Source organism: Castor canadensis, chromosome 5 (assembly GCF_047511655.1).
Source record: "Castor canadensis chromosome 5, mCasCan1.hap1v2, whole genome shotgun sequence".
Lineage (NCBI taxonomy): Eukaryota > Metazoa > Chordata > Mammalia > Rodentia > Castoridae > Castor > Castor canadensis.
In genome coordinates this window covers 153,994,770-154,055,717 of record NC_133390.1, presented here as the reverse complement: position 1 = coordinate 154,055,717, position 60,948 = coordinate 153,994,770, and the positions used below count along the sequence as shown (strand labels likewise).

Below are 60,948 nucleotides of genomic sequence, written 5' to 3'. Positions count from 1 at the left end.
ACAGGACCTTGTCTTACAGCCCCCCTGAGGAAAAGTTTAGTACTTTAAAGGTTCTATTTTGTTTTGCTTTGCTATTACCTAGCAGTATAGTGGTCAAGAATGAGGGAGTTGGCAACCAGACATACCTAAATCAGATTCTAGTGTGTTTCTCACTAGCTGTACAACCTTGAATAAGCTGCTACCTTATGCCTCAGGTTTCCCATCTGTAAAATGAGTGTAAGAAGGGTACCAACCTCAGAAGGCTGCTGAGGATGTAAAGTAAATTGTGAGCTGTAAGATGCTCACAGCAGTGCATAACACACACTAACATGAGGTTGCAGTGCAATCTCATGTTACCCCAGGCCAGTGAGCTGTGAAGAAGGAAAGGCAACTTGCTCCAATGCCTCCCAGGAAAAGCCACTGCCTTGGACTCTCTAGGACTACGTACATCACTCTCCAACCTGCAGCAAATAAGGATCTATCAACTATGCTCTCCATTATACTTGAACTTTGCTTTCCTCGCTGACTGCCCCTCATCAGACTATGACTGTCACACAGTCCCAAGGTTAAAGTTGCCATCCTGCCACTTCCGGCATGTGACCTTGAGCTGGTCACTTCAGCCTTGCTCATCTCACCTGCCAAATGGGGATGGTTCTCACCTGGTAGGGCACCAGGGTGAACACCTATGCTGCTTCGTGCATGGGGATTCACTTGATCCCAGGCGCTGTTATTTGGCTCTTCATGTAGTTGCTCTTGAAATCAAGGCAAAGCATGAATAAAATCAAGATTTACCCGGCTTCACCCTGTCTTAGTTAACATCAACCCCCTTCCCCAGCCTCTGCCCATAAATAGCCCCAAGCCTTATCTCCAAGGAGGCAGATTTGAGCTTGGCCTCCCTCCTGTCTTCTTACACTTGGCCACCTGGTGAACAAATTCTTTCTTCTTTGTATAACATTTGTCATTTTCAGTGACCACCTACTGCATGGTGGTGGGCAAAATCCACCTATTTCAGCAACATTGTGACACTGTGTTTCATTTTCAGTTCACATATACGCCCTCCCCATTCCCCACTCCACCTCACAGAACCTGGGCCCCTTGAGGACTGGATTCCAAGTCAGCCCAGATCCCCATGGCCAAGTCTGCACCTAAAACCAAGAGGGCCTTGAACTGCACAAGAAGAAGGAGTAATCCTTCAGTAAGTTTCACCTTTGGCTCCTGGCTTGGCTGACAAGGACCCAATCAGACAACCAGATCGATCGCCCTTGTTCATTCTCCAATCTCTTCCAGGAATCACAAGTTAGGTGGGTAGCTGTCTAATTTATTATTACATGGTGCAGTGCAGGGTAATTATACGCTCTGGTATAATTTGTTATAACTTGGGCTGAGGCCTATAACTGTATAATTTATTATTATACAGTACAGTGCTGAATAATACCAAGAGTATATAATTTATTTCAGGCTTATGAGCCTAACCTGTAATCCAAATGCAGCAAGCAGTCTGTGTGGATGAGTTAATGTTTCTACGGTAACCTCAACTTGGATATTTCTTCATTTCTAACTTCTTTCCTTGAGCTTCTCAGAACACAGCTTGCCTGGGGTTGCCAGGTTCCTGGTATCTTTGGTTTTATGCAAACTCAAATCTTGGGCAATTAGCTCAGAAAAGGAGAGCCCAGAGTTGTCATCTTGCCCAGGGACAGCTGGCACAGGGAACCACAGCTTGCCCAAGGCAATACCTGAAGCAGGTGCAGAGCCACGAGCAGAACTGGGTCCCCAGCAGGGTACTTGGTTATGTCTTCATTCATTCATTCACTCATTTGATAACAATGCTTTGTTCTGTTCTCAGACTGGATATATGTCATTACACCAGGAAGGGTCCTTCCCCTCATGGGGCTTGCATTCTGGGAGCTAGGAGCTGAAATCTCTCTGGTCCCTTGTTTCTCAAAGTATGATTCCCCAGACCAGCATCACCAGGACTGGCTGGGATGTTGATTAGAAAAGCAGAATCCAGCCACCTGGACCTGCTGAGTGGCATTCTGTGTTGTGACCAGACCCTAGGGATCCAGACAACTGACACATTCTGCTTGAGCTTCTGTAGGATATAGGAAAAGCAAATTCTGTCAGTACTTCCCTCCCCCCAAAATATATGTTCTCCCACTGGGTTTTGAAGCAGAGTTCCTCTCTTCCTCCTCCTCCTCCTCGTGGTCCTCCTCCTCCTCCTCCTCTTCCTCCTCCTTCTCCTCGTGGTCCTCCTCCTCCTCCTCCTCCCTATTTCTCCTCTTCCCCTTCTTTTCTCTTCCTCCCCCACACTCCTCTTCTACCCTCTATTCCTCTAACATGCATTTTTTTCTACCCTGGCTGTTTTACAAAAGTTTACTGTATACTTTTTGAAAATTATGGGGGAGGGTGGGAACACAAAGAAGAAAGCCAAAGCCTTTCAGAATCCCACCATCCACAGATGACATTGTTGATATTTTAATGACTCATCTATCAGACGTGTTTTTTGAATACATACAAATTTTTTCCACAAGGCTTCAAGACAAGGTGACTGGTGTCACCAGTAGTTGCCCTGGAAGCCTCACTCAGACAGACCCCAGGGCTTCTGGTTAGAAGAGCTGGGACCAGACCTGGGAACTGGCTTTTCTAACAAGTTCCAGGTAGTGTGGAGCTAAGCCTTGGGGGTTGGAATCCAGCTCTGCCACCTGCTCCCTGCCCACAGGGAGGTCACTGTGTCTCTTCATCAGGTAGTTTCTGCATCCACGGGACAGTATCCACCTCATCAGATTACCATAAGGACTATTTACTAGCTAAATTAGTAAGGCAGTAAGGAAGCATTAATTATAATGTACATGCGTAGCATTTTATAGTTGAGATTTCTTAACAATTGTTCATAAACATTTTTTATATCATTATTCTTCTGTGTGTTTGGTTTAAAAGCCACAGGTTGGGTTGTCCTTCATGATGACTCATTTATCTGGTCCCCAGTCTTCACCTAAACAGCTCTGCAATGAGCATCTGTACAGCTAAGTCACCATGTGCCTATCTGCATAGTTTCTAAGGAAAGAATATGCTAAATGTGAAATCGCTGGGGAAAAATCTTACAGCCATACTTAAGGCTTTTGACAAGTTTTGCTAAACGGCCTTCCAAAAAAATTAAATGGATGTGTAATACACCCAGCAGTAAACAGGAACGAACATCTTTTCCCTGCGTTTTCATTAATGCTCCGTGTTACAGATTTTTTTTTGTTTTGGTTTTTCATATGCAAATATTTTGTTAATTTGAATTTTTTTTGATATGAAAGAAGTTGGGGTGTCACCAGTCAATATCTTAGGATTTTAAGGTTAAAAAAAATTCCCCCAAGACTGTGTTTACCTGGTCACCCAGTCCTTTTCTTCTCTAAGGAATCAATGCTAGCTTGGCTTTGCTCCATACTCCTCACCCCGTGGGAGCACAGGCGGCATCTCGCAGGTAGCAGCTGCCTGATTTAAATCCCCACCTGTGCTGCTGGTAACACACCTCCCACTTAATAGACGTGTGTAGACTGGAGGAGGCAGGAAACATTACCAGGGCAAACAGAAGGAGAGAAGTCATTTGTTCAGCAAAAATTCCCTCACTGTCTCCCACGGCCAGGCCCTCTGCTAAACGTGGAGGATGCAAAGACAAGGAAGTCTCAAAGTCCAGGCAGGGGAGCATTCATCCACTCACACACAGAACCATGGGAAACGGAACCATGCTGATGAAGACAGGTAGAATCACATGGAAGAAGTGATACTGGCTTTGTAGTCAGAGAGGACCTGGGTTCTAACTTGGTCTCTTCAACTCCTAACTAACTTCAGGCAGTAAAATGTATTATTTTTACACTATTTCTAGGCTTAATCAAGTTAAAATAACAAGTGAAAAAAATATGGGATCAGGTAAGGTATGAATTTCAAAATATCAGCCCTAGGGCCAAATATGGCCTACAGAAGGTGTTTGACCCATCCAGGGTCTTTGAAATTTTTTTAAAAAAGAAATTAGAATGACTTAGATTAATAGTGCTCCATCCTGGCTGTCCTGTGGTAGCACTGGACATAGAGTGGTTCCTTGAGAAGGGGTCTGGACTCATGCATAACTTTTCCTTCTGGCCAAGACAGAGTAACACAGAACAAGTTTATACTCTTACCTGTAACAACAAACTGGGAAAATATATGTGAAACAGCAGTTTTCAAGACTATGGATATGAGGCAACAAAGGAGAGTGATCCTGAGAGTTAGAAAATGGGAGGACCCCGGGATTGTCACCACTGCCTGGACAGATCTCAGGCCAGGGCAAGCGAGGGGTCCAAGGGAACCTCATTGGGCTCTCTGAGCCGAGAAGCTGCAGCTGGGAGGCTGCTGTGTATTGAAGACTTTTGTCCCCTCCAAAAAGCTTTGTTGAAACTTCATCTTCAATGTAACGGTTGGGAGGAGAGCCCTCGTGGTTTAATGCTATTACAAAAGGGCTTTAGGGAGGGAGTTCATCTTCTGCTCTTCTGCCTTCTGCCATGCGAGCACACAGCATCCCTCCCCTCCAGAAGACTCAGCATTCCAGGCACCATCTTGGAGGCAGAGACTGGACCTTCACCAGATACCAAACCAAGTAAGGGCCTCAACTTTGCATTTCCCTGCCTACAGAACTTAGAAACAAATATCTGTTCTTTAAAGACTACCCTGTCTCAGGTACTTTGTTTAGTAGCACAAATAAGAAATGCAGGTGGACAGAGGCCAAGATGGCTAGAGGTCACAGTGCAGAGTATCCTTGAGAGTGCTGGGGGTGGGGAGAAACACATGTATGTGCAAGAGTACAGGGATCCTAGAGATCAGCAGAGGAGCCTGCAGTCTTCTGAGTGCTGATGGACACATGTGGAGATGCCTGAAGCCAGCAAAGAGCCACCTGCAAGGATTAGAGGGAACAGTCCCAGGACTGGGACTGCGAATAGTTTCTGTTCTTAAGAACCAGAGGAAGAAACTTCATAATTCATGAGGCAACAGGCAGAGCACTCATAAGGTTTTTGCCTCAGTGGGTCCCATCTAAAAATTCTTAAAAGTAAACATTACACTAATTTCAAGGAACTTAACTATGTCCCCCCAGAAAAAAATTTTTTTTAAGTATAGAAATACCAAAAAAAAATCTAGGATCCATTAAGGTAAAAATTCACAATGACTGTGTCCATTTAAAAGTTGCCATTCATACAAAGGAAGCAGGGAAATTTGACCCATTAATGAAGAGAAAATTCAGTCATGGGACACCAGAGATCATGATGATAGAAGTGATAGATAAAGACATTAAAACTGAGTATAGCTTTATTTTATAGAAGCTAGACAGGAAAGATGGAGCAGTTAAATTGTGACATGAAAGATACAGAACTTTGATTTAAGTAAAAGAACTCAAATCAAAAAGATTAGTGAACTTAAAGATATAGTGATAGAAATGATCCAAAAGAAAATGCAGAAAAACAAGGTGGGAAAAAAGAAATAACAAAAGAACACATCAGGCCCTAGGTTCAATACCCAGCACCATGAAAGAAAAAAGGAAGGAAAAGAAAGAGAGGAAGAAATGAATCAGTGAGCTGAGGGATAACTTCAAGTATAAACAAATCTATATGAAATTATAATCATATTTATATGCACACACATATTCATACATGTACATATTCATATGTGTATATACATATATATGTGTAGATATGTAGAGAGAAAGCTTAAAGGGGAAATCATGATTGGAACTTCCAAATTCGATGAAAATGATAAGCCCTCAGATCCAAAACCACCTAACGAACTCCAAGCACATTGACACCTCACAGTGTACCTCCTACCTTCAAGTGATATTTAGCTCTTCGCCCTACAGCATTGCACTTGAGAATCTTGCATTATATTCCCATTTCTCCCCTCCTGGTCATTTAAAAAAAATGATACAAGACCTATTATAATCAAACTACTCAAAAGTAGATAAAGCGGAAGAATGTCAAAAGCAGCCAGAAAACAAACAAACAAAAAGATGTTACATACAAAGGAATACAAGGCTACATCGGATCTCTCAAAAGAATGATGCAAATGAGAAAGCAGAGAAGCAGCGGCAGCTTTAAAAATGCTGAAAGAAAGTAAAAGTCAACCTAGGATTCCACACGTAGCCAAAGCAGCCTTCAAAAAAATGAAGGTGAAATAAAGATGCTTTCAGATATGCAAAAGCAGAAAGAATCCATCACCCATCAGCCTATCTTTACATAAGAAATGTTATTGAAGCCGGTCACAGAGGCTCATGCCGGTCATCCCAGCTCTGGGAGGCTGAGGTCCAGACTGGCTTGGGCAGAAGCATGAGACAGTATCTACCTGAAAAATTACTGAAGCAAAAAGGGCTGGGGGTAAAGTGCTTGCCAAGGAAATCCAAATCCCTGAGTTTGAACCCCAGGACCAAAAAAAGAAAAAGGAGAAATGGTAGCAAAGTCCTTTAGGCAGAAAGAAAATGTTACCAGATGAGGGATCAGTGTCTTCAGAAAGGAACGAAGAGCACTGGAAGCAGTAAGCACTTGGGTAAACAAAAATCCTTTTTTATTATTTTTAAAAAATTCTCTTTATAGCCAAGCACTGGTGGCTCACACCTGTAATCCTAGCTACTTGGGAGACTGTGATAAGGAGGATCACAGTTTGAGACCCACCCAGGCAAAGAGTTCTCAAGATTCCATCTCCAAAATGACCAGAGTAAAATGGACTAGAGGTGGGCTCACGTGCCAGAGTACCTGTTTTGACAGTTACTGCTTTCTGAGTGTGAAGCCCTGAGTTCAAAACCCAGTCCCACCAAAAATTTTTAAAAATCACTTTAAAGATAAAATCAACAGTTCAAAGCAAAACACTAACACTGTGCTGTGGAGTTTACAGTATCTGCAGGAATTCTGTACACAGCAGCAGGGCCAAAGGCCAGGAGGGAAAAAATGCTATGCTTGAAATGGCACACTATCACTTAAAGACAATTGGAAAAGATTAAAAATATGTATTATAAGCCCCAAACAGCTGCTAAAATAACTCAATGACAAGCTGAGCTGGGGGTATAGCTTAGGCATAGAACACTTGCTTAGTGTGTATGAGGCCTTAAGTTCAATCCCCAGCACTAAAAAAAAAAAAAAGGTCACAGCTAATAAGCCAAAAAGTTGATAAAATGGAATCATACAAAATGCTCTAATAGTAAAAAAAAAAAAAAAAAAAAAGCAGAACAAAAAAGAAAAGGGAAACAAACAACAGATGAACAAACAGCAACATGGCAGATTTAAACTCAACCGTATGGATTATCGGATTAAATGAAAGTGGTCCAAAAGCCCCAACCAAAGAGGCAGAAATGATCAGATTGGATTGAAAATTAAGACTGTAATATGTCTCCTACAAGAAACTGACTTTAAATACAAAGAGGTTAAATGTAGGAAATGATAGGGAAGATATACTGTGCTAACACTAATCAGAACAAAGCTGTATTGTCATTATCAATAATAATTAATAAAATAGGTTGCAGAGCAAGGAATATTACTAGAACAGTCATTTGCTAATGATGGAGTCACTTCACCAAGATATTCATGCCTTGTCCCATCCCCTAGGGACTCTGACTTAATCGCTCTTGGTTCCGCCTATACGTTGGTATTTTTTGGCACCTCCCCAGGTGCTGCACTAAGAGCCATGTCTCTAGGCAGCCCACTTTGGTTGCCTGCTTGGCCCCTTAGGCACTTAGTTTGCTGCCCCCTTAGGACAGCAATAAGAAATGCTAACAACTGCCTCTGAACATTTCCTGTGAGCTGTACTCTCCTCTAGTCCTTCCAACATCCCCATTAAATTGTTACTAAAAATCACCCAGCTTTATGGCTGAGGTTATAAACTGAGGCCAGCAGAAGTAAGGGAACTCATGTCACCTCCTAGACAGAGGGCGAGCCAGCAGCCCCTGCAACTTGGCTCTGACATCCCACTCTGCTGCCTCTTGGATGTGTGGTCCTTTCCCTACAGCATTGAATGGAGGGCAGGATGACCATGAGTGCCAGGTCCCCGTGAATGGAGATTTCCCAGCATACATTATGGGAATACCAGTGAGTTAGCCTCAGGAAATAGCTGCCAGCACCTTTGGATGAATCTTTATCTACCACTGCCACCACTACCTGGCCCTGATTTCAGAGTTCGTCAGCCCAACAGCTGGCTAGCTGCTAGGTAGACCATGCCACCCTCAGGACAGTGTTCTGCCAGTCAGCATTAGAGACAGGATCTCTCTGTGCAGATGTGCCCTTGGAAACCAGCCCCAAGCAAGCAACCAGGATGAATGTTTCTGGTGATGTGATGTGGGCCTTTGTCAATTCTGCAGAGCTGCTCCATGGCAGGATAAATGACCAGGCTGAACATATGCTCTCAAAGACCAAGGAAGAATTACTGGTCTAACCCACATCTATCAGGATATTTCATTCATCCATTCACCCATAGACTGTTCATTGAGCACCTTCTGTGTGCAGGCACTTTTCTGGACACTGAGAACACAGCCAAGACCATGAAAAGACTTCTCTCTCCCAGGGACTCACAGCCTAGTGCAGGGAGACAGACATATGCTTCAAAAGTATCACAACTGATGACATATAGTCATGATGAGATCATCTAATGGATGCATCCAGCTATTTTTTTTATTAATTAGTTTTGGTGGAACTGGGGGTTGAATTCAGGGCCTTATGCTTACTGGGCAGGTGCTCTACCACTTGAGCCACACCTCTAGCCCCTCCCCCCTTTTTTCTTCTTTTTTTGAAGTTATTTTGGGAATAGGGTATTGAATTTTTGCCCAGGGCCAGCCTGGACTGTGATCCTTCTATTTAGGCTTCCCACATAGGTATGCCACCATGCCCAGCTATTGGTTGAGATGGGGAGGGGTCTCACTCACTTTTTGCTAGGTGTTGTCCTCAACCGCAATCCTCCTGATCTCTACCTCCTGAGTAGCTAGGATTATAGGCATGAACCACGGGCTCCTGGCTATTTTAATTTTTATTAGCATTAATTAACTGTACAAGGGGGGTTGTTTCATTGTAATATTTACAACATTTACAATGTACTTTGATCAAATTCACCCTGTCTATAGCTCTCTTAACCTCACTTCCTCCTGCTCCTTCCTTTTTAACAGTTTTTGTGGGTTTCATTGTGCAATTTTTATACACACCCACACACATACTTCTAAAATATTCACCCCGTCATCCTCTCCTTTCTCCCTCCCTCCTTGTTGGTTCCCCCATTCCTAGTAAACAGTCCCCCTTTTACGATCATGTCATAGATTTTTTCTTTTAGGTCTACATTGGCTTAGGTCACTTACCATGATGATCTCCAGTTCCATCCATCTTCCTACAAACCACATAATTTCATTCTTCTTTATGACTGAATAACACTTCACTGTATATATGCATCACATTTTCTTTATTTAATCATTGCTTGTTAGATACCTAGGCTGGTTCCGTAGTCTGGCTATTGTAAATAGTTCAGCCACGTTTTGAAGGGTAAGCAGGGCGCCTCTGGGGGAGTCGTGGCTGGGAAGAGCATGACAGGTGGAACAAAGGCCAGCAGGCAGAGGTGAGTGAAAGTGGATGTGTAGGGGGAGCCCCTGGGCCTTCCGCATGCATGGAGGGTGTGTTTGAGGAGGTGGGACAAAGAAGAAATAGAATGAACCAGGTGGTGGAGACCTTCGAACACAGGGATAGGGAGTTTGGACTTGACTTTTGGCCTGTTTTCTGCAGATGGATGACACAAGGACTCCAGAGCTTCAAAGAGGTCACTCAGGAGGCAGAAGAATGGCCATGTGGGGGCTGGAGGATCCACTGGAGGCAGGGACGTGAAGGGCTGGCAGGGACATGTCAGCAAGTGATGCTGGGGGTTGTGTCAGATAAAGCCAATCTGACTGATAAGGACAAGGTGGGTGAAGTGAAGGGTGGAATGGGTGGATGGAGGGATGGACAGATGCACAGACGGGTGAGTCTATAGATTAGTGAAGGCAGGAGTAACTGAGTGAATGATGGAGTCAGAGAGCGAGTAAATAGTGAGCAAGTAAGTAAGTGAATGATCATAAGAATGAGTAAGAAATTGATGATTGGTTGGGCAAGCAAATAAGTAAATGAAGAAATGAGTACTGAGAATGAGTGAATGAATAAGCAAACACTGCATAAATAAAATACTGATCAAGGGGAGGGATGAGTGAGTTGAGGAAGTAAGGGAATGCCATTGGCAATCTGGGCCCTCAAGTGACATTTGTAGCCCTAATCTTCTCAGCCTGTTTTGTCCTCTGCTGTATCCCCTGTGCTTAGAACTGATGTGGAGTAGGCGCTCCATAGACATATGAGGAATGCATGGATGCATGGATGGATGCATGGATGATGCTTGTAGGCGAGTTGGCCCATAGCTGCAGTGAACATGGGCTGGTGTCAGGAGATTCAATTCTAATCCTAGCCCTCATGGTTCAGTTGTGTCACTGGGAGCTAAGCCTCATTCTTCTCTCAGCCTGCTTCTCCATCTGTAAAATGGGATCATTGTCTTTATTTGTACAGATATCATAAAGATGTGAAAGTAAGAGTGACATGGCAGTAACAGGGCTCCACAAACACCAGTGTGCTCCAGGCCACCACACTTTTTGTGCTACTTGAAATCACATCTGGATTTTAAAAAATATTACAAAGCCCCTATCCTGTAGCTGTCTCACAGAAGCACACACTTCCTTTACACATCTAAGCAGCTGAGCCAAACTAATGGCTCCCCCCACATGGCAAGGCAGACAGAGACTCTCGAATTAGCCTAACTCTCCAGTTAGGCTCCTCAGGGTCCTGGGCTTGCTTGGCCTCCTAGCCTCGTTTGAGCAAGAATCCCACTCAGTCAGCTTATATAACACTCCCCCCTTGCTATCTACCACCCTGAATGTCTTATCACGTCAGCCTGCCTTCAGCAATAATCCTATCAAGTCAGTTTAGCCAAAAACCCCTTGTCCTTGATGTTTCTCTTAGTAATTTTTACCCTGTCCCCCACCCTGCCCCTTGATCAAGAAAACTCACTCATATAAAGACTATAAATATAATTAAGTCTTATACAGTCTTGGGTTATATGACATAGTCTTATATAGATATATGTATTTACTTATATAATTATACCTATCTATAAAATTTTAATTTATATATATTTTAATTCTTAATATGTATGTATATTTAATTTATATATATCCTTGTTGGAGATGGACTTGAGAACAATCTCTCTCCCGCAACAAGACCCCATTGGTCTTGTACCTATCGTCATGCCCCCCCTTGAATAAATTCTGCCTTGCCACTTTTAACAAGTGTAATTATTCTTTAACAGGTCTGCACTCATGAAATGCTCTTCCACTTAGGCGTTTCAATCTTAGTTGAAAGCCTTCGGCATTTATAGTTTATTATTTTTGCTTTTATCATCATTATTATTTAAAACTTCCCCCAGAGCTTCAGGCAGAGCTAGGTAGACAAAGTACTTCGGGCCTGTTTTTATCTTTATATTTAATTTTAAGTGGAGAAAAGATGGGTTGGGTGGCGGGAAAAGATTTGGTACTTGAGTGAGGCTGAAATTTCCGAAAGCCAGCCATCCAAGCACACCCTCCGCCGGTGCCCTCGAGAGCTGCAAGGAAACTTTCTTTTATTGCAGTAAGGAAATTGCTTCATCATTTGTAGGCAAATAGAAAAGACAACACTGACTAACAGGATATTTTAATAGAAAGATCCAAGACTTTTCATCTTAATGCTAACGACCACCCATTTCTATTGAATGAACTCCTGGGTTCCCTCCTTAAATCCTGGGTTTCTTTTTGCCTGCTGGAGTTTGAACCTAAGGCTACCTGGATGGTGGGGAACCCCCTCCGTGTGTATTTCTCCGTCTCGCCACTAGGGGGCGCTCCCAGATCAGACACTGGCGGCTGCAGCCACCTGCCTCGCTGCTGCCACCTCCGGTGGATGCATCCTCTCCGCAGACCCGTCCGGAAAGGAGGGGTGGGGGTCTCCGGTGAAGAACTCCGGAAGACCAGATGCAGCTCTGAAGGCTGGAGCAGGCTGTACCTTACAAAACAGACTGGGCCTCTACGGAGGATGCTGGAAGTAAATTGAGCACCTACTATGTGTCGGGGCTTCATACACATCAACTCATTCCCTCCGGAAAACAACAGGGTCTGGGGGAGGGGTGCGCTATTCAGGAAAGGGAGGAAGCTGGGGATCGAGTGGGAACTTGACCTCCAGTCCAGTTTCCTTGGCAGCAGGCCCTCATTTCACAACGTGTTGCTAAGCAAGAAAGTACCCTCAGCTGTGGCCCACTCAGGCAGGTACCACGTGGGCGCTGCAGTGGGTGCTGTGATGTTGGGGGAGGGGCTGGTCCGTGGCGCCCCCAGGTCCGCGGGGGGCGGGGTTGGTTCAGGAGAAGGGGGCGGCCTGGTGAGCACAGGGACTCAAGGCAATGTGAGGGGTGTCCCGCTAGAAACGGGGGCCCCCATGTCTGCAGTGATTGTATCCAGTTTGTTATTAGGTGCAGAACTTGCCCTTTACCAGGTGGAAAGCGTGGAGATGGCTCTGATCTGGGGCTCTCCTGGGGACCTTGGTGACAGTCCCAACTTTCATTTTTTCTGTGCTTTCTCCAAGGACTCTCTTCCTCTCTCCAAAAGAAAGTCTCAGGTGAAGGTCATGCGTAACCTTGGGAGGTTGATACCATGAGATGGGGCTGCCTGGACGCCATACGCACGCGCACCGGCGCCGCCCTGCAAGTTCATTTTCAAAGCCTTTTTTTCCTGCCCTCTCCCCATCCAGCCGGGTGCAAGTCCGGCCAGTTACGTCTCCTTTAGGTTTCCTGCCCAGGCTGACTCCAACCTACTCCTGAGTGAATTCAGAGATGTCACTGTGGAAGAGATTTTTATTATTATTATTATTTTGCATGCAGAAAAGGCTGCTAGTAAGTACTTGTTATTTAATTAATACTCAATGTAACGTAGTAGCTTTAGAAAAAAACTAGTCGTTCTTAAGCCTTTAATTCAGTTTACAAAACTTGCTATTCTACTTCTACGCCTTCACTTTCAAGGGCCTTTTGATTAATGGTTAGTCAGCTCAGTTAAACCATCCATCCCATTCATGAACTTTGTTAATTAAATTATCCTCAACATTTTACACAGGACTTACTAATGTAACATATTCAATTTCCTTTTTAAAATACTTTCCTTGCCTGACTTGCAAAGGTTTCCAAAGTGAAACCACTTTGGAAAACTGAATTAAAAAAACTTAAAACAATAGTGGATCTGAAAATCTCTGGAACATGGTGGTATCATTTATAAGTTTAGTACAAGAAGATCTGCATGCTTCTCCACAGAAGAGTCACAAGCCGAAAATCAATTATACATTTTAAATTGGAGTCACAGGCTAATTTGTTCATGCTCTATGCAAAAAAAAGAAAAAAGAAACTCTTCAATGTTGTGACTACTTTAAATAGCAAATACGGAATAATGTGGATTCAATTTCTAGCTCTTTGCAAGGCTAAAAGGCATTTGCCCAGTGAGGGCAAGGTTCTCCATCCCAAGGGAATTAGGGTGAGCTCTACAGAACTTCCAGTACAGTGTCAGAGGTGTGACTTCCATATTGTGTCCAAAAGCAATATCCATGCTCTATTGAAGTTTCTTTAGAAGTAGGACATTCTAAAGATTCTGAATGGGCATTTGGAAGAAAGACAGTTTTTCCCAGCATCCCTTGCAGCAAAATGTGGCCTTATGACTAAGATTTGGCCAGTGAGATATAAGTAGAAATGTTATGTGGCCACTTCCAGAAACCTTTCTTAAAAGACAGCTGGTGTGTGTCCTTTCCCCCTCTGTTTTGCCATTCCTCCATCTTGCTACCTGAATCGTAGGTATGATGGCTGGACTCTAGCCACTGTCTTGGACCTGGAAGACTGGAGCGTCACTCCAGGGATAGTGGACTGGGGAACTAGAAGGATGCTGGGATTCTGATGACTTCAAGGAGCAAAACGTCCACTCCAGCCTGGGATTGGATCGATTGTTTGGAAAGATCCCTCCTGTCCAAGTTTCCATGAAACTTTGCCCTCTTCTTAGCTCCTCCCTCTGAGTCTAGACTTGTCCCATACTTTCTTTGATGAGTTGCATGTGGAAAAATTGGCACTGAGTGACTTCTGAGGCTGGGCCCTAAGTAGCTTTGTGACCTCCACATTGGCCCATTTAGAATACTGACCTGAGACCCTCAGGTCTAGCTTATTGGAGGATCCTCATCCAGCCAGGAGCACCAGCTACAGGACACTCCAGCTCTGGGACCTCCAGGCCAGGCCCCCCTGCAGCTCTGCCTGCAGCTGTATGGAGGAGCCCAGGTGCAACCCGCAGGGCAAGCATTCTGCCAGTGGATGGAAGAGGAGACATAAATTGTCGTTTTCAGCCATTGAGTTTTACAGTGATTTGTTTATGCAGCAAAAACGAGCTGCCTGGCGACCACTTTTTCATGAGAAACTGATCTTATTTGAGCTGTTATTGTTTAGGATCCTGGGGGAACCAAATCCAGATGCACCAGTGGGCTAGAGGTTTGTGCTGGGATGTGATACATCCATGTCCAGGGTTATTCTCTCTTGTGCTGATGGATGTGCCCAGCCCTTTTAAAATTGGTTGCCATGACAACAAGGGACTCTATTTCCTCTGAAGAGGTTGATCTTGTGGACAATTAGATTCTGGCCGTACCATTACCTAATTCTTCTGTCTGATCTACAACCCAACCCCCCTCCACACACATGCAGCCCCTGCCTTGCCCCTCCACCCCCACCCAAGAGGTCAAAGCTGGCTTCCTTCGCTAATCTCCTTATTGCTAATTGAATTCTGAAGCTGTGTTTTGCCCTTGCTGTCTTCCCAGGCTGCAACTCCCATAGATATTGACAGACATCTTTTGGGATTCAACATCTCTCTCTTTTTCGGGTGTGTTATCCCCAAAGTCAAGTTTTTGACAGAGATGCAAGCCTTCTCCCACTCGGAGCCTCAGTTATCTGCAAAAGGGAGACTGTGTAAGACCTCCTAGTATGTGCTGGAGAGCTCTCAGATTTCATTCAAGAACATCATACATTTCCCTCCCTGCTTGGAGGCCCCAGATGGCCTCCCAGAGCCTAGGCAGTAAAAACCCAGTGTCTTGCTATAGGGAGCAGGCCTGGTGAGCCTCTGCCCAATGCAACCACACTGAGCCACACTGCTCCTACCTCAGGGCATTGGCCCTTGCTGCTGTTCTTCCTTCCGCCTGGGTTTCCCTCCCTCTGCTATGTCCTGGCTGACTCCTTCCCCTATCTTCAGGTCTTCTGATAAGTATTGTCCACAGAGAGGTCTTCCCTCACCATATTGTCAAAAGAGCTAGCTCTCCCATCTTATTCACCCCTACCCATCAAAAGCAATAAAAACAACATAATAAAATGATAACTTTAGTAAAAATTAAAGCTTTTAACTGAAGACTTATGTCCACACAAAACCCCGCAAATGAATGTGTAATAACAGCTTTATTCACAGTTGTCAAAATATGGAAGCCAGGCATGGAAGTACATGCCTGTAATTCCAGCACTCAGGCAGAGGCAGAAGGATCTTGAATTTGAGGCTAGCGTGGACTACATAGCAAGATACTGTCTCAAAAGGAAAAAATAAAATAAAATCAGGGCCTGGGTTATTGTTCAGTCATAGAGCACTTGGCTAGCATGTTCAAGATCCTGTGTTCAATCCCCAGCACTGCAAAAACCAAGCAAATGAAGAGAAAGGAAGTTAGGAACTTGGAAGGAAGGAAGAAAGGAAGGGAGAGAGGGAAAGAGGGAGGGAGGGAGGGAGGACAACCATGGAAGCAACCAAGTTGTCCTTCAGTAGGAAGGAAAAGCTTGGGACAGTTCATCCGGGAGAATGACAAAATGATGTGAACTATCAACTTTGAAGAGCTGTGAAGGACCTGTTCATGGCCAGTGCTGATTGAAACCAGCTGTTGGCAAAGGCTGCACACTGTATAATTCCAACCACGCGATATTCAGGAAACAGAGCAACTATGGAGACAGTAAAAAAATCAGTGATTGCCACGGACTAGGGGAGAAGAATGACTAGGTGGAACCCAGGGGATTTTTAGGCACCAAAACTACTATTCTATATGCAGCTGTAGTGGTGGCTACCTCTCCACCTATGTCTCATCCTCTACAGCATGGACTCCGGGCAGCCAGAAGCTGGCAGTGAGTCCCCATGGCGAGTGAGTGGATGACTTGGTGAATCAGTTGGCAGTGTGGGGCATATGCAGAGCAGCATTCGTTACACGGCCACAGGGTACACCCGTGCCATTCTCACGCTTCAAACCCTGGCCACTGCAGCCCTGGATGTGTATGACTCCCTGTGGTGATGCTGGGCCTGGCTTTGTCAATCCGGTTCTGTTACAGAGAATGCCTCCCTTTTATGCTGGGAGTCTTAAAAAAGCTCTGACGCTTGCAAAGCATCCTTTTGTCCTGTCTCTAGCAGGCTTTAAGCCGGTCCCTCCTGGCACTATTGTTCCTTGAATTGTTTCTTGAATTCATTGTCCTGTCACTTTTATCATGGAATATAATACCTGCTTTCCACTCATGGTAATAGCACCAAGTTAACTTCTTTAATCAGCATATTCTTTCTAAAGACCCACTCGTATTAGGGGAAAGTACTAAGTGAAGGGTAACACCAGCTGTGCAAATTGTACGTGGGGGGGTCTGAGTTTTGAATCCTCAGATCCTTTTAGCAAGGGCGGTTGTGACTACATGTCCTGTGTAAGCTGATTGGTCGAAATATATTCATCACAGCAGCAATAACAGCCACAAAAATAATAATAATAAGGCAAGTGACTCTAATGCTCATCCCATAAGAAAGGTGACTGTATAATTATCCAGGTGATAGATAATTCCAGCAGCTCAGCAGGTAGAGGTTAGGAGGATTGTGGTTCAAGTCCAGCCTTAAGTGAGACCCCATCTCAATCGATAAGCCAGCTATGCCAGCTATGTGGAAGGCATAGGTAGGAGGATCACAGTCCAAGGCTGACCCTGGGCAAAGGTGTGAGACCCTACATGAAAAAACTAAAGCAAAAAAGTGGTGGGGTCTGGCTTAAATGGTAGAGTAGCTGCCTATCAAGCGTGAGGCCCTAAGTTCAAACTCCAGGACTGCCAAAGAGGGAAAAAAGTGAAAGAGGCACAATAATATGCCATGATGAAGTCACATGCTGGGAACATCCCAGTCCTTCCACCCATCAGGAAACGCTTAAGGAAACTGTGGAATATCCAGTTTGCCAGCTATTATGATTGTCCAGATTTATGAATGACATGTGTCAAGAATGTATTAAAAATGTTTTGTTGTTATTTACAACATAATGTCGAACCAGAAAAGCATATCATCTAGTGCTCAGGGACAAGCAGAGAGAACACCCAGGGGAGGAGCTATGTTAAACATTCATCATAAACCATCTCACTCCGAAAGGTGAGATCAGGGGGATACTTGTTTTCTTTGTTGGAGGTTTATGCATAAATATTTATGCTTCACCTTGTTCAAGAAAACGCTGATTCAGTGCATCTGACCATGTCACTTCTTCTACTTGCTTTCCTTGTATCTGAGATGAAGTGCACATGCCACAACATGGCCTGCAGGTCTTGCGTGATCAAGCTCGGTGTCTCTGTGTGGCCACCAGAACCTTCTCTGCACGAGCTCTCTTTTGCTCTTCCTCAGGTTTCAACTCCAAAGTCACTTCCTCACAAAGCCCTCAGCCCCCACCAGGCTAGGCCCATTTTCCCCACACCTGCAACACCTGTTTTCATCCACTCCTCCTTTGGAAGCTCTTCAGGTATTTGCTCTAGGGAGCCTTCTTTGCTGAGCCAACCGAGATCATCCATGCATTCATCCGTGTGCCTGGGCCGAGGGAGGCCTTCGTGAACGTCATTGTCTCGATGACTGTTGGCTAATTTTACACAAATATTCTTAGTGCTTTTGTGGATTTTTCAAACCCTCTGAAATGGGCAAGAGGAAATTTCTAAAAGGAAATTGAGTAGCAATATTCGCTGGTGCATTAAAGTACAATTTGTTTTGAAAAAATGATTTACACACCCTTTCCAGTGATGCATTTTTTATGTAAAGAAAGTCCCAATTCAGAGACTTTTCTCCCCAAAAGTTCAAACCATGAAACTCCATTTTTCAAGGCTGAGACAGGGTGGGGAGGTGGGGGCTGCAGGATGCTCTGCAGACTCATTTCTAAAGTGCAATGAATTTCTGCAGAGTCCCCTACTGTCACCATGTGCAGCCTTCCAAGAGCTCACCCTGCCTGGAGGGAGCTCACCCACCCAAGAGCCAGGGGTCCTGATGCCCATGGCTGGCTGTTACTTTGTGACTGTGCTTTGATCCCAATAAAGAATAGCGTCTGGGTCACTTCTGATGCCTTCTGCCTCTCTTGTTCACTTTGGAGACACCAGGTCATTTTCTGGCAGGTCCTCAGAATGTTCCCTCACTCTCCCTGCAGCCTGCACTATTGCTTTATGTCCAGCTCAAAGACAGACTCTCCTGGGCTTCAAAGGCTCCAGCAACTGCCATCTCACCATGGGTCAAAAGTCAAGATTCTGTCCAGGTTCTAGCTGTCCAGCATGAACTGGGACAGCACTGAGGTGCAGAAGGACACACGCCACCAGGTCCCCTCTGCTTCTGCAGCCTCCTTTCCCTCCCTCTGCCCTTGCTCCACCCCCAGCCCCCTTAACATCTTTGCCACAACCAGCCACACACCTTCCTCTGGGCCTTTGCATCTGCTGTTCCCTCTGCCTGGAATGCATCCCCCCTTGCCACCTACTGTTTAGACAACCACAGGCTCCTCCCTCAACTTCCCACATCACCCCTTTGGAGAGGCCTTCACAACGTCTCTGAGTAACCACTTTGCTCTGCATCACTCGCACCTCTTCCCCTTCCCAACACAAAGAACCACCTGACACCCTGAGACCATTTCTTCCTTTATGGGTGTTTGGTCTCCCTTTCAGAGAGAGCTCCACAGAAGATTTTGCTTAGGCACCACTGAATCTCCTGCTCATTGCCCAGATTCTTGTACACAACAGACACTCAATAAATGTTCATCCAAGACCAGATGGATCAGGTGGGAAGGGCACTGACACTGTTTATTCGACAACTCTGTGCCTCCCTTTGTCTTCTCGTGATTTCCCTCTGCCCACCAGGGTAGAAATCCTCCACCTTAGTTGAAGATGAGGAAACTGAGGCTCAATTCCTTTGTTCAGCATTTATTTATTTATCTACTTACTTATTTACTTTTTAATTTAATTTTATTTATTTACTTACTTATTGCAGGGCTAGGAATTGAACCCAGGACTTTGTGCTTGCTAGGTAAGTGCTCTACCGCTTGAGCTGTGGACCCAGTCCTTTTGCTTTGTCAGTTTGTTTTTTGAGATAGGGTCTTGCTAATTTTTTGAACCTAGAGATCCTCCTCTCTCTGTCTCTTGAGTAGCCGAGATTATAGGTGTGGACCACACAACACTCGGTGCCCTGTTCAGTATTTATTTACGTGTCCACTCCGGAAAGGACAAAAGGCCTTACAGTATTATCAACAGCATCTTACAGAAGGGTTCTGAGGAAGTCCAGTCCCCCTCTGCAACTAATTAGCAGAGTCAGAACTTTACTCAGACCACCCCCCCAGACCCTAGCTCTCCATGGATCACCCCTTCCCTGAGCCCACAAATTGCATGGTCTTACCAATAACCAGAAAGTACTCCCCAACTTCCCAGCCCCCAGGTGGGTCCTGCAGGAGTTCCTCAGCTGTCACCAGGGGTTGAGAGCAGGACAGGTGCACGTGTTCAGAAGGCAGACTTCCTGTCAAAGGTGATGAAGGATGTGAGGACTCCTTGGGACAAAGAATAATGGACTCGGCTCAAGTTAGACAGGGACAAGACAAATCACGTGGGAGCAGAACACGGGTGCGAATTTACATATGGGAGGAGTAATTATAAATCTTTGTTATGAATCTACACAGCTAACGGGAGGCGTCATGGCCCCAGCACATGAATCAAGAACACGGAGATGATATCTATTAGGGAAGCATTGTTCCTGACACTGTCGTGGGAATTTTTGTTGTCCTCACTTTGGGGTCTTTAATTAACAGACAAGCGCCAGGGCTGGGCAAATTCCTGTGAAGGGCTTGGAGCTGGAGGGTGGGGAGGCTTATGATCCAAATCCAAGCGATCCTAATGACTGTCACGATCATTATGACACGTCTTTGCTCGCCTGCGATGGTATATGGCGTTGTCGTGGAAACCGCACACTTATTAGTAAGGCGCTTTTTTAAGGTTCCCCGGGTGTTGGCATCCCTTAACCAATGCCCGCCTGCTCTATGATCGTTGCACAGTGGCCTTTGTGGCAGAGACAAAGGGATCAGTACTCCGGAAGACCTGTGATGCTTTTATTCCAGTTCTAGCTCTGCCTTGCTCTCTCTCTCCCTATGAAAAGCTTATTAAAATGATCTTTCTGGGTGCCCTGGCGTGTGGAAGTGTTCTATATTATCACCTGAGTGGTGGCTGCACAGGTGTACGTGTATGTCAAAATCCACTGGGCCACACACTTAAGATAAAGACACTTTGTAGCACATATGTTACAACTTCATGAAGTAATTTTGTTTCTACCAGCAGGCCGTTGTTTACTTGGCAGGTGTGTGCCTTCCACCACTATCGGAAGGCACCACCCTGGAAGAGGGGATGGCCGTGTGTGGCACACACCCTACATGTCAGGTCAGGGGCAGCACAGGCCACCATCCAGTGATTTTTCTACCCACATGACAGATTGGAAAACTGAGATTCAGTGAATGGCAGTGGGTTGTCCAGAGTCATCAGAAATGCAGGATCTCAGTTCAGGTCCTCTGTGACCCCAGCCATGCTCTGTTGACCCTGGGTGGACAGTCCTCTTTGTGATTGAGAGAAAAAGGTCTAGAAATGGAAGCAAAAGCAATAGTATTCTGGAATCCATTGCATACAGTGAGTATTTCCCACACACACACAAAAGATTTTAAGAGAAGTGACAATGGAGTGCTGTGTCTTATGATGAACATATTATTGTTTGTCTTACCTAGTACTTTTTTTTTTTTAAAGAATTGCTTACCTACATTGTAAAGCTGAAGCTGTCACTGCAGTGCAGATGTCTGTAGTCTGTCGGCATCAGAAGGTCTGGCTGTTCTGCAGCCACATTCCCTGTGGCGTGTGCTTTCCAGCTTTCCCTGACCCCTTAGCCCCTCCCCTCACAGGAGCATCCACTCCTCACCTACTAGGAACCAAGCTCCCATTTTCCTCCCCACAACCAGCCCCTTCCTGCCCTACTAATTTGCATGGGGTTGACTACATCCCTGGCTCAGTGGTGCCCCTGTGACTCAGTCCTGGCCAATCAGAGCATCACAGTCATCTGTCCATGATGACTGGCCTTGGGTCATCACCCAATAAAAGCCAATGAGGTGCACTGAGGCTTTAACTAGGATTGCTGTGAAAATAGCATGTGGGACTGGAACCTATATGGCGTAGCCTAGAGCTTCTGGTGGCCATCTGAAAAGAGATGGAGCTTTAGAATGAATTCATCACTGAGGAGCAAGGAGCCCCCTGATCAGGAGGTTCTGAGCTCCTCTGTGAGCCCCTTGATCAAACTGTACCTGCAACAAAATCTTGCTGGACTTTTCATTTATGTAAGCCAGCAAATTGTATGGTTTGTCCATTTGTTTAATCCATTTGAGATAGGAGCCATTTATTTTCAAGTGACAGAAAGGTCTTCTCTAGAGAAGCTGCCAGGCTAGCAGACAGAATGATCAGGACCCAATGGATAAAACTAAGAGAAACCTAAATTTCATCCTAACATGGAGATGGAACTTTCCAACACCAAGTCATCAAAGAATAGGAATATGTTGTGAAATCCAACTCTGTGAAAATGTTCAAGCCAGATAAAGTGTATGACAGATGTGTCCATTTTCACCCAAGGTGTGCGGCTGGATAAGGTGACTCCAAGGATGGGCTATATGGTGTGCACTTATAATCCCAGCTACTTGGGAGGTAGAGGTAGGAAGATGTGGTTCAAGGATGGCCCAGGCCAAAAGTGTTAGACTCTATCTAAAAACAAACTAAACCAAAAAGGACTGGGGGCATGGCTCAGGTGGTAGAACTTTGCCTAGCAAGCATGAGGCCCTGAGTTCAAACCCCAGTATGGGCCAGAGAGGATGGGATGAATCCACACCTTAGGTTCCTTCCAGCTTGACTTTGCTATGGATATCAGAATGGGCTGTTCTGCAGAAAGGGCTTTCCCAATACCCTAGGGAGGTTCTTCCCACACACCTGTTATCCTTTTCCTCCACATCCCCAATTTGTTACAGGCATTAATTTGTTATGTATATTTTATTTGTTTCTTCCCCTCTCTCCCACTAAAGTAAGTTCCACACAAGCAGAGACCTTGTCTATTTTGCTTTCCTGTACCTCTAGCACCTAGCAACAGGCCTGCCAGGTACAGTCGGCTTTCAACCAGTATCTTGTTGAGTGAGAGAAATAGTTACCTCCTTGCCCTGTGTTTTCTATGATTCTGCTCAGACAGCCAGGGTCCCAATAGAACCACGAGATCTGCAGCCACCCAGTCACTTCCACACCCACACTGTAAAAGCCTATTTCATTTGTAGCATTCCGTGAATGAGAGGCCATGATATTTCTCCACCTCCCAAGCACCCTTATTAGGAATCTCTCTCTCTCCATCTCTCCCTCTTCTCTCCTTTTCTCTCCTCTCTCCCTCTCTCTTTCTCTCCACCCCCCATTGCTCTCATCCTGATTTTCCAGCACAGGAAATAGCCCCAGAAGTTGCGGGTTGGGCAGGCTCCCTCTACAGCACCTCTTGCTGCCCTCCCTTCTGTGTTGCTGAATACCTACCATTGCCACCATTCCTTATGACAATGGAGGAAAGGAAACCTTCATTTACTGGGCACCTACTGCGTGATCCTCACTATCATCCTACAAAGCTGACACAATTCATCTCTATTTTACAGAAGAAAGAACTGAGGCCCAGAGAGGCCAGTGACACCCCAGATCACACAGATCCAATTTTCAAATTTAGCACTGTGGCACTCTAAACTTTCTATTCTTTCTGCTATCCCACAGTTCACTTCCTAACACAACTGTAGGTGCGTGTGTGTGTGTGTATGATGAATATATGTGTGGAGATACAGATATTCATTCCCTAGAACTCTTTTGTGCAAATGGTCTTTTCACTCCAGGGACTGATGCTCATGTGCACACACACACACACCAAGTCATCAGCATCTTTTATTTATTGTACTGGAGGAGCAGGAAATTACACAGGTCTATTAAAGACTAAGCAAATTCCAAGTAAACTGGATAAATGGGATTTTTAAAAAGCACAAAAAATAACCCATACATTTCAGAACACCATGAGAGGTATGCATAGAGCATGTTCTGCAAATTATCAGAGAGAGAGAGAGAGCGAGACAGACAGAAAGATGAAACCCAGGCATCAGAAGGTCTTTGCCTCGGTTCTGGGTTGAGTCCAGGAAACTCATTTGGTCTCAGACACTCCATCATGTCCTTCCTCTTTCTGGTTCATTTGGAGACATTAAGAGGAAAGAGCCATCATGGGGACTGGGAGGGCCTTTCTGTCCTTCTATAAGCCACTTCTGGATTCCCTGTCCCAATGCCCAGGGCATATGCTGGGCCAGATGGCTCAGACTCCTGGCAGCTCAGGAACATGACTGCGCTTAACCTCATCAACTGCACTCAGCTCCAGCTCATCGAGGGGTAGAAGTGTGATACCGATCAGTTTAATTAGTTTAATGAGGGCTGAGGGAACCGATCCACATTTTGAATTTGTTGCACAGAACAAATTGGTTCACTGGCTCCCTCCTGATCATTCAGCCCTGGGAAGGGGTTCTTTTCTCCTCTGAGAAAGGAACTTTTCACTCCCCTGTTCTTCTGGAAGGAGGTGGGTGCTGTCCAGGGTGCTGACACAAACCTGCTTTCAGGAGCTGGGCTCTTCCAGCATTTCTAAAGCATGACAACTCAGCGTGAGCAGACTGAACATTTAAGCGACTAGAAGCCTAGACAGATTCTCATGTCAGAATTCTGCTCCAATAGAAGGTGATGTTTACGCTTGTCACCTAACATGTAGTTTCAAAGTAGAGTGCCAAGGAGATCCTTTGAGGTTTGAGAATGTGATGTTGGGATTTCTACTTGCGCTGTCTATCTCGGTTTGGTTCTACTCTACTCTTCTGGCGCGCCTGTACACTGCCTGCATGGAGCAGGCCCACAATCAGTAAAGTCTGGAGGTCTGCAGACACAAACAACAAGTCCCTCTGGATTCCTGGAAGTGAAGGGGTCACAGGGACAGGAGGAGGGACAAAACCCAAAAGCTGCTGGCAGTGGCATTTAGAGGTCTAGGGGTCAAAGCCAAGCACTGAGCCTGTTGGAGGGGGGGCACCTCCACCCTTGCCCATCATGGGCCCCAGACAAATACTGCACTTCCGGGCAGAAGAGAGGGGGCTGGGTTTGGATATTTTATGGCTAGTGCTGGACTGAGCTGGGGACAAGGTATACACAAAAGTGTGAAGGTGTCAGAGGAAGCCCCTGACTCAACTCCATGATTGGGGAGAGTGTTACGCATCAAAAAACTCTTCAGAGTAGGCATTGGGGTCCTCTTGAGACCGAGTCACCACCTTGAACTGGCGCCGGAGGAAACCACCATAGCGCTTCTGGTTGTCCCACTTTAGCTTGGGACGAATGCGCCTCAGGAAGCCCCCATAGCGTTTGTATAGGTCCTCATGGCCTGCCCCATCCCCATCCCCTTCCCCAGCCACTTCTGAGCTCCTCTTGGGGTATTTGCGCAAGAAGCCCCCGTAGCGTTTGACCTGCTCCTTGGGGTCCTCATTGTTGAAGTCAAGTGCACCAGCCTCCATGACATGGTTGTTTGGCAGGGCATCCCCCATTAACTCAGATTCCCTTCCCTCTCCAAGCCCATCAGACAGGCCCCTGAGCCTCTCCTGTGCTGGGGTACCAGGAAGGAATCTGCTTCTCTCCAGCTCCTTCAGGAAGGGCCCCAGGAGCTCAGCCAGCTCACTGTAGCCTTCTTCCAACGCCGCCTTGCCCTGTAAGCCATCCTCACTATGGAGCCCACGAGTAGAGGGGGTGAGAAAAGGCAGAAAGCCCTGGCATCTCTCCCACTCCTCTGAGGGCAACAGTGCATCCTGACATTCCAGGGAGCAAATCTGAAAAAGATCCCAAAGATCACAGCAGTAATGTCACCCTCATCAAGCTATCAACACATACACACTGCCCTGGCCCAGAACCCCTCATTCAATGTCTGAGAAAATCAAAATGAGCCACCTTGACTACCCATTTGGATGTTCCCACAGGCACGTAAAGGTAGGTGACTTTGCACCTGCTTGTGGAACCATTTTCCCAAGGGCACGTGGCTACAGGTGGCAATATCAAAATCAGAAGTAAGATCTTTGCAGAGTGCTCTATGTGACCACCCTTCATCCTCTACAGAGAGAAGTTGGTTCTCCCAACCTTTCCTGGGTGTGAAGAGTGCTGCCTCACTTCATAGACAGGGACTGAGCAGTGCAGAATGGAGTATGAACCCATGTGATGGACACAGGACGTTCATCAAGCCTAGGGGAGGGACAATAGTGTCTACTTCATAGAGCTCTTGGGAGAATTCAATCATAATGACAGTGATGATGGTGACAGTAGGGGACAGTACTGGAACTTGAACCCTGGCCATCCAATGCCATGAGTCTTCATGCTTAACTACACTGCTCTCCCAAGATCCTGTGTGGGCAGCACCTGACACAGCGTGTGCAGCTCAGTAAGCAGGGGCTGCTGGAATTATGTATTAAATACTTTGCATCGTTATCTCACAGATGAGGCTCAGAGGGGAGGGTTCCAGAATCAGGGAGCAAGAAAGGGGCATAGGCAAAGCCTGGATACTGTCCACTGCAGCCTTGCCACCTCCCCAGCATTCTTGCTGTCACAAGACAGGCGTGTGTGGAAGTCTGACTCAGAGTGAAGCCAACAGGTCCAGGCTGAGAGATGCTGAGAGCCAGGAGAGGTGCCAAGGTTCTGAGTTTGTCAACAGCACCCTAGCAGATAAGGGTAGTGGAGACAGCTCTCTCCAGGGGGAGTGACTAGATTTGGGGATGCCATCAGCTGGGGTGAGAACCCTGGAAAGTTAGTATAAAGTGGCTGACGGTGAGGCCAGCACTTTTCAATGGACACCTGTTGCCAGGCATGAGGAAACCTGAGTCTCTGTCCTGGCCTGAGGGAGCTTGTGGTGGTGAGATCTGAAGAGCAGATGGGAGCTGAAAACAGCAGTTCTTGGTGCCTAGCTGTCCACAGGACAGGACAACCCCTGCTCAGGTGGGACAAGTACAGGACAGGCACAGCTGCCCTGGCCTGTGAACTCTCCTCTCTGGGCTACACACACACATGGACATGGACCTGGCCATGGAGGAGCCTTGCCTGGAACCTACCAGGGGGTTGATGGGTTTGGCTGCATCCTGGGTCTTCACTGCGCACAGGGAGCACCGGGACAGGCAGTCTTCTGCAGTGGTGGAGGGGAACATGAGGAGGCAGGCCGCTAGCACCAGCCCCTGCCACGCCATTTTGTCTCTGCTCGTCCTGCAGGGGAAGGAGAAGGACAGGATGGTTAAAATCTGGTCACGTTCTGTGGGGTGTGTCCAGCTGGCAAAGCCATCTCTTCTATTCCTGCGTGAAGCACCAGAAGGCAAGCAATCGCCTTCCCATTCTACAGCAAGGAAATGGAGACTCAGGGAGGTGAAATGGGAGCCCAAGGCCAAAGATCAAAGAAGGCTTGGCAAGTGCTGAGGGCCTGTGAGGTGCTGCTGGGAGCTTTTCTGTGTTTACACACAGTCTGCATAACAGCTCTTTAAGTTGAGCTGTGTGACTTTCATTTGACAGATGGGAAAGCTAAGGCACAGAAAGACAAACGGATTGATAGTAGCTAGGAAGGACTTGACCTGGTTCTGTCTAACTTTAAATACTACTCTAACAGTGCACCAAGCCAGAAGACACATGGCTATATGCTTTTCTGGCCCCTTTGAGCTCCAGTCACCTGCCTTTATCTCCTGCTCTCCAGACTGTTCCCAGGTCAGTTTTCTTCTCTCCCTCCACTCCCCCTCACATGCTAGGCAAGTGTTTTACCACTGAGCTATACCCTCAGCTCCCTTTCTGCTTTGAAAGGTCTCTGGAATCTTCTTTTTCCACTCCAGCCCTACTACCTGGCCTGACTATAGGTCTCCCTTCACCTCCTCTCCATGCTGGCCTCCAGTTCCTTCTCTGATCCCAGTCTAAAATGCCCTTCTTAGCATATCACTTCTGTGATCAGACCCACTGAGTGGAGTCAGGCCTAGCCCTTCTGCCTCAATATTAGGGACATCCTCAGTCCATCCCTGTACCCCAACACCCAGCTCTGGGATTCACACCACATCCAGCTGCTGACAATTCCCTTAATGAATATAACAGGCTCAGTCCCACCCCTGGACGTTTGCACATGCTGTTCCCCCTGCCTGGAACACGCTCTCCTGTTACTTGTGACTTAGGTTCTAGATCTCCATGTTCCTCCTTCCTACCTTCCCAGTAACTTGTGCCTCTTTCATCAAAAACAGTGCACTATTTGGCAATTAGCTGTGTGAGGCCCTGGACTCATGAGGGCAGGAGCCATGTCTTGTCTTCTTTATAACACTGGCTTTGTGTTCCTCAAACAGTCCAAGCTTGCTCCTGCCTCAGGGCCTTTGCACTTTCTGTTCCTCTGTCTGATCTCAGCTTTTCACATAGTTCTCTCTTGCATTAAGTGAACTGAGTGTCACACAGTCAGAGAAGCATGTGTTGTTCACTGCATCTAAGGACTTCTCCCTCCATCTCTCCCAACCCTGCTCACAACAGTCGTCATCTTATGTTTTCTGCTTGTTTGATGTTTCTCTCCCGAGGGGACAGACCTTAACTGTCCTACCCCTGCTGGATCCTAGCAACTAAAACCCTGTCTGGCAAACAGTAGACCCTCAGTCAATACATGGCAGATGAGCTGATGCTTCCTAAGAAGTCTGTTAAAAAGTGTCTCTTTTCATAGCCAACTCCTTATGAACCAAATATGAAGACTGAAACCCATTCAAAGGGGCACTATGTGCAGTTCCCCAACATGGAGGAGGAACCGAGACCCAGGGCCCAAGAAGCTCCTGAGAACCGCAATCTGCCTGGCCAGCTGGGGACTCCATGTTCTTCCCAGCCTGGCCTCTAACCAGTGGCCTCCAACTTCAGAGATGGTTGCCTCCATGTCCTGGTTCCAGCAAACCTCCCTGTTGCTCAGGTGTCCAGGGGTTTCAAAGATCCCACACTACAAGCCCCAGAGCCCCACCTGATAGCCCAGAGTGGGCTCTCCTCTCCAAAGCACACAGTAGAACCCGCTTAATAATGATCCCAGTCACCATTTGTTGGGTCCCCTACTTCCAGGAAGCCCCTGCATCCATTAGCAGAAGTGAGGTGGGCACTTCTGCTGTAGTAAACTCCCCACGTTATGCCTTGGGTGGCAAAGCTGGGGAGCACCCAAGGACTGCAGTTCTTCCATGAGACCCAGGGAGCTGCAAGCACAGGCACTGGGCTCAGTCTACCCACTGACTCTGAGGGCTGCTCATCAGCCCCACTTTAGAGATTAGAAATGGGTGCTCAGAGAAGCTTGGTAAACCTCCTGAGGTCACGCAGAGACAACAGGTGAGAGCTGTAGCCCACGGGCCAGTCTGTCGCTGGCATAGGGAAGCTCAGAGTAGAAAACTTAGGGCAGTGGCCTTGGGTCCGCTTGGTGTCTCTCTGCTGCCCTTGTGCTTTTCTTATGCTCTGTCAGTGGCTGAGCGGATGAGAGTTCCAGACGAGTGAGCTGCACCATTAGGTGGGGACACAAAGCAGGCGGAATGCGTTTTCTCTGATATCAGTGATGGCTGTGCTGGTTTGTTATAGGGTTAGAGTGAATTAACGCCCTGAGGAAGGGGAGCTGGTGTCATCCTGTAACTCCTGGCCACAGGACAGGACACTGATAGGCTGCTAAGGTAAGAGACCCAATTTCGACTTCTCTGGCCTGGGCAAAACTGGCACCAGCATCCTTGGCTTCTAACCATTAACCTTCTGGCAATGATACAACTGATGCATGGTCATTAGGCACCCACAGGGATCCAAGCAGCTCTCCTGGATTAACTCATGTGCACCAGCGACCTGAGGACATTAGTGCCACCATCACGTCCACTTTACAGATGAGAAAACTGACCCCAGCCAACACTCCAGAGCAAAGACATGGCTCTGGAGTGGGATATGCCCAGGTCCCTCATGTACCCAGCTCCAGCCTCCAGTTTCCAGGATCTACATCAGCCTCTCCCTGTGCCTGGAGTGGCCTCCGGTCTTGTCATTCGACATTCTGACTGCGCCTCTGCCCTGAGCCAACCCCCAGGGCACTCCACACCTGGCAGCTCTCCTAAACATTGAACTGACATTTGCTAATGCTCACCACGTGCCAAGCTCTGTGCCACATCCTGTATGTATCTCAATGTAAGGGGGTCCTCGTGACAACTGATATTTTGTTATGGATGAGGAAATGGAGGTTCAAAGAGATACACAATCTGTCCAGTACATCCCAGTAAGAACACAGCTCCCACACAGCCTGATCCTGATCCTGGCTTGACCAAGCCACCTGTGATCCCACAACACAGACCCCATGCATCCTCTCCTTAAGCCTCTGTCCACAGGATTCTACTGTCTGGAACACCATCCTCACCCACCCACTCTCTGACCTGGCTAACCCTCACTTGTTCTTTAAAATCCAGCTCCAGCTGCCTCCTCCAAGAAGGATTAGATCTCTCCTTTGAGTTCCCAGAGCCACCTGTGCTGACCTCAGCACATAATTGCCTCTTCCTTTCCCGAACCCACTACCGGAGAGGTCTTTGTAAGTGCAAAGTCCCTGGGCCGTGAGTGTGGTGTGCTTGAGGGTGGCAAGAAGACTAAGGTCAAGGAAGGGGGCTAGGTATAGAAAGTAGCGAGGCAGGCAGAGATCAAATAAGAGGTAGAGTTTAAATTTGTGATGAGAGCACCAAGGAAGTTTGAATAATGGATGGAAGGAAGGAAGGAAGGAAAGAAGGGTCCCAGCACCTCATACAGGGCTAGAATGAGCACAGGAGCTCCATGAGAATTTGTTGAGTGAATAAACAAACAATATTTTTAAGTTGGAAGATTTTTGTACTAAAACAACAAAAAAATCTCAATTTCCAACTTGTATAGAAAAATCCAAAGCCCTGAAGACATTGGGCCTGCATTCTACTATGGCCACAGTCTTGGAGGGGATGCATGCTGTCAGGTCCCCATGGTCCCTGCTGAACACCTGAGAGGCATTTTGCAAGTGCAACTCCTGAATGGCTGACTCCAACAGCTTGGAGAACTGCATGGATGGGAGGGGTACAGGTGGTGAGGAAGGAGAGATGGGGCCCTGATTCCTTCCTGACTCAGCAGCAGGACCACAGTAAAGTCAGTGACCAGGGCTCGGATCCCTGCCCACCACTTCCCACCACTTTAGGGAGATTGCTTGTCCTTGCTCTCCCCCATTTTCCCACTGTAAAATGTGGCTAAGGGCGGTGCCTCAGAGGGCTGTGAAGGGATTCACTGATGTGCCATGGATGGAGCATCAACCCGGTGCCTGGCACATCCAGGTGTTTAAATAGTGAGTACAAAGGCTGCAGTCTAGTCTCACTTGGGCTATCAGAGAAGGGACCACAAAAGGCCTGACACATTGTGAGAACCAAAAACATGGCTGGGAGAATGAACTGCTCTGTGTGGAGGGCCTGCTGCATACCAGGCTGGGCTGGATGCCCCATCCATGATCAAATCAACCCTGTAACAGCCACCACCTCTCAGGAGTCTATGAGGCAGGCTGCACATCACCACCTTATGCATATTAGTTCAAATCCTCACTGCAGCCCCAGAGCTGGGTATTTTCATATCCATAGTACAGAAGGTAAGACTGAGGCCAAGAGAAGGGAAATTCCTTGTCCAAGTTTACTTGGCTTGTAAATGATGGAGTCAAGCTCTCGACCAGAACTTTCAGATTAAAAGGGAACTCTATAAGAGATATGTTGGCCTTGAAAGTTCACTGTGTGCCTATCTTTCCTTCCTCTTAAAAGTTAAATTATCAGGCAGTGACAGATGGCCTAGGAGAACATTTCTACCTTTCTGTGGGGGATCTGCTGAGGCGTGGAGCCTGGAAGCAGGTGCTGCTTGTCTCTAACTTGGGATTGGCTGAGGAAAAAAGGAACTTCACCTGTCACTGGGGTGAAGCGTGGAAAGTGAGCCCACTTGTTAAGTGTCGGGGTGACACCTAGGCTTGTGTGCCTATGGTGAAAGACCAGACCTCCTTCATGGACATGTGGACCAGGCGGCATCACAAAGAAAAATCCTCCACCCTTGGCAGTTCATGTCCTTGACAACGTGTGACAACCCAGGGAGGAAAGATGAGCTGAGAGGAGGTGGGGGTGCTTCTCCCCTACCAAACAGGAAATGACAGTAGGGCTCACCTGCCACCATAATCACAAGCCAGTTCCTGAGAGCAAATCTCTTTCAGTAGCCACTCCCCCGCCTGGCTCACGTGTTGACATCTGTGTCTACCGTTTTCACACCATGTAAGCATCGTTAAGTCTTGAATCAAGGCTGAGTGGCCCAGAAAGCCAAAACTATTTACGATCTGGCCCTTTACAGAGAAAGCAAGTCCACCCCACCTTCATTAACTTCAGAACCAACTTATGGTTCTAATGGGTTTTCAGATAACTTCCATGGCTCTCCGGGTCTCGGATATATCACTGAACAATAAGGTATTTCCTGCCTGGAGATGAGCTGGTAAATAGGGGGACAGGCAGGCTGTCTCCCACCAGCTCAGAGCCTTTCTGGTGGCTCTTGGTGCTCTCCAAGCCAGAGCTCAGAGGCCTGGGGAAGCTATTCTGGTGACTTTCCTTTTCCTTGGGAGGGAAACCCATGGGTTCTGGCATCAGGCAGCCTAGAGTCTCCTCTTGCATACACCTAGGTGAGTACGGGAAAGGGAGGGGCATCACCTCCTACCCTGTCCCTGTAAGGACAGCCTAAAGCAGTATCCTTTGAAAGGTTGCACACAGTAGGACCTCTTCCCTCCACCAGGGCCCAGAGTTCCTTGAAACGGATGGGGCTTCTAGCCCTTGTATCCCCTTCATGATATTTCTACATTGTAGTCAGCCAGGGCTCAGAGGAGCTGCAAGTATTTTTATTAAAAAAGCCAGCATGGAATAATAATGGCTTGATTTAACATCACAATTATCTCTCAGAGCATTTTATTGCATATGATTATCCCTATCTGATAGAGGAGGAAATGGGAAAAGGTAGAAATGAAGTCACTTGTTTAAGGTCACATCATGTCAGGAGGGACGTGGAGATGGAGCTCAGGCTCCCACGCCAACCATGACTCTTTTGGGATATGTCACTGTTTGAATGACCCTCCACCAACAATCACCCTTGCAGCCACCAAGGATTGGTGGCCACTGTGCTGTGCCAGGCCCTGTGACTCTGATGGACCTTTGGGCTAGGGCTATTTTACAGGCAAACCAGGCTTCAAAGTTGATCTGCTGACCCTCTGCACAAACCATTCTGAGGCATAGAGACCTATGAGCTGTCCTGCAGGTTATCCCCAGTCTGTCACCCATGGGAAGATGAAAATATTTGGGGAGCTTTCCCTCACTGGAAAGTATAAACCTCATCTTTGTGGAGCTCCAGAGGGCTGGAAAGGGTGACCCCAAAACTGGATGACCAGGTCCTTGGGTGTAGGATCATGAACAGAGGATGGATCACCAACTTGTGGGGAGAGGCTCAGGTTTTGGGAGAAAGCCAACCTGTCCTTTAATCCAGCAATTATCAAAGCACAAGATAAAGGACAAGGGCCCCACCCTGGAGGTCGCTATGTTTGCTGGACAGAAAGAAACCAGAAAGACTCAATGTCCATGGTATGATCATTAGCTATTTTTCAGGGAATGTTTTTCAACAGCTGGATATGAATGGAACCCCTGCCCTTTTGTCATTTGTGGAATTAATAGATGGGAAGAAAGATAAAAGGAGGGTGAGCCAAGGAGCTATGGAGAAACGGGAATGCAGAAAGTGGGGAGGGGTAAGACTTGCACACATGGAGAAGTAAAGATGCCTAGAAAAGCAAGGAGAGGTGATGGAGCACATGGGGAAGATGGTAGACAGAATGGCAGAGAAGGGGAGAGGATGAATGGGAAAGATGGGAGGCAAAGAGGAGGGAAGTGATCAAACAGAGGGGAAGGGAGAAGCAGGAGAGGAGGCAGATTTGTATTCAGGAAGTGCTACTAAGTGAATCACAACAGCCATTCTCTCCCTAGCTCTTCCCTGAATCTGCCCCTTGTTCCTAGTGGCAGTGGGCCAAGACCCAGTCACATACTAACTGCTCAGTAAACTCTTGCCAAGTTGGCTTGAATTGGCCAGGAATAAGATGGGAGGGGCTCTATGTGGACAGATTACCCCAGTGAATGTCTGCAGCGTGTGGCTAACCACTCTGGCCAGTAGAGAGAACTGGGCGACCTTGAGGATGAGGCCACTGGACCAAAGTGATGTGCCTCATGGGCCTGGGCCATTGACCCTCCTTCAGGGACACAGATCTGGGTCCAAGCTGGAAGAGACAGATAAAGCCAAGCTGCCAAGTACTAGAAATGTGATCTAACCATGGGCTTACCTGGGTGTTGCTGGTAGATATTACTGCTTATCACGGTGGCCAGCTCTGTGTCAGTGAAATTGTTTTTATCACTTTGTCAGACCCACTGAGATAACCAACCGCTTCTGGGCTGAGATGAGTGAAAACATCGGCTGTGACCTCACTATTTCAGACACACATGGAAATCAAACCAGCAGCTATTGATCCCTCTTACAATGATTGATGAGATGCAATAAATACCACAATTGTGCAAGGATGACCCAAGGAGGTGGGCAGCAGGAGGAGCTTGGGGAGGATCAATCATCCCGAGGCAGCCGATGAAGGAATGAAGCCTTCTGTAGGGGCGGGGAGAGGAAAGGCAAGCAACAGCCCTACAGACGAAAAGATTTGACTTTCCTTCATATTTCCAGGGCAGAGCACACAACAGGATGGAACTGAATGTTCCAGGCTATCATACAGGATGGAGGGGGAGGTCCAGCCCTGCCATTTTGAGTCAGTGAAGACTTGACCAGTTGAAGTAGCATTTACTGAGTGCCTGCTAAAAGCCAGGTGTATTACAACAGTATCCCATGGGAACTTCACAAAAACCCCAAGGGTGAATATTATCCTCATTACATAAGTGAGGAAATTACGACTCAGAAAGGGGCAGCTACTGTCTCAGTCACACAGCAAATGAGGGATGGGATCTGGGATTTGAACCCAGCACTGACTAGGGTGTTGTCGGACATACATTTAGAGGATATATTGAAACTTTCTAGCCCTCAGGAGTTACCTCAAGAAGCCCTAGCCATCACCATCTATGTGTTTTAAGCTGATCACAAGTATCTCAAACAGCCCAGAGTCAACCCCTTTGCCAGCTCTGTTAAACATGCTGGTCCCACCACTTAGCCAGGGGAGCCACTGGGACACCCTACTCCCAGCTGCCAGTGGGGACAGGGGATTTGTCTGTCTTCCCATTGTGCCTACAAGACCAGGGGCAGAGCAGTGGGCTGGAGACAGTGTCAGCAAACGCAAACCTCCCCCAGACAGCCTAACTCACCCGGCTGGGGCTGCTGTGAGAACTCCCCACGCAGATTTCAAAACCTGGAGACAAATGACCTGCAAAAATAGAACAAAAGGCAGGGTGGGATGGGATGGGGAGGGCACAGGTGAGGGGAATGAAGAAGAAGGGTGCACAGGGGAGGGGTGGGGGTGAGGGCCCGTGAGAAGGGCAGAAAAAGACTGACATTCTGAGACGTTTTGCAAGGATCTTGACAGCCATGCCTGTCAAATTAGAAAGACAAGCCTTGTATATTTTACCAATCCTTGGAAAAAGATGATAATGAAGACTTTCAGCCTGTGGGAGGGGAATTGAAGTCAGATCCAATAACCTAAAGAGCTTGCTTCCCCCTGGGGAGCTCCCAGGCTTAATTAAGGAATGTTTATAAAGCCTGAGAGATTCTTGGAAAAAAGACACCCAGGGAAAGTAAGAGGTCACAGAATTTACCATTCGAGCCCGGAGTCGTCAGCAGGCTTCTCTTCTGACGCTCCAGCTTTGTGCAGGAGTCAAACTTTGGGATTCTAAAATACTTTCTTTGAATATGAGTATCTCTACCAGAGAGCAAAGGCTGGCTTCCTCCCTAACTTTAGCTGCTGCTGGCTGTAATTTACATGAAAGCAACAAGTCCTTTCAACAAGTAAAACTGACAAGAAAAATCCTGCTCTGCCTGGGTCTCTCCGCATGTCACTTTTTTCCCTCATTCCCTCCTAACAAAACAACCCCAAACTTCATTCTATGTAAAATTACAGCAGAGGAAGCCACTCACATCAGCACCGTGTCAGCAATTAAACGCAATCCAAAAAGACTGAAAAGGCTGAACTTGGTTGTACATTGATGTACATGATACGCAGTAAATGCCAGAGCCCTCAGTCTCATTAATGTCCCCAAGCCCTTGTTCTCTAAGTCCAGTGAGGATCGCTGACCTTTAAAATCACTCTGATTAGCAAAACCTCCCAGTCTTCTACCCAGTGTGTCCCGTTCTGCCCGGACTCTGGATATTGGCACGGGAACTGCTGTGAGCAGATGGGAATGGGGAAAGGACCCTGAGCTAAGACAAGGGGAGAGGGGAGACAGCCAGCACCTGTGTAAGCCAGGACTGTACTGAGGGCAGATTCCCAAGAGCAGGCAGTCTCTCACTGACCTGGCTTCTGTAAATTAGACCTGTAACTAACTACCTTTGCCAGATAATCAGACCAAACCTGACATCCCCAGCCTGAATTCCCACCCCTGGTAGTGCACAGGACCAGGACTGCCCAAATAAAACCAAGATCAAGAATTCCAGTGTCCACTCAGGACCTTACCTGTGCCCTGCTTTGTCCCTGGGCAGCTTCTGGCTGAGCAGGTCGTAGGGTGATGGCAGGTGGCTGGTATGAGACTCAGGAGCAATCCTGACTCCAGCTCAGAGAGGTGCCAAAGAGGCAGCTGTGAGCGCTACCAAAGCCCCTTAGAATGGCAGTCCTGGTGCTTCTTCCCCCTTTTATGGACTAGAGCCTCCCCCTGTCGCTCAGCCCTCACTGAGCACAGACTGCTGAGAGCCAATGGGGAGGTAGCTGGGAGCAGTCAGAGCTCAGACCCCCGGGCCCCTCCACTCAACTCCCTGGGCCCGACACAATAGCTTCTCTTCGTGATGTGGAGGAGGAAGCAGCCGTGTTGGGGGCTGGGGGTGGATTCTGGGTGTAGTGCTATTTGTCACTTGAAATCCGGCCACTTCAGTGTCTGATGCGTTTCCAGGAGAGTGTCACAGGAAAGGGAGACAGAGGTGGGGAAGAGACACAGAAAGAGTCAGAGGAAGACACTCATACAGGGACCGTCAGTCAGGTACAAGGACAGATGGAGAGAGGCAGAGAGAAAGTCAGAGAAACAGAGCAGAACAGAGAGAAGGGGAAACAGAAAGAGGCAATGCCAGAGACCTGAGGAGTGATGCTGACAATGAAAGAGAAAGGCTAAGAGCCACAAAGACAGTGTCAGAGATGGACATAGAGGGATAGGTAGAACTGGCCGGGAATCAAAGGAAGAAAGACAGGGGAACCAGGAAGGCAGACTCAAAACACACAAGGATAGAGGGACTGTGGCACTGCCAGTCAGTAGCTGACAGCCTCCTGATCATGGAAGGTTGAGGATGGAAAGCAGCGGAAGAAGCCTACAGGCACATGCATTGTCCTGTGTCAGAGCCTGGCAGCTCCATGCCGGCTGGTGCACGCTTGTGCTAGAATGTTTCTGTGTGTACATTTGCCTGCAAACGCCACTCAACTGTGGTACATGCTGGAGCCAGTGCCAGGAGCACTAGCCCTGGCACAAGCACAGTTTTCCCCACAGCCAGGAGCTGCAGTTCAGTTTTCTCTGGCGGCAACACAGAATGACTGTCATGAAATCCCCCTCAAAATATGGGCTGCGATGTGCCTTTGCGTGCGGGTGCGGGGCATGCCCGCCTCATGTGTGCCCGAGGCCCACGCCAGCAGCAGCTGGAAGGCAGTACTTTGCATGGCTACACAGTGGGTAGCCAGGAACACAGGGGGTCTCTGAATTTGGAAGGAAACACGCTTCTCCATCAACAGCAGAATTACAGTTTGCAGTGTTAGGCGTGATTATGTCAGGAGGCTGGTGATGAGGCCACCCGTTTCATGGGCACCTGTGCATCACCAAGCAGTGAGCTAAAGTTTAATCTTCATATCCTGGCCAGGCGAGGACACAGAGGCTGGAGACATTTGCCTAACAGTCACCAAGCTAGCATCCAAGCACAGATTAACTGGGACCCAAGTCCCTGCCCACTCCCTGACCTGTCTGTGAGCAGGACTCCTTGGCTCACAAGGGCGGAGTCAGAAGCCCCTAGACTGGGACTCAGTCTCTCCACCTGTACGACACAGAAGAGCTACACCTAATGACACTGAATTCAGATGTGGGTTTGATTCCCTGCTCTGCCACTGGCCTCTTAGCCTAGTTGCCCTCAGCCTCAGTTTGCTCATCTATAAAAGGAGGACAAGAGTGTCCAGCTGCCGGGCTTTTGCCAGGGTGACATGGGAACAGCATCTGACATGGTGGCACTTAGCTAGCACTCTTACCAGCATCCTCATGATTAACCACTTCACTCCAGCTCTGACATGCCACACTTCCCCGGGTTGTGTCCTCTCCCCATCCCTGGCTCTCATACATGCAGGATGACAGAAGGGGCTGTTTTCTGAGCACATGCCATATCTCAGGCATTGTCACATCTTTTATTTCATTGTATCCTCAGAAGATCAAATCTGTGGCATGGTATCACAATGTGCCCTGGCACAGATGAGACAGCTCAAGTGCAGAGGCCCTGGCCACCCAGAGAGGGAGGAGCTGAATTTCCCCGAACTCCCCTTGACCTTGAGGCCAGGTCACCTCAATGAAAGCCTTGCTTTCGTTCTGCTCTATTTCCCTTCCCAAGGCGAGCATGGGCTCTGACAGGCAGGTGCAAATGACTTCCGGTGCCTGGTGGAAGCCCCCCCACCCTCAGCATCTCATGGCCACAGCCCAGGTTCAAGTTGACTTCCTGCCTGGCAACCTGGAGGACTTGAGTGGGCTGTGGTCACTGTCACACCAGAAAGCTGAGGTGCTTCTTCACCCCCAAAGCCCAGTCTTCACTCATGGCCAGTCAGTCTCTACCCTCCTCATTCCTCGCTCCCTCCTAACCTCTACTTCTGTAAGCTCCTGGCAGTAACTTGGAGTAGACAAAAGCTCTAAGAAATAGGAAACATGGCTCCCATGGCTGGAAGCCAGCAGACACTGAGAGAGGAGTAGGGGCCTCTGTTGACTATCATTCACCATAAAGAGAAGAAAGGACAGCAAGGTAGAGATGCGCACAGGTAATCCTGCTTAAAGCATTAATGTTTAATGTCCCTCACTGCTGAGTCTGTTGTCAGCCTCAAGAGTAAATAGTCCATGCATATGTTTTCCTCTCCATCTGCAATGTCCTTCACACACACGCCCACCAGGGAGGCCAGAAGCAGCCTCCCTCTTAGTCCTAAAGAGGCTTAACGTAAAGCTGGCCCTCCTCTCGGACTCAGTGACACTTCGGGTCCTGGCACAGGGGTCCTGGCAGCACCAGGAATGGGGAACCACTGGCCAGGCTGGGCCCAGGCTTACTCAGGTTTATGTCCGACACCCCTGCTTATTCACTCGGTGACAACTGGTGGGCACCTCACCTCTCTGAGCAAGCGTGTGAGTCAGCATCTGAAGACAGGAAGTTGGGGCCAGCCTTGTACTGTCATCAGGATTAATTCTTGAGCTCTGGAGAGAGCCTTCCTGCAGGTCCTCAGTGCCCCATGACACAGTGTGCAGAGCTGCAGTATACACGGGAGTGCACGTCTGTTTGACATGCTGATTTCACATCACCTTCACTCTTTAAATCGACATGTCACAGTGTGCCAGTGTCTGTGCTTGGCCCTGGGGTGAAATGAACCACACACAATTTTGTTCTTTTCGTGTTTCTGGTCTGGCTTGGGCCAAGTGTAGGATCAGCAACTCCCAGCAGGATGGCGAGTCCTGGGCCAGGAGGAGAGCTGAGGTACTGTGGGGACACAGGAGAGGACCTTGACCCAGCCTGCGGTAGGAAAGGCCCCTAACATCTCTGCCGGACCCTCTGTCTCCCACTTCCACCCCGATCCTCCACCTGCTACTTGCTCCTTGGCAGCTAGAGAGTCTTGGAAACACATTGTAGCACACCCCACCCCAACACTCCTGTGCTTTCTCATCCAGCGCCCCGCGCGTGGAGTGACAGCCACGCACCTTAACCTTAACCTGCCGAGGCTGCTCTCTGCTGACCTCCTCTCTCCTCCCAGCCTCCCGCTCACTCCCTGCTCTGCAGCCCCCTCCTTTCCCAGCTGCTTTGCAAATGCTCCAAGCACGTTCCTGCCCCAGGGACATTGCACCTACTGTACCTGCTAACAGGGGCATCCCTTCGGTCCACATTCCCTCCATCATTTCAGGCTTAAGCTTCACTTCCTCCAACAGGACTCTCCTCCACACCTCATGCTAGCACCATCCTTCACTTGGCTTCATCCATCTTCACAGGCTCTGTCCCCAGCTAGGATGTGATGACTTCATTTGTTTCTCTGATTGTTGCTCTAAAGGCAAGCATATCGCCTTGCCTGACACACAGTAGGTGCTCAGTAAACATTTGTTGAGTTAGTGACTAAAAGAACTCCAAGTGGATTCGTACAGCTGGAGCAGAGAGTGGAACACAAGGAGTGAGGAGAGAAGAGGCTGGAGATCATGCAGGACCTGAGCCCAGGTGAGGGCTTTTATCTTTTCTTTCCTTTCCTTCCCTTCCTCCTTTTCCTCCCTTCTTTCCTTTTTTTCTTTTCTTTCTTTCGTTACATTCTTTCTTTCTTTTTTTTGGCAGTACTAGGGTTTGAACTCAGGGCTTGATACCTGCTAGACGAGTGCTCTGCCACTTGAGCTCATGCCCCAGTCCACAGGGTCCCTCTTCATCAGAAGGGCATTGAGAGGTAACAAGGGTCACAGTGACTCTCGGAGGACATGGAGATCTGGGAGATCTGTAGAGGCCAACACCTCAGTCTTGTGAACCGGAACATGGGTTTGTGAACACTTCTCCATGCTTTCGCACTGGTTATTCAGATTCAAATTCCACATGACCCCTGCTTTCATCAGGCTCAGAGTCCTGTAGGAGACATATGGAGGAATAACAAATTACGGAACTGATACAAAAGCAAAGTGAGGCAGAGGATGCAGAAGCAGCAGGGATTGATTCTGTCTGGGAATGTAAGGAATTTTCAGGAATGGTTACATGAATAAAAAACACCTGAAGGATGAACAGGAGGATAAACAGAGATGGGTCTCCTAATGCACCTTAAAGAACCACTGTTGAGGTGGTAGAGAAATTAGAAACTTCATGTAAGGTGATAAAAATTTTGAACTTCCTCAAAACATTAGGCATAAAATTACTATATGACCCAGCAATCCCACTCCTAGGTATAACCCAAAAGGATTGGAAATAGGGACTCAAACAGACATTTAGACGCCAGCTTTAATAGCATCAATATCCACAATGGCCAAAAGGTGAATGGATAAACAAAAGACGATTTACAATACAGTGGAATAGTATTCAGTCGTGAAAAGGAGTGAAGCTCTGATATATGCTACAACATGGAAGAACCTTGAAAACATGATGCCAAGTGCAATAAGACAAGCAGAAAAGGGCAAATATCATATGATTGTGCTTCTGTGATGTACCTAGAGAGCAAATTCACAAGAAAAAGTGGAATGCAGTTTATCAGGGGCTGGTGAGAGGGAAAGTGGGGAGCTAGTACTGAAATACAGTCTCTGTGGGGATGAACAAGTTCTGGAAATGGATAGTGTTGGTGGCTGTAGAAAATTATGCACATACTTAACACTACTGAGTCACTGAAAATGTCCAAAATGGTAAATTTTATTATGTATATTTTGCACAATAAAATTGTTTCTTCAAAAAAAGAGTAAATGTCATTATCCCCAAATTAGGAAAAAGAAAACAAGAATTCTGACCCAATCACAGCTTACTTGAAATAGCCAAGGGTCCCTCGTCCTTTGCTGAAAAGAAAAAAAGAAACTTCTGTCTTTGCCTCTGTGTTTCCCACTCTGCTCCCAGGCACACATTCCTGCAGAGACACTGTGCTTCTGAGACAAGGGTGGGTTTGTTGAAAATGGTGAAATGCGACCAGCCTGGGGGCTGAGGAAATCTTCCCTGGGGAAGAGATGTTTGAACCAGAATCTGAAAGTGAAGCAAGAGGAGAGATTTTCAGGAATGTGGAATGGATGTGCAAAGGTCCTAAGGTAGGAAGTAGTTGGAAATGGAAAAGGACCAGAGAGGTAGAGCATTGAAACAAAAAACGTGGGAGGGAGGAGGAGGACCAGACATGCAGGACCTTAGGGACCATGATGAGCTCATTTTTTAGGAATGTAATTTTCTACAAATGACAAAAAAAAAGTAAAGTGTCTTGAGATACGAGGGCATTTGTTGTTTACTTGGCTGAGCTTAAGAGATCACAGTCTCTGGATTGGTCTGGAGGTTCATGAGCTCACGAGATCAAATCCCTTGGGAAAGAACCAAGTTATTTCCTTCCTTCTCACACACAGAAATGTGTTGATTTTCATCCTTGGTGTGTAATTCATGGTTCCAGAACTGCTGCAGCTTGAAGCGTTAGGTGCTCAGATAACTTCATTCAGATGCAGGAAGGGAAGCGAGAGAACAGCAGGGCTTCCACTTTTGTTCCCTGTCTTCCCAGCAGCCCCTTGGCAGGCTTTTTCCTCGGTCTCATTGGCCAGGCTGGGTCACGTGACTGCCCCCATTGCAAGGGAACCAAGATTCCCTCTTTCCAGGAATCTAGACTAATAAGCAAGTGTTGGGGTGGCCAAGGCAGAGCCAACCATCAGTGGCTGCTGCAGTGAAGACTTTGCTCTTCATCATGGGAACTTTAAGATGCTACTGAGTTAACTGGATTTTTGAGTAACAAGGTAATAAAACATGACCTGTGTCTTTAAAAGTTCATTCCAGCTGAGTGTCGGTACTTCATGCCTGTAATCCTAGCTACTCAAGAGACAGAGATCAGGAGGATCGTGGTTTAAAGCCAGCCCCGGGCAAATAGTTCTCAAGATCCTATCTCGAAAATACCCAACACAAAAAAGACTGGTGGAGTGGCTCAAGTGGTAGAGTGCTTGCCTAGCAAGCATGAGGCTCTGAGTTCAAGCCCCAGTACTGCCAAAAAAAAGTACATTCCAGATGGGCATGGTGACCCACACCTATAATCCCAGCTATTTGGTAAGTGGGTGTAAGAGGATTGAGGTTCAAAGCCAACTGGGCAAAAGCATGAGATCCTGTATGAAAGCAAACCAAAAGCAAAAAGACTGATGTGGGGTCAGTGGTAGAGCGCAACGCTCTGATTTCAGTCCCACGCTCCTCAAGTCCTAGCTGCCTGTAAGCTTCCAGAATCTATGGTCTCTGATGCCAGTTCAGACAGCACAGACCCGCCTCTAGCCTGAATTCATAAAGATGTGTTATTTCCCGGGCAGAAAGATGCCCAGCTTCCTGGGAGAGGGAAGTTCTCTGGTGGCAATAAGAATACAGAGTTGTATTCTCCAAACCAAGAATTCTAACAGTTGCCAACAGCTGGGCTGATGACCTGGAATTGGAGAGATGTCCTGTCTGACAGACAGAACCTCCCCTTCCTCCCTATTTGCCCTCAAGGCAGCATGGCTTTCCTGCATCTGCCTAATTATTTATCTATCTATCTACTTTGGTTGGACCAGGATTTGAACTCAGGGCTTTGCACTTGCAAAGCAGGTGATCTACCATTTGAGCCATGCCTCCAGTACATTTCATTCTGGTTATTTTGGAGATGGAGGGGGTCTCTCAAACTATTTGCCCAGGCTGGCCTTGAACTTTGATCCTCCTGATATCAACCTCCCAAGTAGCTAGGATTACAGGTGTGAGCCACCAATGCCCACTACCTGCCTAATAATTACTATCCTTCTCCTTGGCATTGGTCTCTCTGCCAAGCCACCTTCATGTACCATCTCATCCAGTCCCCACAGCAAACCAACAAGGCCTTCACCTGCCAGCGCAAGAAACTGAACCTGGAGCAGTCGTGATTTCCGTAAGGCCACACAACTCACAAGCAGTACAGACCCCCAAGTTTATCTGACTCCAAAGCTGGGCTTTGAGCTACTACAGCAGACAGGCAAGTTGGTACTTAAGGCTGATGAATACATAAATTCTAGGACTCACGGAGAATTACTGTGTGCTGGGCGCAGTGCCAAGAACAAAGGTTACTGATCTGTAGTGTCCTGCCAGTAAGGACGGTAAGTTTCACTTTGCAGATGAAGAAACTGAGGCTCTGAGAGGTGAACTGACTTCCCACATAGCACAGCGGGTAGTGGCAGAGCCTGGACTTGTAGCAAGGTCTGTCTAGCACTGAAGTCTGAGCTCCAACCATGCAGGGCAAGGAGAAGGGACATCTCTGTACAGAGCTGGGTCATGGACTACAGGCTTCCATGCCCTGCCACTGGGCCAGTGGCTGGAGTGGACACCTGCTCTAGACATCACTGGGTAATGACATGGAATGGTGTTGCCCAATGAAGATGAAGGTCAAATCCCTGAGATGTAGCCACAGTCAGCACATGTTCGATGCCTGGCAGATGCGAGACCTGTCTGTAGAACATCTCATTTCATCCCACTAGCTCCACTCTGAGATGAGAAAACTGAGCTGAGAGAGGCGAAGTCACTTACCTGAGGTGCAGTGCTTGGTAGGTGGTGGCGCTGGGGCAGAAGCCCCAGTCTGTCTGCCTTGAAACCTTGCATTTGGCCACGTCTCCAATGCCACTGATTCTGGATCCTCAGCAGTAGCTGGAGTATCACAGGAGGACAGATCCAGCCAGGAGTTCTGGGTATTTGACTGAAATGAAACCCTTGGTCTCACAGCCATTCCTGACAATGGCTCTTCATCCCAAGGGAGTTGTTTTTTACCAAAGGGGGAGATGAAATTGCCTTGTCCTCAGTCCATGAATCTTACGGTTTCTCCCAAATCCTAGTGAATTGACAATTCGTGACCTTTTCTATACCCATTATACTAATCAACCCCCGAGTGCCTACTGAAGGCAGGTTCTCTGGAAAAATCTCAGGTGCATAGCTGAAAAGCCCAGTGCCCTCTGGGGCTTGCAGTAAGATGGGGTTGATGGGGAAGTAGGCAGTTAATTTCAGTACCAAGTGAGGGTCTGAGACAGGGCAACTGTGCACTCATAGACAGAGGTCCCCCAGCTGGCCTGGTCCACGTGGGAAGTCATGCTGGAGCTGGACACTTGAGACTGGGTTTTGAAGGCTGAATAGGAGTGCTCCATGCAGGCTCCAAAGCAGAGGAAAGAATCCATTCCAGACTTTCTTAAGCCAAAAAAAATGGGATTTAACATAGGGGATTAGAAACTTGAGAAGGTGCTAGGGGATAGGGTACTGGAGAAGTGGGCAGGGCCTCCAGGAATGACTCCCATGATCACCCAGCCACCAATCATGAAAATGCCACTCCTGAAAATGATCACCAACATGCTAGCTGGGTTCTGGGGACCTGGAAACTGGGACCAGGGACCCACACACCATGTTGCCATGACAACTGCCTCTCAACAGCCATGGAAGCAGCCACAGATTTCTACTGCTACAGAAAACCCAACATCGCTGTAAAGCTGAAGACACCATTGCATTTTCTTCATCTAACCTCACTTACACAACTTCAGAGCTTCAGCTGCTTGCAGAACTCTAGCTGCAAGGGAGTCTCACACCTCGTCTGCCTGCCATCCAATCCCCTCTGGTGGGGTCTGGCTGGAGCTGGAATTGGAGGCTGGTGCAGGTGGATTGAAGTAATCAGGAAGAAGGGGAACCATTGAGGCTCTGGAAAAAAGGTAGACCTGAACTTTCTTTTGGCTCCACTCCTGTGTGACCTCAGCAACTTCCTTTACCTCTCTGAGCCCCTGTTGTCTCCTCTGTGGAATGGGTACAATGGCGGCAGAGAGCTGTGAGGAGTGCAGCAGATACTGTATATGAAAGGGCACTGGATGAAGCTGGCATGAGTGGTTCTACAGTATCATTAATTTATAAGCTGTTATTATTGATAGTAGCTAATCTTCTAATTCAATATGAAAATTTTCAAAGGTCTTCTATGTGTTTTAGCTCATGCTTCTTTTTCTTTTCATCCATCATTAGCAGCATCAAAAGGCCTCCCCTCTCTCTTTCTCCATCCTCCTCGCCTGCCTACACTTGTCCATGTCTAACTAAACATCAAGAATTCATCTCCTACAGAGGTCCTTGAAATATAGCCCAAGAGACCCACAAGTAGTCACAAACCCATACATAAGAACCACCCCCACACAACAGTAGAAACAGACACACAGCAGACCCTTGCCAGCCCATCACAGAAACACAACACACACACACGCATATAGCTGCCCCAATAGTGCCCATGCACACCTGCCTGTGACATGTACGCTTCGTACTCTCCCCACTGTATGACACACTCAGGATTGCTATTTGCAAGGACTTAAAGGAACTGGAAGCCCTGTTGTTGACTTCCCTTTCAATAGCCGGTCAGTGTCTACTCAGGACGCCTCAGAGGAGGGCCTGTGTCAGTTCAACGCAGAGCCTTCCACCCGGCCCCGTCTCTGATAAGATAATTAATTTTCCATAATAGCTTCTCCCTCTCTGAGTCATCTTTACAAGGCCCTGTAACAGTGGGCTTTAAGAACACCCAAATCTCTCCTGAGAGGCTAGGCTTCCTTGGTGAGGCATTTACACGGCGGGGGAGGGTGCAGAGAGTAATGTGGTTTCGACGTTTGAGAAAAGTAAGAGGGAGGGAAAACCAAGACGACAGCACAGCACAGATCACCATTTAAATAAAATCCCCGTGGGATCCTTGGCATTGTTAAAAATCGCTCGGTGCCACTATGAAGGTGTCACAGAACAGGTTCTCTCCTTTCTTCTGCGTTACCAGTGAGAGAAATTCATGATGCCTGGGTTTGATCCTGGGTTCAAGTTCAATCTATCACTTCTGGACTGTGTCTAACTGGGCAAGTTACTTAGCTATCTGAGTAATGGTGTCTGTCTGTAGAATACAGTGACTAAGAGCAAAAAAGGGCTACACTGCCTGTCTCTGTCCCTAAGTAGCTGCGGGATCTTTGTCAAGTTACATAAGCTCTCTGGGCTTCAGTATTCTTGTCTGCAAAATGATAATAATGGTACTTACGTAGAGTTATTACAAACTTAAAAATAATATGTGCAAAATGCTCACAACCACGTAATGCTCACTAAATGCCACCTCTTATTCTCATCGCTGCTCCCTTCCAGCATTTTGGGGAGGGTTAAGAGAAGTTAAGTGAGATTGTGCCATAGAAGGAGCAGAGGTATCAGCTGCTTACCATCACCAAAATTGGTTCCATCTAGGCAGACATTGGTCATTTGTTTTAAAAAGCCAAACTAATGAATTGCACCCTTGAGAGCCACAAAAAGTTAGGACTTTAAATGGCTCTGCGTCAGCTGGAGTGGGGACTAAGTTCTATCTCACTGCATAAGTAGTCTGCGAGCCTGCAGCTCACTTAACCTGTTCCAGCTTAAGTTTTTCATCTGTCAAATGAATAAATGGTCAGTGTGCTGACACCTCAAGGATGGGGCCCCACAACACAGAAGGTGGGTAGATAAATTCCCTTGCAACCCGAGAGCAGCGAGGACTCTTCTCCTGCTTGGCAGGACTGTGTTCAAGACCTGGGGATCTCCTTACAGGGATGAAAACACTCCACCACTGCACAGAGTTGATTGATAACTAAATGATGTTTTCTGGTTCTGGGAATTGAACCCAGAGCTGGTTAGGTAATCATTACACCCCCATCCCTTTCATTTGTGAGATAGTTGAGATAGGGTCTCTCACTAATTTTGCCTAGGCTGGCCTCAAATGTAATCCTCCAGCCTCTACTTCCAGAGTAGCTAGGACTACAGGAGTGTACCACCACAACTGGCTTCAGTGAAGCACATAACAAAGAGGCCAAGAATGTGAATTCTTTTTGTTATGCTGTTGGGAGGAATTAGCCCACTCTTTCCTCTGAGAAAAGAAGAACTGAGTCTTGGTGGTGGGGGCCTCTAGAGCACCAGATTCTAAGACATAGCCCAATCCAGATCACTGCTGACCCCATCTGTCTGTTGGAGAAGACTGGAAATCAAATGCTTATTTTGGTTTCTTCTCACTTGCCTTTAGACCTGACATTTGCATGAGACAGTGGTCTTTGGGGACACGGCATGTCCAGTGAGTAAGTACATTTCTAGTTCCGATTGACCTCCATTCCTTCAATTTTTGGACATGGGAGCTCTATGAAGACAGGAGTTCTTCTCTGTCTTTGTGGCCCTGGTGGCATCCAGTGTTTCAGCTTATCTGTGACAATACAGCAGTCACTGTCATTTTGTAAGTGTGGTGTTATTCTTTTCCAAGCACTTTGCTTTGTCTTTCTCAGGAACTGCAGGATCCATCCTAAAGTCCCCTTTGGTGACTCTGCTCCTCTCCTCTGGTTGTTCTGTAGCTATACCATGCTGTCCCTACTTCAGGGGTTTTGCTATTACTGCCACTTCTGCCTGGAATGCTGTCCAGCCACCTCTGATGTGTGATGTCTTATTCACTCAACTCATTCACATCTGTGTTCAAATGTCACCTCCCCAGAGAGCCTCCCCAGATCACTTTATCTAAAGTGGTAGCTTTCCCTACCATCATCTATCCCCATGCCTGGAATTGTATTATACATTTCTGTATTTGTTTTTTGTTTGTCCTTCCTAATGGAATGTTCACTCCAGGAAGCCAGAGACTTTGTCTTCCTGTACTTGTCTGTATCTGGAGTTTCTAGAACATTCCAAGCCATGGTAGGCACCCAATGAATATTTATAGAATGAATAAATGAATAAAAGTTTTATCACATTGAATAATGTTTTAAATGAATCTCTAGCCATTTGGAACACTCACCCAGCTCCAGCCTGTTAATCTCAGACTCACTCTCTCTCTCTCTCTCTCTCTCTCTCTCTCTCTCTCTCTCTCTCTCTCTCTCTCATCCCCAAAGGCAATTTGTCTCAGAGCTGCCTTCATCTCTGAGTGACAGACATGGATGAAATCAGTTGAAAGAGGCATCTATGACTTCTGTCTTTCCATTGCCCTGGAAAAGGGACCCGTTACTTTTCTAGAAAACTTTCAAACAGGGATTTATAGGGCTTTTGGTTTCCTCTCCTTTCCCTATTGTAGTGATTATACCCTGTTTGGTTATTAAGAACACCTGTTGTCCCAGTGTTTCTCTAGCAAGCAAGAAATGCCAAGTGGGGACAGCTGGGGAAAAAAAAAGAAACGTCAGATTTGGACTCCAAAAGATGGCAAAATGAAGATGTCACCAATAACCAATGAAAAGTTGGCTCATTTTTCCTCTTTCTACTCACTTCCCTTGGGCACCATTTTCTGCCTCAGCACCTGTGCTGCCTCAAGCTGGGTATCGGGAATCTGCTTTTCAGCACCACGGACAGCGGTCGGCTGGCAGCCTGGGAGGCACAGGGAGTCCCACGCGAGCCTTCACGCGGCCAAACAAATATTTAGCGAGCGCATTCTGGGACCAGACACACTGGGGAATACAGAAATTTACGTGATCTTGACCTTCAGACAACTTAATTTCTTCAAGTCATCAACATTCTTAGACTGATAAATCTGTCTCCTGGTACGTGAGAAGGGGGAGAGTCAAAGAGAAAACGGTTTCTTCCACTGCAGTTGTTGAGTTCACTCTCTGTTTGCATATGCCATCTAATTTTCTCACGAGAATTCCACCCTGAAAATAATTAGCCACTGCAGCATCCTGCTTATTGCTGGGTCTTAAGCACCCCACACACTGCCTGGCCTATAGTTGGTATTCAGTAGTTTGTGAATGGATCCGTGGTTAAATGAGTCCTCACAAAATTTACTCTTTTCCTTTAGTCCTTATTTTGCAGAAGAGAATCCGAGGCTCCATGAAGGGCTCTGTCACAACAGATATAAGTAGCAGAACCTGGATTCAAATCCAGAGCTCTCAATGTCCTGTGGTACTGCCAGTAGAGCCAGAATTATGTGATTATTACAGCACCTTTAGCCCAGGAATGACTGGTTCAAACCTAAACCCTCACTCACTAGTCAATCTTAGGCAAATCACAGATTTCTTTCTGGCCTCAGTTTTCCCATATGTAAAATGGAAAGACAGACATATGGTTATGAGGTGCCCACCCATTTTCACACCTGGCTATATTAGGAGACTCCTAAGGCTGGATTATGCATCTGTTGCAGTTGAACAAGGGTTCCAGCAGGGGCATGATGAAGTGAATTTAAAACATCCTCCCCTTGCCTCTGCAGGGCATCAAATGAGAAGTGTACTGATATCCCAACAGATCTAGTCTCCTTTTTCATCTTCCTGCTATAACCAGAATGTGGACAAAAGTAGTGCAGGCTCTCTTCTTTTTAGAGTGCAACAAATGAATTTCAACCCCTCTTGAGAAGGGAGTAAAGAGACAGCCCCAGGACACAGAGACAGTGGAGTGAGGCTGCGGTGACTTATGCCCAGGAACCCACTGGTTGAGTAACTTTGGACAAAGCCTCCGGCAAAGATAACTGTTTAAATGGCTGCAGCAGCGGAAAAATCCGTTTGGCTGATTGATGTCCTGGGTTTCTAGTTAGTGGGTGGCTTCCAGCCACAGCTCTGCCTGGGCTCCCAGAATTACTCCAGTAAAGATTTGCTCATCTCTAACTCTTCCCTGGGGTAGGGGAGGTGGCTGAATCAGCTGTCTCCCAAGCCTGATTGGGATTTAATGGGGACCAGTAGGTATTTGCGCACTGAGGGCAGTGTGGAGAGAGGAACAGATCTGGCAGAAGTGTCTGGCTCCTGTGTGTGGGTGTGGAGGGGAAAATAAAATCAGGAAAGAACTAATTGCAGAGTGAATGTCTTTCAATTATTTGAAAAGAATGCAAATCAAATGTGTCATAAAGGCTGTTTCTCTCACCAAGTCCTAGTCATTGAAATCCATACTAAGCAAGGAGGGTCCCCAGGCTGAGGAACGGGAATGGACAGCTTGGGTCATGGCAAGGAGCCTAAGCCAGTTGGAGATATCTAAGATAATCAGGAGAGAGCAGACTGTGCAATTAGCCAGACCTCAGTGCAGACTTGGCTCTGCCATTAACCACCTGTGGGACCCAGATCTAATTGCTTAATCTTTCTGAAATCGCTTCCTCATCTTAAAATGGGTTAGTGTGAAGAATATCTACAAGCCATATTAATAAAATCATCTTCTTATGCTCACAGATTCAAAGGTCAGGAATTCAAACAAGCCATGACAGGCATGGCTTGGCTCTGCTGCCCAAGGTCTGGGAGTGGGAATAACATGGAAACTTCTTCACTCACATAGTCCCCAGCATGGGTAACTTGAAGCTTGGGTTCAGAAGAACAATGACTAGAGAACGTACCTGTGGCCTCCCTGGCATGGTGGCTCAGGACTCTAAGAGGTAGTGTTCCAGACAAGCTAACATTGCATGACCTTTTATGATCTAGCCTTACAAATCACATAGTGTCACTTCCTTAACATGCAATAGGTCAAAACCATCATATGCCAACCTAGATCAAGAGTAAGAAACATAGACCCGATCCCTAAATAGGAGGGGTATCTATTCTCAGCCAAGATTTAAAACGACCACACCTACCATGCATGGATATTATAACAATCCAACACAGGCCAAGTGCTCAACACAAACCATTCTGTTTCATCAGAGAAAGGCATAATTCTTGATGAGAACTCTTCATCATCTTAGATAAAATGGATACACCCTTGTCATGGCCTGCAAGAGCTGGCATGGTCTGGACCTGATTTCTCCTCCAGCCTCTTTCTGTTCACTTCATGCTCAAATGCTGTGCCACCTGTCTTCCTTCAGCAACTAAAAGATACCATGTTCCTTCCCACCTGCCAAACCCCTTTGATCTGCTGCTACCTCTGCCTTGAACACTCTTCAGTCACTTCATTACCTGGCGAAATGAAAGCAGCGACCTTGGGTCCCTTGCTTCAGGGAAACCTCTGGTTCTCAGAACCTACGCCAGACCTCCACTTTGTGTGTTGTTAGAGTTCCCAATACTTTCCCATCACAGCATTCATCACACCACTGTCATTACTTCCTTCACATCCATCCCTTTCTCCATACTCAACCTGACCACCCTTGTTCACTGACGGGCGGGGACCCCTATCTGCCTCATGCCCTCAGCCCCTAGCACAAGGGCGGGCACAGGCGGGTTATCAATACACTTGCTGAATAAATGAGTAAACCCAGCTTTAGAACTGGGTTTAAGTCACACTCAGTAATAGGAATTAGTCCATTTCTATCAGAGACCTGATTGGTTTTGATGTCACCATGGCACTCACTGGTTTTCAGAGGGAAGTTTCTGGTATTGAAGTGAGTCTGCCTGGGGTTCCACTTCTGAGGGTTAGTCTCTTGGAGAGGAGTGGATGGTCCCCATCTCAGCTGTTATACTCAACAGTTCCTGGCACAGAAAGGCAGAACTTAGGAGGTGTCTATTTGAACTCTGTAAGGCTGAATTCTGTAATAAGAATGTCTGAGCATTAACTCATCGGGTGCAGCTCCTTTTCAGCCAAATGGTGCCAACAGCACCATATGCATTAAATGAATAACTAAACCATGCAATTGTATATGCTTAACACATACTGTGTACTAGGCAGTGTGCCAGGCAGTAAAAATACAGTATATGCAACGAAGTCTCTGATATCCTAGACCTTAGAGTCAAACAAGGCAGAAAGACCGGAAACAGATACCTAGAGATAGTAACAGCTCTGTCATAGAGAAGTCCCAAAGACCTGTGAGAAGGCAGGGTGGCATCAAACTCCCTACGATGAGTGTAGTAATGAAGGCTATATTGAGGAGGTCAAATCCAAAGAAAGGTCTTAAGAATGTACAAGGTATTACTAAAGGGAAGACGGTGGTGAGAAAAGGTTCCAAAAATGAGAATAGCATATAGAGAAAAAGGCTAAAGGAGAAAAAAAATACCATGGCTTTGTGGAAGAAGTGGAGATATGAGGGTGAGAGGCCCATGATGAGGTAAAGAGCAGGTAGAACCCCTAGAATTAAGAACAAACTTGGCTTTTATCCCAAGGACCATGGAAGGTCACTGAGGGCTTTTGAATGTGGGCTTCATTGTGGAGAGAGGTTTTGTGAGGAGACACAGGAAGCAGGAAGCCAGGTGGAAGGCTAATCTCTGTCCAGGCAGGAGGTAATGGGAGCCTGTACTTGTGATGGTGGAGTAAAAAGCTGACAAATTCCAGGGATGCCTGGGAAGAATAATCATGTCATAGAATAGGAAGTGGGGAGAAAGAAAATTCAAGGGGAGCCCCAGAGTTCTGCCTTGAGCATCCAGGTGAAAGGGAGGCCGAGCCTCAGAGCAAAAGCAGGTTTGAGCAGAAGGCGATGAGTTCTGCCTTCAAAACATTGGGTGTCATCCACATGGGCATATTAGGCTGGTCCTGGAATACCCTTGTTCTGGAATTTTTCCCCAGAACTTGAGTAGGTAGATAGATTTGCAAGAAGGTGGTTCTGTTTAGGCCAAGGGCCTCCTTAAAACTCAAAATCTGACTTGTCTTCCAAGTCTTCCCAAAATCCAGCCTTCCCAGGGATCCCTGGCCCATGTCTGCTGTGTAGAATATAGAAAATACGGTGTAAGGAGTCAGGAACTGGGGGTTCTCATTGGTCATGGATACCAATTAATTCTCTCTCAACAGCTGTATTTGAGCTCAAGTTTCAGAGAGATGTCATAGAAAAACTCAGTGGCAGAGTGGCTCAAGTGGTAGAGTGCCTGCCTAGCAAGCATGAGGCTCTGAGTTCAACCCCCTTACCCCAAAAAGACTCAAATATTGGGTAAGGAATAGGATCAGGTGATTTTAAGAGACTCTCAGATCCCTGATAGCTACTTTTTGGAATCCTGTATCTGCCACTTTAAAAAAAAAAAAAAAAACCAAGAAGGAAAAACTAAGTATCTCATAGCCTCGATTTCCTCATGTGCAGAAGAGGGCCTAAAGTAATGTCTTCCAAGGACTCTTCTAGCTTGGCAACCACAACTATATTGTCAAGAGCCTCCTTATTGACAGACTCAAAGGGCCCTTCTCGATTCTTATCTGGAGTGCCCCCCATCAGTATTTTACAATGTTAATTACTCTCTAGTTCTTGACTTGTTCTCCTTCTGGGGCTTCAAAGACAAAGAACTTACTTTCTGTCTTCCTGAGACTGCTCTCATGCTTCTTCATGGGCTTCTCATTCTTACACCTCTCCTTAAAATGAGCTCTCTCTTTTCTTCTCTCTCTTGACACACTCATATGCCACAGTTTCATTCACAACTATGGTTTCCAAGCCCACTTGGCAGTAAGAATTCTTTCACTAGGAAAAGTGATATAAAACACTTTATCTAACCTAGTTTAGGGAAACAGAAAGTATTCGTTCAAACAATTGAAAGGTCCAGTGACGGAGCACAGTTTGACTACAGGTTCAACTATTATCAACCAACCAGACCTGCTCATTCCCAGAATCCCCCAGCTCTGCTTCTTCTCCTGCTGATGTACTTTTAGATGGTTCTTCCTTCAAGGAAAAAATATGGCAACAGTATCCTCAGACCTTGCCTCCTATCTGACCAACTCCAACTAATAACAGAGTATGTCTTCCCAAGATAATGGGAAAGAAATATTGCACTTCATTTTCATTGGCCGAATTCAGTTGCAAGTCTAACCCTGAACTAATCCTCGTGGCCAGGTGGACTGGGATAAGATCATTCAACGTCCACTTCTGGAATTGAGAGTAAGTGAGTCTATCTCATATGTGCAAGAAGAGTTAAGGAGGGGTCATGAGAAGCAAACAAATGTTGAATAATAAAACAACAGAGCCTAACAGCAACTGATGACTTCCCAATCTAGCCTGAAGTCAAGGACACCCCCCCAGCCCCCAGCTCTTAGCTCCAGACTCATGGGGTAAACTGTACCTAGATGTCTCCACTAGAAGTCCATCGTATCTCAGGCTGTGCATGTTCCAAACCAAACTTACTTCCTCTGGCCTGTTCTATCATCTTGATTCACCCTGGTAAGAGTGAAATGAAGAGGTGGCTGGGGAAAGAGATCTAATAATGCAGTTTATGAATTCTTGGACTTACCCCTAAATAAGCAGGACTTTGGAAACCAAATAGAGCATAAGATCCCAAACTGGCCAGTGGCAGTTCTGACTGAGCTGCAAGTTCTTTGAAAACTAAAGTAACCTTGAAACCACAGGTCACAGAGGTGGATTAGAACTTGCAACCAGAAACCAACTGGGTCTATTCTCGGTCTTAAAAAAGTCAATATTTTGTACAAGAATTAACAAATATGAGATCCAAACTCTCATGACACATGAGAATGACTCATGACACATGAGAATGTCTCATGACACACCAAATGGCCAGGATAATCCAAAAGTATTCCACATACAAAGAATCAAGAAAAATGATCAATTTTCACTTGGAAATGTAATTAACAGATGTCAATGGCAACAGGATCCAGATGTTGGAATTACTAGTCAAGGCCTTTCATGTAGATGCTCCAAGAAGTAAGGCAACCACTTTTTAAATGAATGGATAGCTGGAAAGTCTCAGTAAAGAAATGGAAGGTTTAAAAAAGAATCAAATAAAATTCTGGAGTGGAAAAATACAATCACCAAAATTTTAAAATTCACTTGCAGGGCCCTAAAGCACAATGAAGTTAGCAGAGAAAAGAGTCAGTGAACTTGAAAATAGACCAATAGTAATTAAGTGAAAAACAAAGAAAAATACTGAAAAATATGAACGGTGCCTCAGGGACCTATGTGGCAATCCATAAAGATCTTCATGTTATCAGAGTCCCAGAAGGAAAAGGTAAAGTACATGATGCAGGACAAAGAAGCATTTGAGGAAAAATGGTTGTAAAATGTCCATATTTTCTGTAAGGCACAAACTTATACACTCAAGAAAAGAGGCAAATTCTAAATAGGTTAAATTAAGAGGTCTGTGTCCACACATATTATAATCAACATTGTTGAACATATAAGACAAAAAAATCTTGAAAACAAAGAAAAACAACAGATGACATTTAGATTAAAAAATGCTTTAAATGATGGTGAATTTCCCCTTAGGAATCACAGAGACCAAGAAACAGCAGAATAACATTTTTAAAGAGATAAAGAATGCCAATCCAGGGCTGGCAGAGTGACCCAAGTAGTAGAGCTCCTGCCTAGGCCCTGAGTTCAAACTCCACACCACCAAAAAAAGAAATTATCAACCCAGAATTCTCTATCCAGCAAAAATACCCCTCAGGAGTGACAACAATAAACTAAAGACATTCTCAGGTGAAGGAAAACTAAGATATTTGTCACCAAAATACCTGTTACTAATGCTTATTAAAAGCACCTCAGGGCCGGAAGTATGGCTCAAGTGGTAGAATGCCTGAAGTCCTGAGTTCAATCCCCAGTACAATTAAAAACAAGAAAGTTCTTCAGAAGTGTGTTAATCAGCTTTTCATCACTGCAATAAAATACCCAAGAGAATCAAAGCAAAAAGGGGAAAGGTTTGCTTTGCTTCGCAGCCTCACAGGTTTCAGTCCATGGTCACTTGGCTCCCTTTCCTGGAGCTTCAGGCGACACAGTACATCAAGACAGGAGCAGATGGAGGAGGCCTCTGCCTCCAGATAGTGGTTGGGATGCAAAAGACAAAAAAAGAGGAAGGGGAGGTGCTGGCATCTCAACATTCCCTTCAGAGTCACACCCCCAATGACCTACCTTCCTCCCACTAGACCCCACCTACCTAAGAGTCTACCACCTCCCAATAGCACAGGGAAGGATGGAAACCAAGCCTTCAGTACATGGGCCTTTGGGGGACATTTAAATTCCAAATTACAGCAAGAAGGAGGGGAAGTGATACCAGAAGGAAATCTGGAACATGGGCAACGAATCTGGAACACAGGAGTGTAAATATCTGAGGAAGTAGACTGCCTTTTGCCTCTTGACTTTCCTTAAAATATAAAACAATTGCAAGCAAAATTAAAACATTGTCTGGTCATCTTTTCAATATATGTTTGTGTAATATGTGTGAAAATACAACATCATGGGGAGAACAAAGAGACTATAATAAAAGGCTGTACCCAAGAACAGAGGTAGTAAAATATTGTTTCTGGTAAGCTGTAAAGTCAAACATGCAGACTTAATCCCTAAACACCATCTGTAAAGAAATATAGCAAAACTATATACAATGTAGTAAAATTAAAATAGAAGAAGTAAAATGGGGCACTAAATAATATTAAAATGATCCAAAAGAAGTGAAGAAAGGGAAAGCACAACAAAGGAAAACAGAAGTGAAAAATAAAACAAGATAAAATAGTAGACTTAAATTCAGACATCAATAATTACAGTCATGCCCTAGAGTTTCAATCAACAATGGACAACAAGGGTAACATAAGATCCAAAAGAACCTGGAAAATTCCTGTAGCCTAGTGACACTGTAGCCACTGTGATGTCACAGGATAGCACATTACTCACCTGTCCCCTGGTGTAAACAAGCCCAATGTCCTGCTGGTCTTGTAAAAGTATTATCACACACAATTACGTACAGTACACAATACTCAATTATTAAAATAAATGACTGTGTTAACTGTTTGCATATTTATTATACCACATTTTTATCATTGTTTTAGAGTATATTCTCTAGTTATAAAAAAGTTTACGTAGGGCTGGGGGAATGGCTCAAGGGGTAGTGTGCCTGTCTACTAGATGCCACGCCCTGAGTTCAAACCCCCGGACTAAAAAAAAAAAGGAAAAAAAGTCACTATAAAACAGGATACTGTGTTACACAGTGGCCTGTTTACTGTGTTTCTGGATGGCATCAACAGGCTACATGGAGTGATTCACCTGCCATCAAGGTTCATGCGAACACACTCCATTGTGTTCACACAATGACAAAGCCACCTAACGACGCATTTCTCAGAACATGCCACCATTAAGCGTGGCTGGTCATTACATGAAGTACTCTAAACAATACAAGTTGATAAACAGATTACGAGGTTCAGACAGAAAATAAACAAGACTCAACTATATGCTAGTCTATAGAATCCTGTTTTAAATATGACATAGTTCAAAGGAAATGGATGAAAAATAATATGCCATTTAATACTAATAAAAAGAAAACTGGTTGGGTGCAGTGGCTCATGTCTATAATCCTAGCTACTTTGGAGGCAGAGATCAGGAGGATCATAGTTCAAGGCCAGCCCAAGCAAAAAAGTCTGAGAGATTCCATCTCTCTCCTCACTCAGGGGAGAGGAGGGAAGGGAAGGGAATGGAGAAATGAACACAGCTGCAATTGTAGTTAGAGATATGAACACTACTCTCTCCATAACTGGTAAAATAAATACACAGAGAATAATCAGCAAAATAGAGAAATGACTAAATGACCCCATCAACAAGCTGTAGATTACTCCATCCAAGAAGAGCAGAAGCCACATTCTTTTCAAATGTTCAAGGAACATTCACCAAAATATACCATAACAAGGTTTGAATAATTTAGATCATCCTAAGAATGGCTCTGAGCATAATGGACTTGAAAGAGAAATTATTTAATAAAAGCCAGGCACCTGTGGCTCATGCCTGTAATCTTGGCTACTCTGGAGGCAGAGATCAGGAGGATCATAGTTGGAGGGCAGCCTAAGCAAATATTTCATGTGACCATGTCTTGACCATGTCAAATACACACACACACACACACACACACACACACAAAGGCTGGCAGAGTGGCATAAGCTGTAGAGCTCCTGCCCAGCAAGTGTGAGGCCCTGAGTTCAAACTCCAGTTCCATCAAAACAAAAAAAGAGAAAGAAATTAATAATAAAAGGTTATCTGGAAAATTCCCCTAATAGTTAGAAAATTTAAAAAAAACACCTCTAAATAATCCATTGGTCAAAGCAGAAGTCTCCAGGGAAATTATGAAAGTTCAAACTGAAGGAAAATAAAAATATATCTCAAAATTTGTGGGTTGCAGCTAAAGGACGGCTTAGAAGAAAAATGTCTACCATTAAATGCTAATATTTGGAGAAAAGAAAGGTGTCAGATCAACAATTTAAGAGTCCACCTTGAAAAGAAAGGAGCAAAATAAACTAAAGGAATCAGAAGGAAGGAAATGATAAAGATAAGGCTGGAGATCAATAAAATTGATGAAAAATAATAGAGAAAATCAATCAGACCGAACGCTGCTTCTGTGCAAAGATCAATGCAATTGATGAGTCTCTAGCCAGACTAACAAAGAAAAATAGAAGACACAAATTCCCAATATCCAGAGTGAGAAAATATCATTACAGACAGCACAGACCTAAGGAGATAATAAAAAAAGACCAGGAACAAGTCTATGACTTCAACTCCGCAACTTAGTTGAAATTCATCAATTTCTTGAAAGCCACAAACTACCAAAAACTCGGCCAAGAATAACCTAACTATTTCTATGTCTATTTAAAAAATCAAATTAGTAGTTAAAAATATTCAGAATAATATAACTGCAGACCCATCCATACAGTTTCTACAAAATATTAGCAAATTATATATGCATGTATATGCAAATCACATATACACAAAATATGTCTTCACCAAGTGAGTTTTATCTTGGGAGCATAATGCTGATTCAACATTTAAAGTTTAAATATTAACACAGTAAAGAAAAAAAACCAAGCGATCATATTAAACGATGCAGAAAAAGCACTTACCCACACACACTCAATAATATCCAGTCATGATTCTTTTTTTTTTTTAAAGAAGGCTTTCAGCAAACTGCTATTAGAAGGGCACTTACTTAGGCTGGGTTCTTGGCTCTGTGGTAGAGCACCTGCCTAGTAAGCATGAGGTCCTGAGTTCAAACCTTAGTACTGCCCAAAAAATGAGAGAGAACTTCCTGATAAAGCTCATCTATAAGATTTTCATAACAGCCTGGCCTGGTGACTCCTGACTGTAATCCCATCTACTCAGGAGGTGGAGATCAGGAGAATTGAGATTCAAGACCAGCCAGGGCAAAAAGTTAGCAAGACCCCATCTCAATAAATAAGCCAGGTATGGCAGTACACATCTGTAATTCCAGCTACATGGGATGCATAAGTAAGAGGATCACAGTCCGAGGACAGCTCACAAAAAGTGAGACCCTATCTAAAAAATGACCTAAAAAGCAAAAAGGGCTGCAATTGTGGCTCAAGAGGCATAGTGTTTACCTAGCAAGCACAAGTCTCTGCATTCAAACTCTAGCCCTACCCCCTCCCCCCAAAAGACCCTTACAGCTAACATAGTACTTGGTGGTGTAGGAATAAATCCTTCCCCGAGACCAGAAACAAGGTCCATTCTCACCACACCTATTCACCACGGGACTGTAAGTCTTACCACTGCAACAAGCTAATTAAAGAAATGAAAGGCATACCGACTGGGAAGGGAAAGACAACACTGTCCTATTCACAGGCAATGTGACTTCCTACAGGGGAAATTCCAAGAAGTCTACAAAAAAGAAACTTCCCAGAACGAATAGGTGAGCTTGGCAGGGTCACAGGACAAAAGGTCAGAGTGTAAAAATTAATCATGGAAGCCAGGCATAGGGGTGAAGGGCACCCCTGTAATCCTGGCCCTCGGGAGACAGAGATGAGAGGAGAGAGAGACTGTGGCCAGTCTGGACCTCAAACAAGATCCAGTCTTGAAAGAAAAAAAAAAAGAAGAAGAAAGAAAGAATCATAATGCTGTATCAATGAAATGAAAAACCGATTTTTAAAATTTATTTTATTACATTTTTTGTCTTTTTTTCTCCCCCATGCCCCCACCTCCTCCCTTACCACCCACTCCACCCCCTCCCTCTCCCCCCACCCCCTCAAGACCCAGCAGAAAGTGTCTTGCCCTTATCTCTAATTTTGTTGAAGAGAGAGTATAAGCAATAATAGGAAGGAACAAGGGGTTTTCCTAGTTGAGATAAGGATTTTTTAAAACAATAGCATTTATAATAAATGCTATAAAAAATAAATCTCAAAAGGCAAAACATTTAGGCATAAACTGACAACACTTGTATGGAGGGTGGCGAGCACCCTGGTGAAGAGTCTGCGATGTTCACTGATGGAAAGACTCGACAGTTAAGACCTGGATTCCCCCAAACCAGCACTGTGCGGACAATAATCCCTGTCACAGGAGGGATTTCTGCAGGTAGAGACAAGTGGATTCTAAACCTTGTGTGGACGGGCAAAGGAATCAGAGCAGCCAGACTATCTCACAGGGGAAAGGCTCTTGGAGGTCCAGCACCACTCATAATGTTTGCCATGAAGCTAGGTCGTCGACACAGTGAGGTAGATAAAAACTTAAAAAGCCTCGCCGGATCAGTGCCGACACCTCATACAGGTGACCAATTACTTTTAACAAAGTTGCAGAAGCAATGCAATGGAGAAAATACAGTATTTTCAACAAATGCCATTGGAAAAATTAGACATTCATAAACAAAAAAAAAACTTCAAATTATAGCTCAATCCTATCCAAAAATTAGCTGA

The 60,948-nt window shown here is 46.2% G+C and overlaps 1 protein-coding gene across 2 annotated transcripts; it reads right to left on the bottom strand.

Annotated features, from left to right (window-relative positions):
- Window positions 1-23,291: 23,291 nt before the first annotated feature.
- Window positions 23,292-36,571, bottom strand: Pdyn (prodynorphin). Of its 2 annotated transcripts, XM_074074472.1 has the most exons (4): window positions 36,128-36,496; window positions 34,827-34,885; window positions 26,523-26,670; window positions 23,292-25,256 (listed from the first exon to the last, which is right to left on the bottom strand). In XM_074074472.1, the coding sequence occupies exons 3-4, from the start codon at window positions 26,652-26,654 to the stop codon at window positions 24,648-24,650; spliced, it is 741 nt and encodes a 246-aa protein (XP_073930573.1). In that variant the 5' UTR covers window positions 26,655-26,670; window positions 34,827-34,885; window positions 36,128-36,496; the 3' UTR covers window positions 23,292-24,647. The 2 variants fall into 2 exon arrangements, with proteins under 2 accessions (XP_073930573.1, XP_020029418.1); XM_020173829.2 differs by lacking the exon at window positions 34,827-34,885 and having other exon boundaries at window positions 36,128-36,571.
- Window positions 36,572-60,948: the final 24,377 nt, after the last annotated feature.

Bases quoted from the DNA above. Each gene is read 5' to 3' on its own strand.
- Pdyn (XM_020173829.2), bottom strand. From the start codon at position 26,654: ATGGCGTGGCAGGGGCTGGTGCTAGCGGCCTGCCTCCTCATGTTCCCC. The intron at 25,257-26,522 runs GTAGGTTCCAGG...GATCTTTTTCAG, and splicing joins CCAAACCCATCAACCCCCTG to ATTTGCTCCCTGGAATGTCA.